Here is a 72,089-nt window from a genome sequence, read left to right as displayed (position 1 = left end):
GTTCATCAATTTTTAATTCTTTTGGAATATATTGATAATTGAAAGTGGGAGGATTTGAACCTAAATTTTTTCATTAGAAATATTAACCAATGAATTACAACAAGAAAGCTCTTGACTATTGGCAACCCAAGTGGTGAAGTATGCAAAAATTAGTTCAATATAAAAAAAAGAAAAGAACGCCGCGGGGGGGGGGGGGGGGGGGGCGGGGCGGGGGACCTTATTCCCAAGTGTTGGAATTCGAGTTTCAGTACAATTTGTTTGTGAAGAACTTGAGATTGCTTGAATGGTTTTGTGGGAGCATTAATGGGGATGCTACGATGGTGATTGGTGCAGGTTTTAAATTCCTTGAAACTTCTAACCATATATAAAGTTTCAATCATATTAAAATTTTGAACGTGTTGAAACTTTAGCATTAAGTTTTACAAACAAATGGGGTTTTTTGTGTTATTGATTTTAGGTTTAGTTTAATTCAAGAAAATTATATTTTCTATTTTTTTTAGATGGGTGATTACATTGTTGTCCTATTCTGATTTGGATAGGATTTGTACGTAGACCCTGCAACTCTGGGTTGATTTTTTTTCTTTTTTCTTTTTTGGGTATTTTTCTAGCTAGGTGAATTTCACTCTCTTTATAGTCTCTTTTGAGTCATTCACATGAAAAATGTTTTGTTTGCCCTCTACTTTATTGCGTTAATTTAGATTTGAGTTTAGAATTACATGAGAATTTCAATGATTAGTAGTAATAAGATGGCCAAGCATGCTCTAAATGGGGAGGAGAAGAAGATTTGGATTGAATTCTTACCAGCTTTAGAACTGACTAATCCTAAGTTAAAGGGTCGAGAAACTCAAAGCATTTATTCTACTATTCTTGAATAACTTGGCGTTAGGAATAATTTGGAGACTCAAGTGGTGGATATGCAAGCATGATAACTTATATGCTGTTCTATATTGATCCAAGGTTTTCAAATCCGGACCGTTCATTGAACCGTAAAGGGAAAAAGTTTAAGATTTTTGAGGTCGAATCGAGATCGAACCGAAATTGAACCGTGATGACGTCATAATTAATTTAATAATTATTTAATAAATAAATAAATAAATATTTTAAATTAGAAATAATAGAAAATTTGACTAAAATAAGAAAATATTTAGGTACCAAAAACGTAATTTTATAAAAATAATTTTTTTTGATAAGATATAAAAATAAATTTTATATATATATATATATATATATGAAACCTACGTCTAAATTAAGCCCATGCCTTAGGCACAAATTAAATCAAGCCTATTTGAACTGTCAACTTTTCAATGAAATTTATGGCCTGTTCGGAAGTTTAGAGAGGGAGGAGAGTAGAGGGGAATAGAGGGGAGGAGAGTAGTGAGGAGGAGAGTAGAGGGGAATGATTCCCCTCTACCTTGTTTGGATGTTTTTAAAATTTGCAAGGGAGAAGGGAGTAATAGACCTTTCCCTTGTTTGGATGTTTTAAAAAATAAGATGGAGATGAGAGGAAATGATTAAAATAGACAAATTTATCCCTCTTTGAAAATGAACTTGTAATATTAGTTTATGATTAATTTATCAGTTTTGAACTTGATTATCATTTGTCCAAATCGTAGAATTTTTTAGTGATTTTTTTTTTGAGAAGAATAAATAAACAAAATGTTTCAAAAAAAAATTGTATACCTAAAAACTAAAAAAAAAAAAGTCAAAATCAGTCAAAATTGAACTGTTCTCTGAATATTTGAAAACAAATAGTTTATATTAGTATTAATAAATACCAAACATTGCCAAATTTAGTAGGTTTTTTAAAACTCTAACCAAAATCCAAATTCCCATTTCTTTTCCACATTTTCTGAGCAACCAAACACAGGTACAAGTAGAGGAAGAAAAAAAAAAAAAAAAACAGAAATTTCACAGAAACACAAACCAAATCCCCCAAAATGCACACAACCCAAAAAAAAAAAAAAGCGAGATCCTGGAGAACGAAGAGCAAGCAAAGAGAGATCCTCGTCGTCGTCGTCGGGATAGTTCTCCGGAATCAGAGGGGAAGAGTCGCCGTCGTGCTTCATCAGCGACGAAGTGGCTTGAGGCTCGATCGAGCTTGAGGGCCTTAGCTCAATCCCGATCGCCGCGAGTGTCGTGGACCTTTGGAGATAGTCGCCGCCGAGTCGTGAGCGTCGTGGACCTTTGGACGTCGTCGCTGCCGAGTCATGAGCGTTGTGGACCTTTGGACGTCGTCGCCGCCGAGTCGTGAGCATCGTGGATCTTTGGACGTCGTTGCCGCTGAGTCGTGAGCGTCATGGTCCTTTCAATGTTGTCGGCGATGACCCACGACTCGGCGGCGTCTAATTTCTCGTGCTTTTTTCAGGTTACAGCTGTGAGATTCTGAGAAAATTTTTGTGGCTTTAATTTCTGTTTGGGTGCTTTGAAAATGGAGGAAAAGGGGAAGGAATTGAAATTTGAGTATTGTGTATTTTGTTTGTTAGAAAAATAAAACTCATAATTACACTTTTTGAAACAGAAAAATGTTTGTTTTTGTGGCTTTTCCGGTTTTGAAATTCTAAAATTTTAGCATTAAATTATTTATTTTCTCATAAAACAAACAAAGATTATATGTTTGTAATTTTGTTAATTAAGAAAGGGTAAATTAGGGAATTCATTTGGTAAATAATTTATCTACTCTACTCTCCTTCCAAATAAATATATTTTATATCTTAAGAGAATGAAAATCTAAATTAATATAGGTTGTTGACCATCCTAGAAAAAAAACTTAAACATCCTAAATAAAAATTGCCCATTAAAAATAAAATTTTACCTCTCCAAAATTTTGGTCTATTGAAAATTGAACCAAAAAATTGTGAGAAATGTTATGTTCATAATATGTCCTTAATATTTTCACAACAAATCTTAAGTGACAGGTTATTACTAGCAGACAATTTTTTTTTTTTTTTTTCAATGATATATAAATTAGAACTAGGAACTATTGTCAATTAAAATTTATTGTGAAAATATTGTAGACGTAACATTTTTAAAAAATTGTCCAAACAAACAAATTAGCCTAAATCAAATGTTTAATTGTAATATTTTAAATTGTGTATTCAAAAGGCATGTTTTAAAATTTCTATTTAAAAAAAAAATGCATATTTTCCAATAGCTAGTCAGTTAGTAAGCACTTTAGTCTTTAATTGAATTTATTGGATTTATGTGATACATCTTGTACATACACATATGCACTAAAATAATACCTCAATACTTTATTGAACATGATTAATGTAATGATTTAATGCCTAAGTTGAATATATTGGATGAACTTGTAGTTTACCCTTTATTTTTTTGTTAGCAATATGGAAAAAATTCTTATAAGGAAATCACTTTTATTGCAAAATTTATCTTCTAAGCAAATTCTTATTCACTTAAATAATCTTCTTTTAGATCCTAAACTATGAGAAAATGTCTCATCTTTTCATCCTAATGATCCAAAGAAAATAAAAAGAGCATATTGACAAAGATGTTCTTGTCAACCTCTTAGCAATGATTTCACTAAAAAAGAAATTAGTGGAGCATTACATTGATTTAATCTTGATTAGTTCAAAGAATACAAAATATTGGTTGGAACATATCATAAAAAAAATAATAAAAAAAGATGCATTTTGTTTATATTGTTACTTATTTAGGTAATATATTAGTTATTGAAAGGGAGATCGGTAGTTTAATGATTACTTGGTTGTGTATATTAAAAAAGATGTAGCTAATGACATTGATAATGAACCTATCATACAACAATTTCAAAATATAAAAAACTTGTAAAAGGAAATTTTAAAACTTTATGTATTTGCGGCTGTTTTTTTTTAATGTCAATATATTAAGTTTTATTTTTATTAAATTTTGTCTAATTTAAATTTCTTAATGACTACTCTCAGCAAAATTTCTAGAACCACCACTGTAAACAAGAGCAAAACTTGTATCCAATGATTGTGTGTAATTAAACCATTAGGATTTAGACACGTGTCATATACTTGCTATATATCCATATTTTCTAAACCATGGAGGAGACATGTAAGAGTTCTAAATTAAATAAACTTGAAAATATTTGGATTTAATTGAACGTTTTAAGAGACGGTATTTATCATATTTTTAATAATTTTAGTAGAAACGACTTACCTAGTTACCAAATACTATTAGAGTTCTAATATATAAAAAATACTACTACAGTTCGTATCCTGTTGGGATTATAATCCAAATCCTAGAAGGAAACGTTAAACCTTAATATATATTAAGCCCTAACCGTGCGATTGTTTTCTTATCAAAAATCTTAAGAAAACTAAAGTATTCTCTTCCATATCATCAGAAACCTTAGTTAATTAAGAAAGCCAAAGCATACATTCTCTTCCATATCAACAAAAATGGCTGGGTATGATCCTTATTTGACTTCTTCCGGTTTTGATCCTCTGAATTACCATCCGGACTTTGTAATCAAGTCATTCAAATCTGAAGAACCAACCCCGGAAGCCGGAGTTTTTGAACTCCGACTGAGAAGAAGGCATCAAGTTGTAGTTGTTGGGACCCGTAGCAATGGCACAGTAGACTCATTGGTTTTGATGGAATGCACAGATACTTTGGATATCGTTGAAGGGTTTGACATTCATTACCATATCTTGAAGTCACCCAAGTCGCTGGAAAAAGAAGTTGATCAGATTCTCGACTATTTGGAGCTTAACCCCTATCATTGTAAACTTATGAGGCCCTTGATTGTGTCCAATCTTATTGATGCCTCTAAATATTACGGGTTCAACAACTTTTTGGTGGCGGCTAAAGTGGACCTCATAAGGACTGAAGTGATTCATGACGAATCTCTTGCTCGTTTTTTTTGGGATATAAATGATGATTGTAACGAATCTCTTGCTCGTTTGCTTTTGGAGAATTCAGAAACAGAAGTTGATGCTGATTACAGCGAATCTCTTGCTCGTTTGTTTTTGGATACGGATTCAGAAACAGAAGTTTGATGATGATTGACGATGGACGTGGAAACACAGTTTGGGGTTTTCGCTAGAGTTTTTTGTATTGTTTAAAGTGCTGTATTTGTGTTATATCTGTTTTGTACTGGCCGTTTTATGTTATAATTTTTCTGAAATTGTTTGTGTCTTGTGTCTTTCTCTATATAGTGTTCCTAGGGTTTTCGTTTACTTATTATTATTATTATTATTTTAATATTCAAGAATCATATTCTGGTCTGGATAGTTTTGGTTTTTTACTCCCTGCAATTATGGGTTTATTTATTATGGGCTTATTTATTTATCATTAGTTTTCTTAGTAAAATTTCAATAAAAGAAATAATTGAATTTGGAACCATGAATCAATTGGAAATAATTGTTCAAGTATCTTACACAAAATAATGGTTACATGTTTGTTTATTTATAAATTAACAATCCAAACTTGAGTCTTAGTTTTAAGATTGTTTAATAAATGAGCAGAGAAAGCAAAAAAAAAAAAAAAAAAAAAAGCATATAATAAACAAATAAATTGTTCATGAACATGCTCCAAAACATTAGGGCACGATTAAAAAATAATTTGAGCCTAAGCTCATTTATGGGCTTTGTAATAACCTTGATATGATTAGCTTGAGAAATAAACTCATATTACTATTACTAAGACTTTAATTAATTATTTTGTGTGTCTTGATATGATCCGCTTGAGAAATAAACTCATATATTACTATTACAAAGACTTTAATTAATTATTTTGTGTGTGTATTTTTATCATGTGAATTAGTTTTTAGATGCTTCTTTGTGTTATTATGATTCATCTAATCAGTTTTCCTATTTTAGGTTTTACATTTGTAGATTTGATAGGCATAATAACTTGATGTCCTATGCCTTTAATTACAATCAGTCCACACAATTAGAAGAGACAATTCAACATGCGACATTTGACAGTATATATCATATTAGATTACCATCCTCCAATTTGATCAGACAGAAACAGTAGAATGCATGCAGGATATCACTTCACCGAAAACCCAAAACATCCCACACATTTCATTTTCCCACAACATGATTAAACAAATGGTAGAAACAGCTTTTCTCTAGTTGGAAGCCTTAATCTTATGCACTTATTTTGCCATTTGTCATTCTTATTTGAATAATTTGGAATTTGCATTCTTTGGACTAATGGCATCATGCCTTGTTGTAGAATGGAAATTACCAATACAAAATAAGTGAATGAAGGAGTAGCTATAGGGCTTGGCTTCTCTTTACAACGAAACCATCTTCACAAGCCTTTACATCAGAGGATCCTTGTCTAGAGGAACACGTTAAACTTAGCACATAACCTACTCAGGCTCAAAAAATATATAGCAGTGCATGCTAGCATCACCATAAAAATTATTACATTGAACACATGCACTAAATGATTTCCCAAAATTTCACTTTTAAATTGTAAGGTTTAAAAATATAGGTAGTGCTTCTTGCTTTATTGATTGATAACACATGCTTGATTGATCAGATTGTGTCTTGTTGAGTTGAAATTGTCACATAAAATTAATTATGTCCATCTCTATTTCATCTAGAAATGTATTTAGGCTTAAATTTTATATATGGGGTAAGGAGTGATGTAGGCATAGGAATGTGGAGTTCAGTTGAAATGGGATAATAATTTCTGACAATTGTATGTTAAGTAAGCTCCAAACAATGCAGGCACACTCCCATTTGGTTGTATTAAACTGATAAATAAATTACTCATTTTGTTCAATCTTTAGCAATAATTAATTAATTAATTTTTTTTTTTAATTTTGAAAAGCAGATTATAGAAATAAATAAATAAATAATGGCACCAATTGCAAAAATAAAATAAAAATTGCTACTGTTAATGTATGGATCAAATATCAAAGGAAACAAGATCGAAATTCTCTTAGTGTTGTGAGATACTATTTGTTTGAAATAGTTGAACCTCATGTTATTATCATGGACATTTTACATTGATGATTGCGATAATATTAGATAACTTTATACTTGATTCGTGAATGTAGAAGTGCATAATTAAAGCAATGGTAACATAGCAGCCCATGCAGATAGCAACTTCAAGCTCTCATTAAGACATTAAGCTAATTCCCTATATCTATATTAATTATACCAGCTAGTCTACACATATATATATATAGCTAAAACGGAGAGAATCGAATTAAATTCTAAATTGAAGTATAATTTTGTATTACGTATCTCATCTAATTTTTAAATTTATGTGTCAATTGAATTATTAGGTGCAAAAATTGAAGAGTTTAAATTCAATTAGACTCTAAGTTGAATTTTAATTTTTTTTAGTGGAAAAATTGAATTTTAATTGAAATTCAATTTTATACCATGTGCCGTCTAATTTTTTAATTTCTATGACAAGTAAACTATTGGGTGCAAAATCTGAAGAGTTTAGATCTAATTTGATTCTAAATTATATATATATATATATATATATATATATATATATTTATATGATTTATATGTACCTTGCGGAGTTACATACTAGTTTAATTAATTACAACTTTTTTATTTTTTTAATAGTCACTGTATATGTGGCAAAGAACTAGACAAAGGTTAATTACAACTTTCCTTACGGTATTGGCATTACCATTCAACCGCAGACATAGGGTACTAACCAATTTAGTGATGAGGTTAAACTGTGAGTCCTGAATTTTATCTCTTTTCATAAGCATGTCTGCATAGTTTACTAGAATCTTTTTTTTTTTTTTTTGATAAGAATGCTGTAACTTTATTAATCGGTATCGAAGAACAATATATCTTGAGTCAAAACAGACTCAATGGGCAGTGGATTATCCTCAATCCAAGTTACAAATGTTTCTAGTTTTTTGGCATAGTGAGCCAGGATGTGGGCGGGTTTGTTTCCTAGTCATCGCACATGAGTAAGCCGGACAGATCTGAAGTCTTGAAGCCGTATGAGACATGAGGATCTTGATTATCAGTTGATCCAACCAACTACGTACCATAATAATTAATGTACTTTTTTTTTTCTTTTGAAAACGTAATGATTAATGTATTAGAGATTTTTTTTTTTTTTTAAAGGGGAATATTCATTCAATTAAATGGATAAAAGATCATGATACAAAGCATCCATGATTGGTGGGAGAGAGACCTCCATCCAGTACAAATCCTCATCTAATGTATGTCTAGCATATTGAGCCAAAACATGGGCTACCCTATTCCCACCCCTCCTAATACAGCAAACACTAGACCAATGCAATCCTCTTAACAAATAGCGAATATCATCCACAACATTGCCAAATAGAGAAGCATTTTCCACAAAAGAAGAGATGGCATGAATAACATTGCTGTTATCACCCTTAATAATCAACCTAGAAAAACCAGCATCCACAACAAATTTTATAGCTCTTCAGTAAGCAATTAACTCCGCTTCTTCACTAGTGTGCACATTCGGTCCACTAGCAATCATAGCAGCCATAACCTCTCCCTTTTCATTTCGAACAATTGCTCCATAACCAGTTTTGCCTAAGTTCAAAAATAGTGCTGCATCAAAGTTGAGTTTGTACGCCTCTGATGGTGGTGGTTGCCCATACCTCTCCACTTGGTTGTTACCACGCCTGAACATTCAACTAGGTTTAGGCACGTTTGAAATCTTCAATGCACTCCTCTGCTCTTTTGTTCAAGCTAGTTGGACTCTTCAGTTTTCCTCCATGCAGCAAAGTGTTTCACTAATTCCAGATCAGCCACGCTTGGGTCCAAAACAGCTCTAGCTCTTCTACTGTCAGGTGCTTCAAAAACTCCTCCATCAATTGCAACATATTGGGCTGTCCATGCTTATATTTTTGCAGTTTACGGACACTTCCAGCCCAAATGTCTTGAGCCGCTACACAATCCCATAGAGCATAGATATAGATTTTGGTTCTCTTGTACAAATCGAACATTTATCGTCATGGATTACCCTTCTTCTGGTCAGATTCATTGCTATTGGTAAAATCTCATGGTAAGCTCGCCATGCGAAAACTTTGATTTTATTTGGGATCTGAAACTTCCATATTGTAGCCTAAACCTTTTTTGCAACACAGCCCCTAGATGTTCCAACCCGAGCTGCATTAGTTAGGAGTCTCCTCGCCACATGATAAGTAGACTTAACAGTAAACACACCCCTTGGATTATGCAGCCAAAATATAGTATCAACTATATCTTTGGCTCAACGGAATTTGGCAGATTGCATTAGCTTCGTCCTTGTGAAAGATAGTCATAATATCCTCATATCTCCATATATTCAGCTTCGGATTGATCAGCTCACACACCATTAGTTCACCCCAATTTTCTTGGATCGGATTTAGGACTTTGTTTGTGGGAAAATTAGGGAGCCACTTATCCTTCGAAGCATTGATTGAAGCTCCATTACCAACCCTCCAACAGTGGCCGGATTGAAGAATAGGCAATGCAGCCATCAAACTTCTCCACACATATGAGCAATTAGGTGATTCCTTAGCCTCTAGAAAATTTGATCTCGGAAAGTACCTTACTTTAAAACATTGATAGAGTAGCGAATCATTGCCTTGAACCATCCTCCAACCTTGCTTGGCCAACATGGCTAGATTAAAAGCTCTTAAATCCCGAAATCCCATTCCTCCTTCTTTGTTTGAAACAGTTAGCTTATCCCAACTCTTCCAATGAATTTTCCGTTCATTGCCCACTTGACCCCACCAAAATTTTGCACATAATGCATCTAATTCATCACATAGTTTCAGAGGGATTTGAAATACACTCATAGTGTAGGTGGGTATGGACTGTGCCACAGCCTTGATGAGGATTTCTTTGCCAATTCTAGACAATAACATGCCCTTCCATCCTTGGAGCTTCTTCCAGATTCTGTCTTTCAAGAATGAGAAGGTGTGATACTTGGCCCTCCCAATCAAGTTGGTATACCAAGGTAAGTTTCAAACCGATCAACCTCCTTCACTCCCAAAACCTCCATGATCTAACCCTTCTGCCTATCCGAAGTGTTACTACTGAAATAAGCTGAAGACCTTTCCAAATTAATAATTTGCCCAGAAGCTTTTTCATAGGTTTGGAGGATCTCTGCTATGGTTTCCCCTTCATCCCGAATTGCTTGACAAAACAGCAATGAGTCATTTGCAAACATAAGGTTTGTGACCTTTGGTGCCCCTCTACAAATGGAAACTCCCTTAATCCGCCCTTTTGATTTTGCTTTTTTTAACAGTGCAGTAAAGCCTTCTGCACACAATAGGAATAGGTAGGGGTGATAATGGATCTCCCTGGCGGATTCCTCTAGATGGATGGATCATGCCATAAGATTTCCCATTTATCAGAATGTATTAGAAATTTAAGATTTCATAAATTTATTTAATAACAAAATATATAATACTAGCAAGAACTCAAAAGATATATATATATATATATATATATATATATATATATAAAAAAAAGAATAAGAAGATATAATAGCAACAATATTATATAAAATATAAAAGAGTAAATCACATCTTCCTCCCTTAAGATTTCACAAATAACACCCTCTCTAGCTCCTAAAATATATAAGCGAGATGATACTCTAAAAGCAACAGAGAAGTTTATATATACCTCCTCACCTCATAACATAATATTTTTTTTTAAAAGATCATGATTCCTAAAATATATTTTCTTTTAAAAACAAATAGAATATTTCGTATATATTTCAAGAAACATAGCACTACTTACCATATTTTAAAAAAAATTTAGTAGAACCGACTTATCTAGTTACCAAAATTCGTATCCTATTGGGTTTATAATCCGAATCCCAGAAGGAATAGTTAAAACTCTCACTATTTATTAAGCAGTGCGTTTGTTTTGTCTATCAAAAGTCTTAGTTAAGAAAGCCTAAGCATAGTCTTCTCTATCAACGCTAATGTCCGGTTTTGATCCTTATTTGACTGCTTTTGATTTTAATCCTTTGGATTACCATCTGCACTTTGGAATTGAGTCGTTCAAGTCTGAAGAACCGACCCTGGAAGCCGGAGTTTTGGAACTCCGACTGAGAAGAAGGCATCGAGTTGAAGTTGTTGGGACCCGTTGCAATGGCACAGTAGAGTCATTGGGTTTTACGGAAGACACAGTCAGTTTGGATGTCTTTGAAGGGTTTAACATTCATTACCATATCTTGAAGTCACCCAAGTCGCTGAAAATAGAAGTTGATCAAATTCTCGACTATTTGGAGCTTAACCCTTTTCATTGTGATTGCATCAGGCCCTTGATTGTGTCCCATCTTATTGATGCCTCTAAACAATATGGGTTCAACAACTTTGTGGTGGCAGCTAAAGTGGACCTCATAAGGACTAGAGTGGTTCGTAACGATTCTTTTGCTCCTTTGCTTTTGGATGCGGATTCAAAAAAAGAAGAAGAAAAAGCTGATGATGATTGCAATGAATCTCTTGCTCGTTTGGTTTTGGACATGAATTCAGAAACTGAAGCCGTGTCTCTACCCGTTCAGTGCTCTTAGGGTTATCTTTTTTCTTTTTTGCTCATTTGCTTTTGGATACGGATTCGGAAACTGAAGCAGTGCTCCTAGGGTTTTCGTGTTTTTTTTTTTTTTTTTTTTTAATTAAAAATTTTTTTATTCAAGATTCCCATTCTGATGTGGATAGTTCTGGTTTGTACTCCCTGCAACTATGGGTTTATTTATTTATTATGGCCTTATTATTTATTGATTTATTGTTAGTTTTCTTGGTAAATTTTCAAAAATAAATAATTGAAATTGGAATCATGGATAAATTGGAAATAATTGTTCAAGCATCTTACACAAAATATTGGTTACTTGAATCAAGTTGTTTATAAACCGTTTGGGCTTGGTTTGATAAAAAGTATGTTTATGTTTGTTTATTTATAAACAATTCAAATTGAGCCTTAATTTAAAGATTTTTTAATAAAGAAGCCGAACCCAAGCAAAAAATTACAAATAAAAAATAAAAGTATATAGTAAATAAAAAATTGTTCATGAGCATGCTCAAAAATATTAGGGCACAATTAAAAAACAAGTTGAGCCTAAGCTCATTAATTTATAGGCTTTGTAATAAGCTTGATTTGATCCACTTGAGAAATAAACTCATATATTATATTACTATTACTAAGACTTTAATTAATTATTTTATGTGTGTATTTTTATCATGTGACAGTTTTTAGATGCCTTCTTTGTGTTATTATGATTCATCTAATCAGTTTTCCTATTTTAGGTTTTAGATTTGTAGATTTGATACGCATGACATAATATCCTATGTCTTTAATTGCAATCAGTTCACACATCTAGAAGAGTCAATTCAACATGCGACATTTGATAGTATATATCATGTTAGATTACCATCCTCCTTTTGATCAAGTAGAAACAGTAGACCACCAAGAAGGGTGGTCTAGTAGTCTTGGTGCCCAAGGATAGTAGCCTTCTCGTGGGGTTAGTTAAGACCTAATTCAACATTTCTTAGTGGATGAGTACCCCAATAATCACGCCCATAAGAGTCCGCCATAATAGTCACCTCCGCTCATCCATTCAAATTCATTAAAAAAAAAAGAAGAGTAGAAACAGTAGAATACATTTCACCGAAACCCCAAAACATCCCACACAACACATTGCATTAATTTCCCACAACATGATTAAACAAATGGTAGACACAGCTTTTCTCTAGTTGGGAGCCTCAATCTTATGCACTTATAATTTTAAATTTTGGAAAGCTGATTATAGAAATAAATAAATAATGGCACCGATCACGAAAATGAAAATATTGCTACTGTTAATGTGTGGCTCAAATATCAAAGGAAACAAGCCAAAATTCTCTTAATGTTGTGAATATTATTTGTTTGAAATAGTTGAACCTCGTGTTATTATCTTTGACATTTTACATTTTACATTGATGATTAGGATGATATTATAGATAACTTTATATTTGATTTGTGGATGTGGAAGTACATAATTAATTAAAGCAATGGTAACATAGCATCCCATGCAGATAGCAACTTCAAGGTCTCATTAACCTTCCTTGTTCTTCTATATTTAACCAGCTAGTTTAATTACAAATCTTGATAGTCACAATGAGACAAAGAACTTGAAAAAGGTTAATTACAACTTTCCTTATGGTATTAGCATTACCAGTCTACCGACTACCGCAGACATAGGGTACAAAGGATGTCTGCATGTCTGCATAGTTTATTAGAATCTTGATTATCGATCGGTTGATCCAACCAACTACCATAATAATTAATGCATTAGAGATTTAAGATTTCATAAATGTATTTTAATAACAAAAGATATAATACTAGCAAGATCTCAAAAAAAAAAAAAAAAAAAAAAAAAACGAAAACAAAAAACAAATGAAGAAGATATAATAGTAAAAATATTATTTAAAATATAAAAGAGTAAATCACATCATCAAGATTTCACAAATAACACCCTCTCTCCAAATATGAGTGAAATGATAATCTCCTTTGAAATTTGTATAAAAGCTACAAAAAAGTTCATACCTCCATGAGTTTATTTGTCACATTTATCTAAAACTCGAAAGAGGGTATTATTTTATCCATGATTAAGAGGGTGTCATCCCATGAAAACTCAAAGGAAAGTTGGTGTAATTTATATATTATAAATCACACAAAATTTGGTTACAAATTTAGTTGTGATCATTGAATACAAATAATGATTACAACTCTTACTAAAAAACATTAAAACACATATCAAATTCTGTGCTATTGAGTGTTATTTAGCACTATTTGATCTATAAATTTATTTATTATACATAATTTTAAATTAAAAAAACTTAAAATTTAAACATTCAATTAATGACATAATTATTGATTTTTGATTTTTTGAAAATTTTGCAAATATAAAGGATATGAGAAAAAAATTTAATCCAATAGTAGGTTTGTCAAAATTAACATCTAATAAAAAGATATTAAGTAGAGTTGTAGCCACTAACTATAACTAACTTTGTAATCAAATTTTGTCCTTATAAATTTACTATGTGATTTCTAACTATATTTATAGACCCTATTTAGTTATTAATTTAAGTATTTTGTATGTTGTCAAAAGCATTGTAATTCAAGTTTATTCCACTCTTTGTAATAGGGTGAGGATGACTTATATTTTTTTTTGTTTAACTTTTCGACCCTATGGAGTCTTCTTTTCTTATTTTTTGGAATTATTAAACTAGTAAACCATTAAAATTTCAAATCCATCCTCCCTAATATTATAACACAAAAAAGTAGTTTGTATGATATTGTTGACTACGGCCTTTGTTAGAATTGGACCAAAATCAATTGGACAAGAGTACAAGACCCGTCTTTAGCTCCACATTTATGTCTTCGTCACGCCGGTAACTGCGCTCTACTGGTATATAATACAAATCAATTGATTAAAATGGTAGTGCATGTGACACTTCTGCTTTCAGAAATAGTATATTAGATAAGTAACATGTGTGGCGTGTAGCGAAGAAATTGCAACTTTTACTTAATCAATTGCTTCTGTGATGGTTTTCATTGTTAGAGATTTAAACAAAAAAACAAAAGGTTTGTTCTTTGTTGAGTCAACGACTGTTTTAAGTGCTTTGTCTGGTAAACGAATATGAATTAAGATCTTGGACATAAAATAAAATAAGCTTAAGAATACAACATTTTTCACAATTATTTCTAAGCAGCTAGGCTGAGATTGATTCCAATAACCTCTTCATTTGTTAGGAACTCATGGGTAGAACTCATCATTGACAACTAGCTTGCAAGAGAATGGTATTTAAAAGCTTATAAACACATGATTAAGTATACACTTAATCCATGTAGGACATTAGAATTATAACATCATTGTGACAATGAACATGAGTCTTTTAGCAATATGTGGAGATTTATTTTTAGTTTAGAGATGCTTTGATAAACCATGGTATTGAAATCTCTTTTTAAGTAATGCCAGGGACATAGTATTTTTCACAACTATTTATATAACCTATTGTGATTGGAGTAATATCATTTTTATCTGAATCTACCACTTTTATTATACATCAATCACAACAGGCTATATCTGCCATGTAAAAGATATTATGTCCTTATGCTTATTGTTTTTTTTTTCATGTCAGGCATCCCTATAAATAAAACTCAATATACAGTCAGTTATATGCTGATTACTTCTGCATCTTAGAGCCAATTCTTGCTCTTTGAAGGGTAACTTTTATTATGCATCAATCACAACAGACCATATCTACCATGTAAAAGATATTGTGTCCTTATTGTTTCTTTTTCATGTCAGACATCCCTCTAAATAAAACTCAATATACAGTCAGTTATATGCTAATTATTTCTGCATCTTAGAGCCAATTCTTGCTCTTTGAAGAGTCTGTAAACTTTAAAAACTTTAAAACAATTGTTCCTTGAATTTTTTTTCCTAGAGAGAGAATTCTTATGGTATCAGCTGCGAAGTACATATGTCAGAAGATGTACATCCATCTCCACAATGAACATTCATTTTGGCCCAATTCTTTTTAATGGTTCTCAATTTACCATGCTGTTCCAAATTCCAAGTGAGATATTGATACCAAGACAAAATATCTAACTTTTGGAACTTCCTTCCAGATCTTCACATCTAGCATATGTACCTAATCAAGGTCTTAAACTTTCATTGCAAGTACAATCGTAGTCATTCATGAAGAATAAATATAAGGCATAAAGCGAAGAGATCAAAGATCATTGACAGCACAGTGTAATTTTATCTTGGACACTACTACTATCAGTCTATCAGTATGCTACATTGGAATTATACCACATATGATCTTTGTCACATGACAATATTCACTTCTTGCCATTCATGTAGATATGCCCAGTTCATTACTAGAATTCCTAATCTAGCATAATGTTCATTAGAAGACACTAATAATACTAAAATGCTAGCCTGCCTAATTCTGCAGGTAGATGATTATATGGTTACAAATGCTTGAAATCTGTGTTGGAGTGGATGAGATTGCATTCTTTAAGCATCTTTGTTCCAATAACTTTTAAGTTTTAAGATGAGGGAGGAAGAAGAAGAGGGTTGGGCCTGATAGCAACTCTATGGGAAAGGAGCGAAAGAAACTGAAGAAAAAAAAAAAATCTGTTTTATGAGGGTATTGGGCTAAGGATTTGGCCCAACAAGCCCACTCAAAAATTATTGGTCTTCTTGATCCAAAATAGCTCATCATATTAAAATTTTCTTAGCCCAAGTGTTACTCGAATAAATTGATAATGGACTCTTAAAAAAGAGAATTCACTTTTCTTCTTCCGTTTAGTCTTCTTGATCCAAAATAGCTCATCAAATTAAAACTTTCTTAGCCCAAGTATTACTGAAATAAGTTGACAATAGACTCTTGAAAAAAAATGGATTCACTTATTAATTTTAACTGAAGTGTACTTATGCTAGAATGAATTTATAAAATTATAAAATTCCCTTTTTATGATGTGCTAAGTCTGCAATTAAGAGAATAATGATTATTATGTTTGAATTTGGGGATGCTAACATATATGAGTCCAAATCTTCTATCCCACTTTTCTTGCTCTACTCTATGCTTCACCAATAAAAACATACCAGATGTTCACCTAACTAATTAAATACTACTATTATTGACTTATTAATACTACCATTATTAATTAATGGTAGTAATTAATTAATTAGGTGAACATGTGGCAAGTTTTTATTGGTGGAGTAAAGAATGGAGTAGGAAAAGTGGGACAGAAGATTTGGACTCTAACATATATATATATATATATATATATATAGCACTTACAAGAAGAAATAGTACAAATAAGATTTTCCTGAACAAGAATTCGGGAAAGATTACAAGTTTAGTACCTTCCAGAGGTAGCCTAGAGACTAAAGGGAAGTTTAAAGCTAGTAAGAAAATAAGTTATGAATACAATTTGAAAGTGATAGCCCTTTTATAGGTAAAATAAGCACTATTTACATGGTGAAGAGCAACTGGAATCAACCCTCGGTGGGGAGCAGCAAAAATCATTTAGAAAGTAATAGTAGCAAGAATCAACTTTTACTATTCAATTGAAATCAACTCTTGTGGGGAGCAATAGGAACCATTAAGGAAGTAATAGGAGCAAGAACTAGCTTTTACTATTCAATTATCAAAATCTAAAATTTGATAGAGCTTTTGAATTTTGCGTAAAAATAGTGTCTCAGTACTTCTTGTTATTCCATCCATAACATCTTAACAAACAATTTGCATAAGGAAACAATTGATTTTCAATCAGTTCTTCATTTCCTTTTACAATAAATTGTTCATTGCATTGATCTATGCACTGCAAAGAGATAAGATACGCTGGGCCTTTTGGATGATGCTTCTGTTCGCTAGTGCAATATTCAAAACTCTTAATAACACATCTTGCATAAATTAAATGCTTATCTTCTTTCAGAAAATCTTCACAACTCTTAAGCTCTCTTGCAATGAACCACTTATGAAATGGTGTTTGAAAATGTTTAAACGGACGAGCATGCAAGATTGGAGGTGAATCCAAATGACAATAAATAGTGGTAAGGTCATTAGTTCTTTTATTTTTTAATTTTTTTTTTTTTTTTTTTAGAATACTAAGTATTTTAACACACATACACATAAGGGGAGAGGATAGAATGTTTTAAAGAAACTAACAGTGGTAAGGTCATTAGCTAGTGCTTTAACGAGGATAAAGACAACTAGCTCTATCTTTACAACTAGCAGTTTTTTCATAAATTTTTTAGCCATTGATTTTCTCCACTTTAGAAATTTTGCTATTTTAACTTTAATCTCAAACCAACAATCAAGGCTTAAACTAGCATTCCTTATATAAATATGAATGATTAAATACGTTTAATTAAAGAATCTTTTAATAAAAAGAAGTACTTGATTATTTTTTAAGTTTTTTTTTTTGAGAAAGATTATTTTTTAAGTTAAATCTTCTAAATCAAATAATATCATTTCGCCAATGTCATGAAATACCCACTTGGCACACAATATATTATGTCAAAACACCCATTTTAAAATCATTAAATTAAAATATTGGTTATTTACCACAAAAGGTAAATAAAGCTAAATTTTAGGAGTTTTCTTAGTTTTTTATTTTTTTAAATTAGGGGTATTTTACTTTTATTTGGATTAAAAAGGAATAAAAAAACTAAATTTTAGGGAATAAAAAGATGAACATGAAGGAAAAAAAAAACTTAAATTTTAGGAGTTCGTCTTATGAATTTAAAATGAAAATTTTTATTTGATATTTATTATCTTATTTTTAAGAGTAGCAACCTTTTATTAATGAGTGTTGTAGGGACACGATTCTCAAACGGCCCAACAATGACGTTGGGCTCGCGCGTGATGGATCCCGCACAATAAAATTTGTAGAGAGTGGGCTTGAAAGGCTAGCGTTGGGTCACGGGGCGTTAGTGTAGGCCGGACCTTAGATAAACCTAGACTAGAAAAGGCTTTAGTCCGGATATCCGAGCCCAATAACTTTATAAATTGAGGGATTGGACTCCTCGGATCATGTCCGAGGAGCACTAGTGTTTTTCTCCGGTGACCCGTCGATAGGTTTTCCATGGCGGAGCGTATATATTATCCGGGCATTCTCATTCCTGGGGTTTTTCCCCGGGAAGTGAGATGGGAGCCCCACATTAGCCCCTCAAAACCCTGTTGTCCAACGTCTTGGTTGGAAAGGTGGGTTTTGCTAATACCAAGCCTTTACTGCGGTTCATTTAATTCAGCCCTTGACCAACGTTGGGGACTCTTCACCTCCCCGAGGAATGCGCCGGTCCACAAGACGTTTCCCTCTATTTACGCGTGATGCGTTTATGCCGTTTGGTTATTCGAAGTACGCCTTTAATGTCTTCCTTTTACGAGACCTCTCAGATCTAACGGTTACTGACAGCGTGAGGAACGAAACGGATGTACATTTATCTGCAGATTTCCTTGGGGATTAGAACGTGTTACGTACCCTTGCCTTCCTCCCCTATATAAAGAGAGAAGACAAAAGGTGATTCTCTCATATTCGAACCCCTCAGGCTCTTCCCCAAGTTCACTTCTTTCCTCTGGTTATATCCTATCCAATAATATGCCCATCATAGCAGTCAGCCATGAATAAGCCCTTCCTTCCCCAGAAACGCCATGTCCTAACAAAGCTTGAGATGGCTCGGTCGGGGCAAGGGTGGCGGAGACTCAAGATTTGCCTCCCCATTCTTTTAGCCAAAATCCGAAGCAGGGACTCGTCACATCTCACTTCCGGTGTGACTGAGTCGAAAACCTCCCTTATCATCTCCATCCGCTCTCTCATGAGCATACCTAATATGGCTCCAGTGTGCTAAGAGTTAGGATTAAGGTAGGGACTAAATGCCCTTACTTCTTCTTCTCTTTGTTCACTGGCGCCATCCTTTGATTCCCCTTCTCTCTCTTTTGCTCCTTTCTATTTTCTTCATCTCTTCCCTCTTCTTCTCCTCCTTCCTGCTCATGTCCTCCATCTTCTTTTCCCTTTGCTCTCCTCAGCGGCAAGAGCTTGCTGAAGTGCTTCCATGTGTTCCAATTCTTCTTCCTTCTCCTTCTCCTTTTCTATACAAGGCTCTTCTTCTGATATGAGCAGTACTGAGGCAGAGATTTTAGAGAGACTTTGAAGGCGAGTTTAAAGGACACCTGACGGTTTACTTATCTGTATTACGGATGTTATTACTGCTTCGGCAGTTCATTTTTTGTATAGGCTTGCTTAAGCCCTTCCTTGTACGTTGTAATAATTTTTTATATTAATAAAAGTTACTGTTATTCTATTTCGCATGTTCTGTTTATATGTTTTAATAAATTTGTAAGCTCTGCTCGGCACAGTAGTATAGCATTGGAATCAATAACAACTAAGGCCAAAATACTCGCTAATAAAAAGACGCCATAATAACTTTAACCAAATTATTATTCGACATAACAATCCGACCAGTGAAGAACGAGACTTACCTTAAAATTAGTCGAGGTGGGGACTAAATGTTCGATAAGGTGTAAGAAGTAGTTATCCGAGGACATGTCACCTTCCCAATGAACAATTTCCTTAGGCTAACGATCATCAGTTTGTTTCGCTGTCTTCTTAACACACTGGCCTTAACTTTTTCCCGTATTTGAACCGAGAAACTTCTCCATCCGAACAGTTGATTTCCCAAAAGGCCTGAGTTCGAGGACTTCGCAAAGCCTGGGTTTTATTTAAAACTTACGTTTTTTCTTTTATGTACTTGGCTTCCCCATAGACTTGAGTCCGAGGACCATGCAAGCCTTAGGTTCTGTCCAAAACTTTTATGTCCTTGGTTTCCCCATAGGCTTGAGTCCGAGGATCACACAAGTCCTATGTTCTGTCCAAGACTTTTATGTCCTTGGTTTCCCATAGGCTTGAGTCCGAGGATCATACAAGTCCTATGTTCTGTCCAAGACTCTTCGAGTTCAGATTCTCCCTTTCATCAGGCATTTCATAAGGCGCCGAGCAGGGCTTGTCCTCGGCAACGGCTATTTCTCGGCGTGGGCCGCAGTCCCTGGGCCCTCACGCAGAGCGGGCCTGGGCCGCGAATCCCCTTAGCCCATGAATTGAGAGATATTTCTGTAACCTCTGGCCACGCGGTACTCTCTGATGTCACAATGATCGAGGTGCGCCTTTACGAGGCTTCTTTAATCTTGTGGTTGCAGTTGATGTTGGAAGTTGAGCCAGAACTGTTTTGTCTGTAGCGTACCTTGGGATGCTGCGTGAGTTGACTGCCACCACCTTATCTTTTCAGATAAACAGGAGGGAGAGAAAGTTGCCTTATATACGCACAAATCCTTCAGTTTTCTCCCATATCATAACTCCCACATCCGGAGCTCTCCTCCCTTAGCACAACATGTTTAAGGCAGGGGTTGGGAAGAAAGAACTCTCTCCGCCACAGAAGCACCGTGTCCTCATGAGACTCAGAGTAGTAAGGTATGGGCACAGGAAGCATAAATTCAGGAGAACACTCCATTTCGACCGAGGGGGAAGGGGATCTCTCCCTCTTTTAGTCAAAATCCGAAGCAGGTTCTGTTCATGCCAGAATTTTGGTATGTCAGAAGAAAGATTTTCCGCCATCAGCGCCTCTGCTTTGCGGCAGGCGAATATTTAGAGAAAGCCCCTCAACTTCCAACTCCCTGCACCTTTCCTTCAGCGGTGTCAGGCTCAAGTTGGGTCTCTTTTGCTGTTTGAGTTGTGGGCGCGTGAAAGCATTGAGGAAGAACAAGGTCTTGGAGCTGTAGCCAACCTCTCCTCTGATCTATTTCCTCAGCTTTATTTTCTTCTCTTGTATCTTCCTTTCTTTTTGGTTATGTAGTGAGCTTTGACACAAACTGATTCCAGCTTTTCATTGTATGCTGTACTATTTCTTTGTTTTAGTGAAAATGGAAATTTCTTTACTTGTTTTGGATACTGTTCCTTTGACAACATTACTTAGTGAATTGGTGTGCCCTATGTGTGTGTTTCTTCAGGAATATTTAGAGCAAAGTAGCTTGAAACATAATCTAACTAACTCCAATTTATCAATACTACCAGGCATTATATCGATAATTCATAGTAAATCAAACTTAGGAAACTAACCGGGATAACAGTTGAATATTCTGTGATACGAGCGTGAACACCGTCCAAGGCTGATAATCTCTAAATAATCCATCCGAGCAATCGACTGGGAGATAGGGAACTCCGATGATGCTTTTGTGTACTTGGTTTCCCCATAGGCTTGAGTCCGAGGACCATACAAGGCCTTGGTTCCGTCCAAAACTTGTAAAATCTCTTTTTTGTACTTGGTTTCCCCATAGGCTTGGATCCGAGGACCATACAAGGCCTTGGTTCTGTCCAAAACTTGTAAGATTTCTTGTTTGTACTTGGTTTCCCCATAGGCTTGGGTCCGAGGACCATACAAGGCCTTGGTTCTGTCCAAAACTTGTAAGATTTCTTGTTTGTACTTGGTTTCCCCATAGGCTTGGGTCCGAGGACCATACAAGGCCTTGGTTCTGTCCAAAACTTGTAAGATTTCTTGTTTGTACTTGGTTTCCCCATAGGCTTGGGTCCGAGGACCATACAAGGCCTTGGTTCTGTCCAAAACTTGTAAGAGTTCTTTTTTGTACTTGTTTCTCTATACTTATTTATTTTTCGAAGGTCAGCCTCTAGGCCAAGGAGGGGAGAGTTGGCTCGAGGGCGGAAGCCCCTAGAGCTGCCCGCGCCGTTAGCAGTGCAAGGCATGGCCCCTAGCAGAAGCTTATGGTGGAGCAACGACTGCACGTCGCCGGAGATGGGAAAGACTCGTGAATCTCTGCTTGCTAGAGAGCTGACTCATGCGCCACCCGTGCCAACGCGTAAGCCTTCCCATAGACGACGCCAATTGTAGGGACACGATTCTCAAACGGCCCAACAATGACGTTGGGCTCGCGCGTGATGGATCCCGCACAATAAAATTTGTAGAGAGTGGGCTTGAAAGGCTAGCGTTGGGTCACGGGGTGTTAGTGTAGGCCGGACCTTAGATAAACCTAGACTAGAAAAGGCTTTAGCCCGGATATCCGAGCCCAATAACTTTATAAATTGAGGGATTGGACTCCTCGGATCATGTCCGAGGAGCACTAGTGTTTTTCTCCGGTGACCCGTCGATGGGTTTTCCATGGCGGAGCGTATATATTATCCTGGCATTCTCATTCCTGGGGTTTTTCCCCAGGAAGTGAGATGGGAGCCCCACAAGTGTATTTTTGAATTTAAAAAAAAATTCTAAAATCCTCTTATAAATAGGATAAAAGGAAAAAGAGAGTCCAACTCTAATTTATGAGCTCTTTGCTCATTGTCTGTTCTATCCGGTCCAGTCCAGTCTAGTTTTTGGGACCGGGACCAAAACCCAAAATTTTAAACTACAGTCTGAGGTTCTATTGATAGTTAGCATGCCCGTTAACCCGTCACATCACCCACCCAACTTACCGGTCCAACCCGGCCCATTTCCCAATTCCCACCCGCTTTCTTTTCTTCCCAATTCGATTCACCAGAAATCCAGATCTATTTTCCCCTTCCCCTCTCTCACACTATGTGATACTACTCTCTAGTCTCTCTCTACACAAAAACCAATTTCCCACACAGATCCAATTCCCCAACAGATCGGAATTCCAATTCCCACCCAACAAAAAAAAAAAAAAAAAATGGAAAAATCATGCACTCTCCTCGTCCACTTCGACAAAGCAACCCCAGCACTGGCCAACGAGATCAAAGAATCCCTGGAAGGAAACGACGTCGAATCCAAAATCGAAGCCCTCAAGAAGGCGATCATGCTCTTGCTCAACGGCGAGACCATCCCTCAGCTCTTCATCACCATCATCCGCTACGTCCTCCCTTCCGAGGACCACACCATCCAGAAACTCCTCCTGCTCTACCTCGAGCTAATCGAGAAAACCGATTCCAAGGGAAAAGTACTCCCAGAAATGATCCTCATTTGCCAGAACCTCCGCAACAACCTCCAGCACCCCAACGAGTTCATACGCGGCGTCACGCTCCGGTTCCTCTGCCGCCTCAACGAGTCCGAGATCGTCGAGCCGCTTCTGCCGTCGATCCTGTCGAATCTCGAGCACCGCCACCCGTTCGTGCGGCGGAATGCGGTGCTGGCGGTGATGTCGGTCTACAGGCTGCCGCAGGGGGAGCAGTTGCTGGATTCGGCGCCGGAGATCGTCGAGAAGTTCCTGACTTCCGAGCAGGATAGTTCGAGCAAGCGCAACGCGTTTCTGATGCTATTCAATTGCGCGCAGGATCGGGCGGTGGATTATCTGTTCCGGAATGTGGATCGGATTGCCGATTGGGGCGAGCAGCTCCAGATGGTGGTGCTGGAGTTGATTCGGAAGGTTTGCCGCGCGAACAAGGCGGAGAAGGGGAAGTATATAAAGATTATCATCTCGTTGCTGAACGCGCAGTCGACGGCAGTGGTTTACGAGTGCGCGACGACGCTCGTGTCGCTTTCGTCGGCGCCGACGGCGATTCGCGCGGCGGCGAATACTTACTGTCAGTTGCTGCTGTCGCAGAGCGATAACAATGTGAAGCTGATCGTTTTGGATCGGTTGAATGAGCTGAGGATTTCGCATCGGGAGATTATGGTGGATTTGGTGATGGATGTGCTGCGAGCGCTCTCGACGCCGAATTTGGATATTAGGAAGAAGACGATTGATATTGCCTTGGATTTGATCACGCCGAGGAATGTGGATGAGGTGGTGATGATGTTGAAGAAGGAGGTTGTGAAGACGCAGAATTTGGAGCATGAGAAGAATGGAGAGTATAGGCAAATGCTGGTTCAAGCGATTCATTCTTGCGCGATCAAGTTCCCCGAGGTCGCGAGCACTGTGGTGCATTTGTTGATGGATTTCTTAGGCGATTCCAATGTGGCTTCGGCTATTGATGTGGTGGTTTTCGTTAGGGAGATCATCGAGACCAATCCGAAGCTTCGAGTTTCGATTATAACTAGGCTTTTGGATACGTTTTACCAGATCCGTGCCGCGAGGGTTTGCTCGTGTGCACTTTGGATCATTGGTGAGTATTGCTTGTCTCTCTCTGAAGTGGAGACTGGGATCGCGTCGATCAAGCAGTGTCTCGGGGAATTGCCGTTTTTTACAGTGACTGAAGAAGGGGAAGTGCAAGATCAAGGTGCGAAGAAAGTTCAGCAAGTGAATTCCACCACTGTTTCTTCTCGAAGGCCTGCGATTCTCGCGGACGGGACTTATGCTACTCAAAGTGCTGCACTAGAAACTGCAATGTCGCCGCCTACATTCGTTCAAGGATCGTTGTCTTCGACAGGAAACTTGAGATCATTGATTCTATCGGGCGACTTTTTCCTCGGGGCAGTTGTGGCTTGTACATTGACAAAGCTCGTGTTGAGATTGGAAGAGGTGCAGCCATCGAAAGTTGAAGTGAATAAGGCATCTACACAGGCTTTATTGTACATGGTGTCGATGCTCCAATTGGGTGAATCATCGGTTCTTCCACAGCCGATTGATAATGATTCTCGTGATAGGATTGTTCTTTGCATGAGATTGCTGTGCAATACTGGTGATGAAGTAAGGAAGATATGGCTGCAGTCTTGCAGAGAGAGCTTTGTGAAAATGCTTGCGGATAAGCAGCACAGGGAGACAGAGGAGCTCAAAGCTAAGGCCCAGATATCTAATGCACAACCAGATGATCTTATCGATTTCTATCATTTGAAGAGCAGGAAGGTAAGGCATCATTGCCTATCTTATCTCTTGTGCATGTTAAACTTACATTGCATCATGAATTGTTTTGCCATTACTTTTAGATTTGATGCTTGATAGATTATGCTGATTGTAGTTCATGAAATTTATTTGGATAGTATGCCTAGGCGGAGCTTATTCATAGGATTTAGAATCTCAAGCTGTATATGATACTTACATAATCATGAATATAAAAAACTAGAGTTAAGAAATAAAAGAGGAGAGAGAAGGGCTGGAAACAAGAGCAAATAACATCATAGTTGAACTTCATATTGAAGATATCTATTTAACAAATATTGTGTGCTATGAGACATTGCGTGTTATAAAATTTTGGATGTATTAAGAAGCACATGTTAAGTAACAATGTCAATTACAAGTGACAGTATTTACAATATGGTCTTATTGATCAGTGGATGAAATTGTGAAAAACTGCTATTATAGCCAATAATGGATTTAACATAGATGAACTCCATGTTTAGGAGAAAGAAATAATTATTACCAGTACTTATTGATACTTCCTGAATTTATGGATGATTCATGATTTAATAGTGAAAAAATAAAAATTCTATCATAGTCTTTTTTTTATTCTTTTTTTTTGAGAATCATAGTCTTTCTTGAACCGAACTTAATAGCTAATTTTTGGGCTCTCTTTATAGATACTGATATGGGATACGCATATGAATTATAATGGACATGGTGATACATCAATTTGAAAATCTAGTATACAATATGGAAGGGTATACTTTAAATCATCTGTATTTAAATAAACATTTTGAATGACATAGCATATGCTAATCTCTAGTTTGAAACGTAAATAACAAATTATATGTAAAGAGTAGAATTAATTAAAAAGTTATTAGCTTTAGAGAGAGAAGAATTTCATGACTCTTTAACTTATCAAAAAAAAAGAAAAAGAATTTCATTACTCTTTAACCATGCCTGTAAATATAGCCAACTGATTGGAAAAACTTCAATAGGAGTTTCATTGGGGAGGCATGGATGAGCAGAAGAAATTCTATCTAGTAGATTGGAAAATTTAAGTATGCTATTTCGTATAGGTGGGTTGGGTATAAGGAAGTTGACTACTCTCAATTAGGCATTATTGGGAAAGGGCTTTGGAGCTCCGCTTGAGAGAGTGATCTTTTATGGAGGATATTGTTGGGGATTGCATATGGGGTTTGTTCTTGGATCTTGGCCATCAATCCCATGGGTTTGGGGTCTTGAAGACAATCAGGGAGGGTTAGGAGTCTTTTAGTAGATTTACTAAACATACTGTTGGCAATGGTAAATTTGTAAGGTTCTGGCATAGAGCTAAACAATTGGGAGTGCACTGGAATCCAATTTTTATTGAGGTCAGCTCAATATTTTGGAGCTGGAAGTGCTTACAAAGTTTTTTGATCTTCTATATTCACCTTCTATTCAAGAGCTTATGGAGAACAAGATGAATTGGAGGCTGAGTAAAAATGGGCAATTTACTGTTAGGTCATTGTTCGGGGCACTAAGAGGTGGTGTTCACTCTGATTTCCCTTGGAAGGCAGTTTGGAAGACCAAAGTTCCTATGAAGGAAGCATTTTTTGCATGGATGACATTTTTTATGTTTGTGGGGCATCGGGGTACTTAACTAATTTTGTTGGAGAATCTTATCAGGAGAGGCGTATTGTGGGCCAATGGGTGCATCATGGGTTAAGAGTAATGACAAAAAATTGGATAATTTGGTATTGCACTTCCTAGTTGCTATGTATTATGAAATTTTATCTCTGTTATCTTTGGAGTGAAGTGAGTGATGCCTAAGACTGTGAAAGGTAAAGAAGCTCAAAGTCCTTTGGAATTGGATTTCGGAATATTGCCCCATCTTGCTTAATGTGTCATTTATGGAGAGAGATGAATAGGAGGATATTTGATGACCAAGAGTTGTCCATGGAGAGTTTAAATCTCAATTGTAGGTTTGTATTATTGCATGTCATTGGATGCCCATAGACCTCTGAAGTCATCTGTTTTCATAGACTCTTTGTATTTGTGATTTGTACTAGGAACTTTTGGGTATAAATCCTGTATACGTATATGGTTCTTGTATTTAGTTTTTGTTTAATGTGTGTTAGGAACCTATGAGTAAAACTTACCCTTGAAAACCGGCTTGCAAAGAGAAGGTGATGTAGAACAAATTAGGGATATCCTTATTCTTGGACACTTATTCTTGGGCTTTGCCTTAGCATTAGCCTTCCAAAGAGAATATCTTTTCTTTAGCCAACGTTCACGATGGCTCACTCTAGCAACATTGACCCGATGGTAGCCTTTTCTCTTTTGGTGGCTCCACTCACCTATCAGTTATTTTAATCTAGCCTCTAGGCCTCCTCCTCCTAGATCCAACCACAAAGCCGCAACTCATTTGATCTCATACTCAATGAGCTACACCTGATTACTGGGGGTGGTGGTTGGCTCTGATACCAAATGTTAGGAACCTATGGGTAGAACTCACCCTTGAAAAAGGGCTTGCAAGAGGAGGGTGTTCAAGAGCTTATAAACACATGGTTAAATTTATACTTAATCCATGTGGGACACTAGGATCATAACATGTGTATGAGAGAGAGAGAGAGAGAGAGGAAATATTAAAAATTAAATAATTAATCCTGTTATATCCGGGAGTATCTGTGCTTCCTTGGTCACATGGGACCCTTAAACATTTAAAGAAGAAAATCTTGTTGTGATGATGTATACAGAGCTTGTGAAATTTTTTATTATTATCTGTTGATCAGTTTTTACGGTCAGCTTCTTCTCTCTGCCCGTATTCCTCAGTTCTTGTTTCAAATATTTGAGTTTGATATGCTTTCTTATATGCACATATTTTCAGGGTATGAGCCAACTTGAGTTGGAAGATGAGGTCCAAGATGATCTAAAGCGTGCCACTGGAGAGTTCACAAAGGATGGAGATGATGCAAATAAGCTCAATCGGATTCTTCAGCTTACAGGTTTCAGTGATCCTGTCTATGCTGAAGCATATGTGACAGTTCATCATTATGACATAGTCCTTGATGTTACTGTCATCAACCGAACCAAGGAGACCCTCCAGAATTTATGCTTGGAGTTGGCAACCATGGGTGATCTCAAACTTGTTGAGCGACCACAAAACTACACCCTAGCTCCAGAGTCAAGCAAACAAATTAAGGCAAATATTAAGGTCTCTTCAACGGAAACAGGAGTCATTTTTGGTAATATTGTATATGAGACTTCCTCAAATGTTCTTGAGAGAAATGTTATTGTCCTGAATGACATCCATATTGATATAATGGACTACATCTCCCCTGCATCATGTGCTGATGTGGCATTTAGAACAATGTGGGCTGAATTTGAGTGGGAAAACAAGGTACATCTTTTTAATCATTACTCCTATTTTAAACTGTGTATTTATTTATTTTTTTTGAGAAACAAACCGTGTATTTATTGGTTATGCATTTGTTTCAATAATCTGAACCTTATTTATTTATTTATTTATTTTTTATAATAATAATAATCTGAACCCTATTGGGTAGGCTTTTTGTCCCCTTCATTGAAGTGATCATACATGCTGCCTTTAGAACATATTTAAAATGCCCCTGAAGGATTTTGTTTTCTTCAATGCCTGGTAATTGTTTGAAACCATTTCATTCAAACATGAAATGTTAAAGTTGAGACCAATTGTTTTTGGCCCAAATGACATCTTCCCCCCCCCACCATAACAATGGGGTGAGTGTGAGTTTCATTAAGTTCAATCCTGTATGGTTGCATGAGTTGTATTTATGTATCAAAAACCTTAAATAAAACTTTTTAATTATGTTTGAAAGTGATGATTGTAGATGGTGAACAAAATGATTCTGCCGAAGGTGCATTTTAACAACAATGAATATATGTTGGTTTTTATTATTAGTTGTTTGTATCCATGCATGATGCTGCTGCATGCTATATTATTCTAGGAAAATGATCCGCGTATTTGTCTTTGAAATGAAGGGGGCCCATTTCATCGTCAATATTTAGTTTTCATGAATCTAAGGTTGTACATGGTGTCACATCATTTAAAATCAGTTATAATTCCTTATTGGATACAAAACTTGTACTCCATTTTATTTGTAGAAATTGAGGCTCATTTTGATGGTGCTGTACTTGAGCTTTCTTTTCACTAGCAAATTTACTGACTGGAAGCTGGTGCTTTTGTATGTTAGGCCAGGGACTTAACTTTTTTTTTTTTGATAAATTGGCCAGGGGACATCTTCATTCATTGATTTTCATATGTGATGCTTTTAGGATGTTTGTTATCTAATCAGTTACCTTTGCTAGTGATCTGTGACTTGGGTAGGATGTTAGTGACATTATTCTTGCATTTGCCTTTGGGTAATTCCCCATCTATGTAGATCAGGTTTTAGTGTTTTAGGCCAAATTTCTCAATGTCTAAGTTCCTGTGGCATATGTTGTTTCATATCCAATAGACAATGTCTATATCTCTTTTGTCTTTAGTTTTAGTATCTCTTCCTCATTTTGTGCTTGCAGTATCTTAGCATTTTGGGATTATTGGTCAGCATTCTAATTTATATAAATATAATGTTTTTTCTCAGGTTGCTGTAAATACTGTCCTTCAAGATGAGAAGGAATTTCTTGACCATATTATCAAGTCTACCAACATGAAGTGCCTCACACCACCGTAAGTTCTATAACTCTGCATTAAGCTTTCTTTACCTTATGCTAATTGACTAAGGATCTATATGTGTGTCTGAATCATTTGAATGTATTAGTAATCATTTTTTTTTTGGGGGGGGGGGGGGGGTGGGGCGGGTTTATTTCTATTTTGATTGAACCATTGTGAATTATAACGTATAGTATAAGGAAATATGTCGTACTCTTGTTTGAAGTCTTGGATGTATGTCATGTTATACAGTGTTTGTTTCTCTTTTGGTTTAGGTTAGACTTGAGAGGGATACAGATTTCATTGTTAATTTTGGTTTATGGCATGCACAAAGATGATATATAAATGCTGCAGTATGGTTTGGGAAAGAAATCTATGATGATTCCTATAAAAATCGCCGTATTTTACCAATTTTTTCATATAAAATGCTCATCACATGATTTTTCTTTCATAATACCATGTGAGCCACCTGCTCCCCTTCCTTTTGGGTTCCTCTTTTTCTACCGTACCATAAGTAATTGTAAATAGAAAGTAAATAATTGCCCAGTCAACATGATATAATTTTTAGGGTGTTGGAACTTAGTGTAGGCAACCTTGATGCCTTGTATTAAACAAAGGAAAAAAAAAAATCAAATACAGTGGTTTTGACTTGATATATATTTTCTGATCCTAAACTAATTTAAATTTAGCTTGTCAGTCTTCATGTGTTAGTAGTAATATGATGAAGCAGTGATGGGGATTTTTTTGGGTTACCAATCCCTACAAAAGTGTAGCGTAAATATGTATGAACTCACTTTTAACTTATTGTTTTTTGTTCAACACAAACTCTATTGGTCAATGCACGAGAACAGAGATTAAAAGAAAAATGGTTTTTATGTTAGTGTTGATTAGGATTATGATGATTGTTTGACAGTGACCTTTTTCTTATGATACTTTTTAAATGCTGTTATATTGCATTCTTATATAAGAATTATTTTTTTATTATTACTATTAACCTTTTGTATTATATTTCAAAAATTTCTAAAATGGAAAGTGAGATAGAATAACAGCATAATAAAAAAATTTCAGATTTTACTCTACACCTCCAAAATTCTACATTGGAAAATCTCAATCAGTGGCTATTTTATATCCTGGAATAGAAGTTCATAAGCTTTTGTGGATTTTGGAGGCTCAATTTTGGTTTACTGTCCAATGTTTGCAGATTAGGTTTAGGCTGATGAATTAATGAAAAAAAGATAGGGGATTTGGGACTAAGGCTTTCTTGTTGTTTTGGGGGGAGATGCGATTAAATTATTTAAACCCTGCAGCCAAATGAAACTTTCATCCCACTTAAACACAGGCTGTGGATAAGAGGTTTCCGGTTCTAATCCTGTGAGGTACATGAGTCAAATTACCAAGCCCAAAAGAAGAAAAAAATATTTTATTTATCAAAATAGAAAAAAAGAAAAAAAGGGATGAAACCCTACAGAATCATCTCTGTTTATAATTCCCAAGTTCAAGATCAGAATTCTTAGACATTGCCAATATGTGCACATATTATTCAGCAGCTATATATTGGGTGATAGAAGTTGAATCCATTGCTATAGATCTTTATTTTGCTAATATAAGGTATATCTTCTAACACAACAATTATTTTCCCCCAACTTATTATGCACGATGGAAATATAAAGCATGGATCCTCTGAATTTGTTACCTTCTCTGTCTGATGTATGAGGTGCTCAAAGCATAAATCTTTTTTTTAAATTTATGATCGTAACTCATTTAATAAATGGAATCATAGTGTTTCATTTGAAAGAACCCCAAAACTGCCTAACCATCTGACATTGTAGGCAGGATGGTACTTCTCCCATGTACTAAGTGTTTGGGGGTCCGCTTGGGGGAGGGGAGGGTTTGAGCTGTGGGGTTGCAACGTTTAATTATTTCTAACTAATATAAAAAAAAGTTGCCTAATATACTTGCTTTTACTGTTATAGAAGTTAGTTTAACTAGTTACATTTTTCCTCCCATTACATCCTTTTGTATTAAACTTTTTGGGAAGAAATGATTGGTGACTGACTGATTTTCATTTGTGCTTGTTCTGATCATTCCTTGATTGGAAATCAGATCGGCTCTAGAAGGGGAGTGTGGGTTCCTTGCTGCTAACCTCTATGCAAAGAGTGTTTTTGGGGAGGATGCCCTGGTGAATGTTAGCATCGAGAAACAAACAGATGGTAAGCTGGGTGGATACATCAGAATAAGAAGTAAAACTCAAGGTATTGCCCTGAGTCTTGGGGACAAGATCACTTTAAAACAAAAGGGAGGCTCTTAGACTGGACCGGATGCTTAATTTCTGCCCATTTTTTGAAGCTCTTAGCCTTATTCAGTTCCAACCTTATTTGTGTCCCTTTGATGGCAGCATTACTTTTAGCTGTGTCTTTGTGTCACTTATTATTTACATCTATATTAACTTGGAGATCCAAATTTGTTATTGTTTTGAATTTTGCATCAGCCGTTGCACTTTTACAAATAGTGATAGGCTTGTGATAATATTGGCATACATTGATGTGAGACAGTTTTGTGCTGTGGCCTTATATTGTTATGTCAAACTTTTAGTTGATTTTTATATGAATATCAGTACTCTCTCTCTCTCTCTCTCTCTCTTTGCGTGTGTGTGTGGGCGCATGAGTATATGTTGACTTGTTCTTATTGCTACCTAGAAAACAATTTTCATGAAGAAATCTGCTAGAGTTATTGAGACGGACTTTTCTATTTTAGAGCACTTTTGCTTGCAGAAGACAGAAGGATGCATTCTAACAAAATCGCACACCAAAAAATTATTATTTTTAAATAAATTCAGAATGAATTTTGAGATGAATCGTGTTCATTTGAGAATTGCTTATTTTCAGTAGCTTATTTGCTAGTCTTTATCAAAAGATATAGTTTTTGACAATTTTATGTTAAATGCGTCACAAAAAGCTAAAAGTTAATTTATTAAAAAATAAAAATAAAATAAAGCTAGGTTATTTGCACCAAAAAAAAAAAAAAAAAAAAACTGAGACAAAGCAAAGAGCAAAACTTTTTTCATCAATTCCCAAATGCACAAGAAAACTGTCCCACGGAAATCATTATTGATGGGTGCCTTGTGGAGTAGTTCTCACTACTCAACTTCTGATGATGATCCTACTCTCACAAGTCATAGAGTTTTAAAAACTTTTGATTGCATGGTTGTTGCAACAGACTGTAGTGTTCAATAGCCATTGATGCTAGGGCGGCTCTTATTGGATAGTATGACATTAGTTTCTTCTATTTTGTGACGTGTTGTCCACCCAACTGTACCTAAATTCAGTGGGCCTTTTCTTTACTTTAGAGGACAAGGTTGAACTGAATGTGGAGTTGCACCAACGCAATCTAACAGTAGATCGCCTTATCAAGAGAGATAATAACTTTCTCAGCGTAAATGGTAGATGAGAGTTTCCCCACGACTCTAGGAAAATCACAAGGTGTATTAGTGGATAATGTTATTAAATGCAAAGCTAGTTCTTATTTTGTCATTTTTTGTTTTCACAATCAAATTAAATTACTTTTGTGGTTTGTTAAACGATCCCAAGAATAATCACCCTTTTAAAAGTTTAAACCTTTTTCTTTTTTGTTTAGGGAATGTTGAAGAATTTTAAACCTTGATCTTTTGTATAAATGGAGGGGATATGACCTGTTTAGAAGTACCAATGAATTTAGCCAATTCCAATTGATGAAAAATACAAAGAGTGCCATTCAAAAAATGGTTTGAGTGTGCAGTTCATGAAGTAAAACTCAAGCCATAAAATATAATGCTGTCTAGCACATGATCACGGTTTTCTTCCCTGTTCAAGGAATTCACTCATTTGGTCATGTTGGTTGTGGTATCTGAGATATTTGTTTGCAAGTGAGGATTGGTTTGAATATGGTAGTCTTCTTCTTTTACTTTATTTGGTGATGGTTGGTGAGGAAAAGTAAAATAAGTGTTGGAAAAGAAACCACAAAGGATTTCTTTACTATACTCTCAGCTTGAGTTAAAAGCCTAACTACTAGTAGTTGGTTGGTGCATTCTAAGAATGGCCATGGCTGTGGTGGAGAGCATTGAGAATCTAGTATCTGCTAGGCTGTTGTTGCAGACTAGCTTGGAGAAATCAAGAACTCATGCTTCTGCACTAGACAAAATGGGGCCTAGATTGGAAGAGATTAACCAAAGATTGCCATCTTTGGAAGCAGCAGCAAGATCCATCTCAATACAACAATGTGCGTTTTCCAGAATTAGAGACCATGTTGATCGTGCTATAGGACCTGCTGTTGCAGTTCTGAAGGTCTTTGATACTGCTCGTGAGCTTGAGAATTCACTCTTGTCTGACCCTTGTTCTGATCTCTTTGATTACCTCTCAGTCATGAATCTTCTTGAAGAAGCATTGAAATTTCTTTCTGACAATTGTGAGCTAGCAATGAAGTGGTTGGAGGGCATCTTTGAATGCGTGGAGGACAATGCAGTCACCAATGATTGGTGCCTCTTGAATGTGAAGAAATCTTTGAGAATTCTACAGGAGCTGCAAGTCTATGAGGAGCGTGCCCATCTTGAAGGAGGGTCTCTCAGTGCTGCATTTAGAAAGATAGAAATTGAATTCAAGCGACTTCTGCTAGAAAACAGTGTTCCTCTTGTTTTGGATTCCCTAGCAACATCCGCTGCAGAGCAAGCCTCCGTTTTTGCTTCATCATCTTGGCCTGTGCCTGTCGTACAGAAGTTGCAGGCTATTGTTCAAAGATTAAATTCTGATAACCAGCTTGAGTCCTGTATGTCTGTATATGTTGATGTGCGAAGTTCAAATGCTAAACAAAGTTTACAAGCTCTTGGTTTGGATTACCTTGAGATGTCAATCACAAAATTTGATGATGTGCGGAGTATAGAGGGGTACATAGACCAATGGAGTAAGCATTTGATGTTGGCAGTGAAGCACGTATTTGAGCTTGAGCATAGACTCTGCAATGATATCTTCAAGAAGATAGGATCAGAAGTTGCAATGGGATGCTTCTCAAAAATTGCTTCTCAATCTGGAATCCTTGCTTTTCTCCAATTTGGGAAACGTGTGGCTGAAAGTAAAAAGGATCCCATCAAGCTCTTGAAGCTGTTAGACATGTTTGCTTCTTTGAACAATCTGAGATTTGATTTCAATCGGCTTTTTGGTGGAGAAGGCTGCATCAAAATAAAGAATCAGACAAGAGATCTCATAAAAAAGATTGTTGATGGCGCCTGTGAGATTTTCTGGGAACTTCCTGTTCAAGTGGAATTGCAGAGGCGAAGTTCTCCTCCTTCAGATGGCAGTGTTCCAAAGCTGATAAGCTTTGTAACTTTCTACTGTAACCAGCTGCTTGGCAATGATTATAGGCCAATCTTGACACAGGTTCTTGTAATCCATCAGAGTTGGAAACAAGAGAAGTACCAAGAGGGTCTTATTCCCAACCAAGTTCATGATATAATGAAAGAAATTGGGCTAAATTTGGATGGATGGTCAAAGGCCTATGAGGACATCTCCTTGTCCTACCTCTTCATGATGAATAATCACTGCCATTTTTGCAATCTGAAAGGCACAAAGCTTGGGGATATGATGGGAGATTCTTGGTTAACAGCACATGAGCAGTACAGAGACTTTTATGCAGTACTCTACTTGAAGAAGAGCTGGCAAAGGCTTCTGGCACCTTTAAGCCAAAAGGGTCTAACTTCATTGTCTGGTGAAGATTTGGTTGAGAGGCTAACTACATTCAACGAGGCTTTTGATGATTGTTATAAGAAGCAATCCAACTGGGTTATCTGCAATGAAATCTTGAGGGAGAAAGTATGTAAAAATCTAGTGCAAGCTATTATACCTGTTTATATGTGTTACCTGCAAAACTTCAGTCTTTTGGTCGAACAAGATGCTAATGCGGGCAAGTATGTGAAATACAGCGTGCAAAATTTAGAGAAAATGCTAAGCTCTCTGTTCCAGCCAAACCTAACTAGTCTTGGGGTTACTAAACAAGGACTCTTGCTTGGTAATGTGAAATCCACCGGACGGGGTATGGAGAATATGGTCAGCTCTCTGTTCCAGCAAAAGTTAAGGAGGTACGGCAGTATCAAACAAGCACATTGGATTGGTAAAATAAAAAATTTTGTGACCAACCAATTCCGCTTGACACTTACCGCAATTTGATAGTATGCCATTGTCAAGAGGCAAAAGAACAGCTTTCCCTAAGCATACTGCGTGGGAACACTAATTAATTTCTTTTTATCTTGATGTTTATAAGATGTCTTCTGCAGTACCTAGTTTGCTTGTAGGTGTAGCCTTCTACAAATTGTCAAAGTAATACATTGCCTTATTTTTCAAAGTACCTAGTTTGCTTGTAGCCTTCTAAAAATTGTTTATATTTTTCAGAGTAACACATTGCCTGTACATGTTGCCCATATCTTTGCGACTAGATTATGCATGTTCATAAGCCGAAGGCACATGACTTTTTATTTTTATTTTTATTTTTTAAGGATGACAATGCCGTAAACTGTCATGAGTATAAAGTTTTTGAAAGTCTGTTAAGCATAAAGATTTATGGCCGCACTGTTCGTGACCTCCCCCCACATTATACACTGTTCCGAGAGTATAATAAGTGTGTATTCATTCTTTTTACATAATGATGAGTCCCACTAATTTAAATTCACTTTGAAAACCACTATTCATGTGAGATGAATAAGTCTACATTTAATGAACCTTGAGTATTCTACCCAATAATTTTCTATGTCAAAGTAAATAAAAAATAATTCGATGAAGCAAGGTTGTGGCTTGTGGTGTTACCATGTTAGTATTTTAGAATTTCATAGACTATTTAAGGAAATTAAAAAATCAAATGTTGTTGTCTGTGGAGTTAGGCAAAATGATTTTTTTTTTTTTTTTGTTTATATGTGTTTTTGATTATAATATATAGGAAATATATTATTAATGTATTTTTATAATTATATATTTTTGCTCAATTTTATTAATTATTTAAATGTAATTTGGATAAGTTTAATCAATTAAGCATGATATTTCTTCTAAAAAAAATAGGCATGATTCTCTCCTCATTTTTAATCAAAGTATCCTTTCAATCCGAACAAGTTTGAGTCATGAAATTGTTAATAAAAGGATTTCATTATTAAGGTTTGGTATAAAGAGATGCTATTATGTTTTTTCTTTTTTCTTTCAAATAGACCAATTTAAAAATTACAAGTTTACAACATTAGAGTTTGATATGGGCCAAAATAATTGTTTTAGAAAAAAATATAAAATATTTCATAAAAAACACAATTTTGACAACCTACTTTAAAGAAATAATCCTAAAATCATTTCAAAGTATTTCTCGATCTCTTCGTCTCTTCTCTCTATAACCCATGGCACTAGCAGTCCAGCTCTCTCTCAGACTCCCTCCTACTCTCACTTTATTATCTATTAATACTCTTAAATTGGTATATATTTACAATTATATGAAAAAAAATGCTTAATAATATATAAAAAATAAAAATAAAAATATATTTATTAATAAATGTAACTTGCTACCGTTGTACCTAATTTTTTCAAAAATGGTCATGTCACTTCACCACGCTTGCACTCTTCCTTGGTGCAAACATTCCATATGATTTTCACACCGTCCGAAATATGGAATTAACCTGAAATTTCTTGGCATTTGAATCCCAATCTAACCTCTATAACACTACTCTCTCTTGGCGCACGTTTGGTTTTCCTTGCTATTGTGCGCTCGAGCCATCTCCGGCCGCCTCGCGAGCTCTGCTCCGTCGTCGACCCTCCTTGCCCCCTCTGTGGGTCCTGCTGGCTCCTTAGTGAGTCCTTTGTCTGCCCATTTCGTGGGTTTTCTCAGTCCTTTGTGGGTCTCGCACCAACGAAACTCCGTCAATCTACTAGTAGCCGCTTCTTCTGGTCAGTAGTTCCATTGTTGTGCTTTAATTTCTGTTGAGGTAGTTTAGCTGCTGGTTTGGGTTGCTGAAACTTTGCATGAGATTGTTTGATGTTTTATCTTGTTAGATTTGATTGTGATATGGTGGGGGATATGCTATTGAGGTTTTAATACGGTAAGGGTATTAAAGGCCCTTGTTAGGGAAGAGAGTCCAGATATTGTGTTTTTGGCTGAAGCTAAAGTGAAAATTGCTCGTTTTGAAAGAATAAAGCGAAGTATTGATTTTGTGGGATTCCATTGTGTGGAGGCTGTTGGTAAAGCAGGTGGGCTAGCTGTGTTGTGGAAACAAGGGGTGAAATTGGAGGTGGTGTTTGCAAATAAAAATGTAGTGGCTTCCCTGGTTTACTCAGATCCACTTGACCAAGTGTGGATGTTGTTGAATATATACGGACCTCATTCTCAAGTGGGTAAAGAGCACTTTTGGGAAAATGGTAAGTAACATGGTAAACTCCTTTTCGGGGTCTTGGATGGCAATTGGGGATTTTAACAGTATTAGCAATAAAGGGGAGAAGAAGGGGGGACTGAAAGTTGGGGAAAAATTCACGTCCAGCTTTAGAAATTTTGTGTTTGATTCGGGAGCAATCGACTTGGGTTTCGATGGTAATATATTCACATGGTCAAATAGAAGAGAAGGTTTAGTGAATATCAAGGAAAGACTAGATTGTGCTGTCTGTAATCAACATGTATCTTAAGGCAGGGGTCGTATCATCGTCATCTGATCACATCCCCTTATTATTGGATACCCATCTGGAAATAGAAGCTAGAAGCAAACCATTTTGCTTTGAGGCCTTGTGGACTGGGATGATAAAAGTGCAGATGTGATAGAAAAGGCATGGCAGCTGAGGATTGAAGGTTTGCCTTGCTTTAAGCTAGCAAGGAAGATTCAAGACTCAAGAAAGGAGCTGATAAAGTGAAACAAAAATCACTTTGGGCATACAAAAACAAGAATCAAGGAATTGGAATCACGTCTTGCTGAGGTACAAAGGCTTGAGCCCACAAAAGAAAACCTTGAGATAGAAGCTGCTATATGTCTTGAATTAGAGGAGTGGATGGAAAGAGAGGAGCTAAAATGCAATTTATTATTATTATTTATCCACCATAACCAGGAGAAAAAGAAATCGAATAAATGAGATAATATTAGATAATGGAGTTTTGCTTCTAAGCAGAAAGGAAATAGGAGAGTATTTTGAAAATAGTTTCAGATAGCTATATAAATCTGAAAACCCAAGGTTTCCCCCTGATCTTGAAGGGCTCATTGAGCCGTGCATATATAGAGGAGGCTGATAATGAAGAATTAGCAAGGGTCCCGTCAGAAGAGGAGAGAAGGAAAGGAATGCCAGGGATTTTTTACAGACATTACTGGTCCATCGTTGGCGATCAGTTGATTGAAGTTGTGAAGAGTTTTTTCAGAGAAGGCTGGCTGCTGAAGGAATTAAATCAAACGTTCATCAAGCTAATACCTAAAACCCAAGGTGCGTCCAATTTCGATCAATTCACACTTATAAGTTTGTGCAATGTGAGTTATAAAGTAATATAACATTTTTTGTCATTTTGGACCAAATATCCAATCAAATAAAGTTTTTTTACAATTCTAAAAGCTGCCTAAAAGGATTGCAATAATCCACTGTTCTATATAGTGCATAACAAAGTTGTCATTTTTGGCAAAGGAAAAGCAACCAAGTTTGATAAAAAGTAAACAGAATATAGAGAAAAAAAGAGAGGATCTAATAGAAATAAGGAAGTCCACAATGTTTCCAACGTACGCCGTGTCATTGACGATGACAATCAAAATTCAAACTTATTTCCCTTTCCTACACTTTCTTTAGAATTAATTAGAGGAAGAAATTTTTTTTTCTTTAAAAAATCTAATCTTTCCAATTCCTCATTTCCAAAATTTTTTCACATTTTCTCAATAACCAAACAAAGCATGACCCAAGAAATTCTTTTTCTAGTGAAAGATACAACCCCCGATAATTCAATGGATGAAATACGAATTTGTAATTAAAATAGAACACAATTTTCTTTTCCTCACCTTTCTTGGCAATTAAACATATTCTTTTTTTCTAAAATTTTTAAATATTTTTATGGAACTAAATGATGGAATAAACAACAGAAAGAACCTTCATGCAAAGGAAGACTTGGTCTTGTCTTTGGAACATGTTGAGAACGGTAATGAAATCAGATTTAGTTTGTCTTTTTGGTTTTTTATTTACTATTTTTTCCTCAGAAAATAATTGAAATAATTTTTACGATTTAAGCTCCATTTGGATTGCATTCCACGATCACGAGTCTGTGTCTGCCTTTTTTTTTTTTTTTAGCTTTTCCAATGGATTTTGTGCACTGTTTACAAGATCTAAAAACTTTTTTTTTCAACAAAACTTTCATTAAAAATAGGTCCTACGACACTATTCACACATTTAAAAATTATTTTGCTATAGTATTTTCAGTTTTCAGCAAAATAAACAATATCTAAACGCACATTTAGTGTAAATAAAATCTCTAAAAAATGAAAATACGATGTGTTGAAGGTCATTAATAGAAACAATGCGTCATTAACAAGGAACAACACATTTCTGATGAAGACTAACGAGAGGACTTAATTAAATAAATTAAAATTTAAAGAACTAAATTAAAATTTAGACAAAGTTAGAGGGTTTTATTTCTAAAAGCCTATTTAATATTTTTAAAGTTTAATTTTATGGTTATCCATACCTGATTAAGTTTATGTTTATGGTTAAGACTTACTAAACCTTTCTTCCATAAAGTCAAAACCCACAATAAAAATCAATCGCTTCTCATTTTTCATTATACTCTTTAGAATGAGGAATACTATGAAAGTAACTAACAAAAGGGTGCAATTTATTTTTTAATTTTATGCTATAATGTTTGTTTGTTTTGTTTTTGTGCTATCTTATTACTATCATTTATCGCTATGAGTCCATGGTTGTTTTTAGTGGGATGACCACTAAACATTGGCAAACTTGATTGTTTAGAACTCAAGTTCATAGGAAAAAGCATTTTGAAAGTTTCCAAACATATTATTAAATTCCTAGGCACTACTAGTTTGTGAGTTATTATTTAAAACTAGCTGCAAACAGCCAAATGCCTTGTAGCTGAATTGGCATCTTCTCATGCACAAAGTGCTTGGGGGTCTAAGGAGGAAAGGGTTCGAGCTGCGGGGTTAATAACATGTTGTAATTATCTCTCTAAAAAAAAAAAAACTAGCTGCGAACCTGCGCGTTGCGCATGATAATTATTTTTATAGTGGTTTTATTAATTTTTTTTTATACAATTTATACTAATTTAATAAAGAGTAATGTATTTTGTAATTATATTTTTATTTATTATAAGAATAATCATAAATGTAATATAGGAACAATCATAAATCATAAATTTAATAATTTTTGTCGTACTAAAATGAAAAAAATACAATTTTTCTCAGAAATTCAAAAGACAAGTTAACGAAAATATTTATTTATTTTTATAAAAGTTATAATATTTTGTAAATCATTAAAAAGAATAAAAAATTTGGAAATTATTCTTTTAGTTTTAAACAAATTTTCTCAAACTTATTTTTTTTGCCTACAATCCAAAACACTGAAAAAAGTAACTAAAAAAATTAATAAAACTTAACTATGATTAATTGGACCAATTAGGAAAAGAATTTGTTGTTTATAATCTACTAAGGTTATTTTCTTTGCAAAAATTGTAATTTCATCCACCCAAAACATATTATCAAATAAAAAATTATTAGCAAAACCTAAGAATTAAATTTCTATATATGGATTGTTATAAAATAATAATAATAATAATTAAAGTAAAATTGCAAAAGATAAAATTTGTCTCTCATCCAATAATTTTTGTTTAGCCAACCTTTGTTTTTCTCTAAATAAATGACATTATAGAGTACTTCTAATACAATTATTAAGAGTATTTCGTCCACCACAAAGGATTAAAAAATAAACAAAAATGATTAAAGTCTGATAGTTTAACATTTAAATTGAGCACTATAAAAATCATGCCATCAAATTACAATAACTACCAAATTAAATTATCCAAATCATGTTATGTAGTAGAATAATATTATATTTTTATATGCTATATTTAATCTTTTATAACGCAATAGGATAACATTTAACAATCAAAGAGAGAGAGAAAAAAAAAACCACAACAATTAAAAAAAAAAAACTGAATTGCATTAACCTAAAGTAAATTAAAGAATATAAAAAATTATCAACCTAAAGTGAAGATGCAAGAAAAATAAAAAGTAAAAATCCACCCAAAAATTTTGAGAGAGAGAGAGAGAGAGAGAGAGAGAGAGAGAGAGAGAACCTTTTTTCAATAAGGGAAAACTATGCATAGAATGAAAGAGATAGTGATTAAAGTGTACTTTGTCCACCACAAAGGATTGCAAAAGTTAAAATAATAATAATAATTAAAGTAAAATTGCGAAAGATAAAATTTGTCTCTCATCCAATAATTTTTGTTTAGCCAACCTTTGTTTTACTCTAAATAAATGGCATTATAGAGTACTTCTAATACAATTATTAAGAGTACTTTCTCCACCACAAATGATTAAAAAATAAACAAAAATGATTAAAGTCTCATAGTTTAACATTTAAATTGAGCACTATAAAAATCATGCTATCAAATTACAATAACTACCAAATTAAATTATCCAAATCATGTTATGTAATAGAATAATATTATATTTTTATATGCTATATTTAATCTTTTATAACGCAATAGGATAACATTTAACAATCAAAGAGAGAGAGAGAGAAAAAAAGAAAAAAACACAACAATTAAAAAAAAAAAAAAAAAAAAAAAACTGAATTGCATTAACCTAAAGTAGATTAAAGAATATAAAAAATTATCAACCTAAAGTGAAGATGCAAGAAAAATAAAAAGTAAAGATCCACCCAAAAATTCTGAGAGAGAGAGAGAGAGAGAGAGAGAGAACCTTTTTTCAATAAGGGAAAACTATGCATAGAATGAAAGAGATAGTGACAAATTTATAGTAAGAGGGTGTGAATAAGAAGAGACAAAAATAAAATAAGATGAAGGAAAGATGAAGAATGATATTAATGTAGAATGTAGTGGGGAGATGAGAAGGTGAGGGAAGGAGAAAAGTTGGAGAAGTAGTGGGGAGATGAAAAGGTAAGGGATGGAGAAAAGTTAAAGAAGTGTAAATATGCAATAAAAAAAATATTAAAAATAATTATAAGAAAATGAAAAGAAAAAAGATAATGACGTGGATGCTAACGTGACTTAACATGAGCGCAGCATCATTAAACGCTATGCTTCAGCTTTTAGTAATATATAGATTTGGCAAGAAACTATTTTACCCCCTTGCCCCTTTTACTTTTTTCAGTTTAACTTTTGAATTATGTTAAAGGTCTAGCACAATAGCTCCTATAACTTCAATTTCACTTTGTCAAAAAACTATATGCTCCAATCTTATTCAAAATTGAAACATCATGATAATATGTACAAGCAACTACAAGGGGGCTAGTTGCAGTGCTTCTTGAAATTCCATTTTAGGATTTTGGTGGAAGAACGTATTTTCATTAATCCAAAACCAAAGAATTGGTTGGGTATCAGAATAGGTTAATTGTACTAATTAGTTGTGATACAATGATTTGGTTGAAGTAACTTGACTATATTAGGATTCTTAGCTTATTCTTGTACTATAATTGTGAGCTGCACTGGCAAGACCCTGTGTTGATGCAAATGAGGTAAGTAAGATGATTCTACGTATTCCGTTCACTAGTGGATTGTAAGACAGTCTCAACCTTAGGTGGGCAAGACTTTTCATAGCCACAATGTATCCAATCACATAAGAATCTTCACAACTTTATAATCATTAGTTTTGCGATTAAATCCAAATTCAATAGAAGTGTGGAACGCATTGTGTAATGAAGAATGGATGATACTGTGTGACTTAGGAAGATGAACTCACTGACACAAGGGTTCCTAAAACGTAATATGTTAGTCTAAATGAATCACTAGTTTTGAGATTAAATCCAAACTCAATAGACATGTGGAACGCATTGTGTAATGAAGGATGGCTACACCGTGTTACTTAGGAAGATGAACTCAATAGCACAAGGGTTCCAACAATGTAAATGATTTATGCATCCCATGGCGGTGGAGGCTCGGCATTGCGGGCAATTCGTCGATCAAGCAATTTGTAGTGATGTTGACACTCCTTGAGAATAAGGAATGCATAGAATGTTAGTCAAATGAGAGATAGTATTTTTGTTACTATTTTTATTACTACAAATGATCATTTTTATTGTTCTTAGTTTGAAATACTTGATGATTTTCTTTTTCTATAAAACAATAAACATAAACATATACTTAAACATTAATTTTATATTTTAAACAATAAAATAAACTAAATAATGTTCTAAGTTCATTGCATATGTGCACGTTTTTTGTACTATACTATCTATACACATAAAAGAGAAATGAGAAGTTTTATGTTAAAACCAAATTTGAGTTACAAAATATTTTTAAAATTCAACTATGTAAAGAAAATAATTCTATAAAAAGGAAAAAAAAAAAAAAAAAAAGACAAGAGTATAAATATTTTTCTCAATCCATGTTAATAAAAAATAATTCACCGAAGCAATTAAAATAGTGGCCTGTGGTGTTAGTATTTTAGAATTCATAAACTATTTAAGCAAATTAAAAACCAATTGTAGCATGTGGAGTTAGGCGTAATGATTTATTTAGTATTATTTTTTTATAGCTAATATGTATTTTGATTATAATATGTCTAAAGTATATTATTAATGTATTTTTTATAATATTATATTTGAAATCTATTAAAAAAATAAGCTCCATGTTATTAATTATTTTAATTTGGATTAGTTGAATTTTCCTTTTTTTAATTTTTAATTTTTATTAGAGTATCTATTCACTTGACACAAGTTTAAGGCATGGAATTGGCAAAGAAGAGATTTCATTAATATGGTTTGGAATAAGGCATATATATATATATATATATATATATATATATATATATATATATATATAAAAGAGGATTCTCTTCTTTCAATTGGACTTTTTTGTGGTTCAAAAATACTCTCATTAATGAAGAGTAGCTTCATGTAGAAATAGGGTCATAAATGTCAAATAACAAATTTCATTTTGAATTCAAAAAGAGAACTCCTAAAATTTAGGATTTTTTTTCCCTTTACGTTCAAAAAAGAAATTATAGTCATTGCTTATCTCTAAAGTTTATTATTTCTATTTGTTTGAAAAATAAAAAATACATTTCTAAATTATAATAGATGCAAATTATTAACCTTTATAAAAAAAAAAAAAAAAAAAAAAAACAAGAAAAGAAAAGCCTTTGTGCGCGCGCCTTACAAAATTAAAGTGATTTTGACTTTTCCCCCCTAAACCTAATGTTTCAAAGTATTGATTATCACATAATGTCTGAGCAAAAAGATCCGAAGTACATATTTCTAAAATCCAAAAAAAGATTAAATTAAAACCAATAATTGGTAACTTTGGAACGTGCCTGTCGTGATGGAGGGTCTCTCAGTGCTGCATTTGAAAAGCTAGAAATTGAATGCAAGCAACTTCTGACAGAAAACAGTGTTCCTTTTGCTTTGAATTCACTGCAAGAGCAAGCCTACGATTTTTCTTCATCATCTTTGCCTGTGCCTGTCATATAGAAGTTGCAGGCTATTGTTGAAAGATTAAATTCTGATAACCAACCCAAGATGTGCATGAATGTATATGTCGATATTCAAAGTTCAAATGCTAAATAAAGCTTACAAGCTCTTGGTTTGTGATAGGCTAGGAATGTATTGATCCCTTGGTAAATTAATAAATTAACTAGTCAAGGTAATTAATTAGATTCAATTACATGCATTAAGCGTGGTAGTACAAACAAATCACCAACTAAATTAAATCTAGCGGAAAATAAATTTGACACAAGTGATTTGTTTATAAATGTAGAAAACCACCGAGGCAAAACCCCATCGGTTGAATTTAAGGTCACCACTCCCGAGAATCTACTATTATCAAAACAAGCAATTTCAAGTAAAAGGAATCCCAGTACCTTATACCAACCTACAGTTAAACCCTTATCCCAATACCCAATTGGACTTGTAATGTAGTGACAATCTCTCCTTTCAATACGGCTCCCGTACGTGACTAACCAATGATGCATGGATCCTAGTACGTGACTAAGTCCACAACAACCCTTTGATTGTTGTAGTTGATTTGCAGCAGCTTCACATAGAAACACCAATAAGATCTTCAATGTTGATGCAAGAGACTTTGCTTGGTTATATAATCCAAAGGCGTACAAAAAAAGCAGCAAGAACTCTTTTTTCTGTAGAAGGAGGCTAGGGTTTCAAAAAGAAAACCTTATGAAGCTCTCTAGGGTTAGGTTTTTTTATTTATTTTTTATTTATTTATTTTATATAAATTTAAATAGAGCTTAATGGGCTCTCCTATTCCAAAGAGGTTTACACAAACCTTGGGCTTTCCTAGTCTACTAAGAATTATACAAACCCACAAACCTTGGGTTTTTCTAGTCCTATAAGGATTATACAAACCCATAAACAAATAGCCTTTTAGAATAAAAATCTTGCTGGCTATAGTCTGAATCCCATAAGCTCGATAGATCGAGACATGTGTTGAGCTGTAATGAATCTTGTCAAATCAAGCTTTTGTCGAGGAGGTATCGAGACCTGCAGATTGCACTTTTCTTGAGCAATTCTTGAGTAATCTTCGTGTCTTCAATTCAACCACTTGTAATGATCATCTTGAACTTTCTTAGATTTAGCCAAATACAAGTAAAGTGCGTTTTGTCAAAGGATATGCCAATTACATAAGAATATGTCCTTAACAATTTGGATTACCCTAAGATGTTAATCACAAAATTTGATGATGTGCAGAATACAGAGGGGTACATAGACCAATGGAATAAGCATTTGGTGTTGGCTGTGAAGCACTTATTCGAGTTTGAGTATAGACTATGCAACAATATATTCAAGAAGATAGGATCAAATGTTGAAATGGCATACTTCTCAAAAATAGCTTCTCAATCTGGAATTTTTATTTTCTCCAATTTGGGACCCCATCAAGTTCTTGAAGCTGTTAGACATGTTTGGTTCTTTGAACAATTTGAAACTAGATTTCAATTGTCTTTTTGGTGTGGAAGACTGCATTGAAATCCAAAATCAGCAAGGAATCTCATCAAAAGGAAAGACGAAGTTCTTGCTATTGTAATCAGTTGCTTGGTGATGATTATCGGTCAAACTTGACTGAGGTTCTTGTGATCCATCATGTTAGGACATATATGAATCATGTTAATAATATATGTCATTTAGAATTGACAAATCCTTTGACAAAATGCACTTTACTTGTAATTAGGTAGATCTAGGATGGGTTTAAGTCTTCAAGAATCATGTTGTTCAAGTCAAGAGTTAAATCCATGCAAATCTGTTTAAGAAACAAGTGAAGAAGTACTGTATTTTAAAGCTCGACAGTTAATTCGACAGATTTCTTCTATTGAGGTTTGAAAGATAGTTTTAGCTTGATGCTCGACAGTTGCTTGATGGATAACCTATCTATCAAGATTTATGAAAATAAGTTTTTTAGATCCAATTTCATGCATATCCATGTGTATGTGTTTAGGCTTTCTTTTCTCACAACCCTAAACATTTATAAGTATTATTTTAAGGGCCGTCATAAGGTTATTGCACTTGTTGTTGCAAGCATATTGTGACCGGAGACAATTTACCCTAGTTCATCTTTCTCTTGAAGAAGCGGTTGCGTTTGTACACCGTAGGGTTTTGTAATCAAGGAGTTTTGTGATCTTCATCATGTTGATGAACTGAAGAACTTTGCAACCAACATCCTTCTCAAGTTGGTGTGTTAGTCACGTACTTGGATCCGTGCATCGATTGGTTAGTCACGTACTGGGAGCCGTGCATTGAAAATGAGAGATTGTCACTACAGAATAAGTCCAATTATGTATTGGGGTAAGAGTTCAACTGTAGGTTGGTATAAGGTATTGAGATTCTTTTACTTGTAATCGCTTGTTGTGATAATAGTGGATTCTCGGGAGTGATGACCTTAAGTTCACCCAGTGGGGTTTTTGCCTTGGAGGTTTTCCCCATTCGTAAACAAATCACCATCACAGCTTTATTTTCCGCTGCATATTAACTTAGTTGGTGATTTTTTTGTGCTACCACGCATATTACTTGTCAAATTGAATTAATTAATTAACTTTGCTAATTAATTGGTTAATTTATCACAAGGGGTCTATACATTCTTGGCCTATCAAGTGGTATCAAAGCAAATTCACTTTGATTAGATTTTAATCTTTGCTGTATGATCCATTGACCCCTGTTGTCGTGGCTGCAATCGGCATGAAAAGATCTTTGGTTTCAAATACATCTTGTTTTTCTAATCTTTACTTAATTGAGTGTATCAGAAAGTGCAAGTCTAAAAGTTATTTGAAATCTATCATGATGATTATTAGACAAGATCGTAGTATAACAAAGAAGAAACTAGACTGTCTCAGAATGAAAATGTGCAGATGAGTTCGTCTGAGAAGAGTGAAAGTTGAAAGCTTTGTTCATAAAGGGGAAATGCCTTGTGTAGAAGGTCTGAGAGTGAACCTATTAAGCATAAGTCAAGTATGTGATTAAGACTTTATGGTGTTGTTCTTAAAGGGGAAATGCCTTGTGTTGAATGAGTTTGGAAAGAAACTCATAAATGGTGTTCGCATTCTAGACAATTGTTATGGTTTGGTCTCTGATGCTGATATTGTGTGCAATAGCATTCGTTTACTAAATGAAGATCTATGGCACTAAAGGATGGGACATGCTAGCTACAAACATCTTTCAATTGTATCTAAGCATGAATCAGTTTAGGGATGCCAAAGCTCAGTAGACTGAACAATGTTGTGTGTGGACCGTGTCAGCTTGGGAAATAGACAAAAGCTAAACATCCGGGCACTCAGACATTCGCTACTACATTGGATCTCACCTGAATCGCCCCATTTATCCTCCTGAGGAGAAGTTTGGTTTCAAACCCCGGTTTGAACAGGAGAAGTACGCTATGCTAATGTGCCTTGGATGATCCACATCTCAGGGTCAGGCACTGATGAGCACATTGAACACAAAAATGGGGGATATGGCGAAATTGGTAGACGCTACGGACTTAATTAGATTGAGCCTTGGTATGGAAACTTACCAAGTGATAACTTTCAAATTTAGAGAAACCCTGGAATTAAAAATGGGCAATCCTGAGCCAAATCCTACATCTGGATCTTATGGGTCCGACTAGAACATAGTCTCTTGGTGAAAAGAGATACATCATTGTTGTGGTAGATGATTTCACTAGGTACACTTGGGTCATTCTTCTAAGATTTAAGTCAGATGCTCCTGAGCACATTGAAGCCTTGTGCACAAGATTGCAAAATGAGAGGAGCTTAAAGATTGATCGAATTCGAAGTGATCACAGTAAAGAATTTGAGAACTCATACATGGAATCCTTTTGCACTTGGTCAGATATATCTCAAAAATTCTTTGCTTTTATTACTCCTCAGTATAATGGTGTAGTAGAAATAAATAACAGGGTTATTTAGGAGATGGCTAGAGCCATGTTGCACAACAAAGATGTGGTTAGAAATTTGTGGGGAGAAGCCGTCAACATTGCATGTCACATGATTAATAGGGTGTATTTCAGATCCGGTACCAAGAAAACTCCCTATAAGTTATGGAAGGGAAGGAAGCCAAATGTTAAGTATTTCAGAATCTTTGGAAGTACTTGTTTCATTCTCAAGGATAGAGAGAATGTGAGAAAATTTGACTCCTGAAGCGATGAAAGAATATTTTTGGGATACTCCTCTACAAGCAAGATTTATCGGGTATACAACAAGAGAACCAAGAAGGTGATGGAAACTATCAATGTTGTTATCAATGAAGCTTTAGAGTCCGACTCTGAGAAAATTAGTGAAGAAATCCCCAAAGAAATTCTTCCTCTCGAGCCGAAGGATGTTCAAGAAATTGTTGATCAAGAGCCCGTATCTCCAAGTACTCCCGGCATTCCAAGTGTTGTAGAAGGTTCAACAGACATACTTACCTCACCTGATTTTGAATCTCATGAAGAGAAAGGACATTCCTCCAGGATCAAGTTGAATCATCCTTCTAAAGTTATTGTGGGAAACATGAATGAACTTACACTAAAGAAGCGTACAGTTGATAAATGTGTTTCTAGCTTTGTGTTCTATTCTTGTTATTTGTCGCAGGTTGAACTCACCAAGGTTGAGGAAGCTCTTTAGGATGAAAGCTAGGTTGAGGCTATGCATGATGAACTGCTTTAGTTTCAAAGGAATGATGTCTGGACTCTAGTACCTAGACTAGAAGGTGAGCACATCATTCAAAGTGGATATTCCACAATAAGACTGATGAGGAGGGTAATGTGATCCGTAACAAGGCTCGTCTTATGGTTCAAGGATACTCTCAAATGGAAGGAGTAGACTATGATGAGACATTTACTCCAGTAGCTTGTATGGAGTCCATCAAGATTCTCCTAGCCCCGACATGTCACTTGAAGTTCAAACTTTACCAAATGGATGTAAGGACTACTTTCTTGAATGGGTTCCTTAAAGAAAATGTCTATGTGGCTCAACCAAAAGGATTCATTGGACCACACTTTTCGGACCATGTGTTGTACCTCAAGAAGGCACTCTATGGCTTAAGGCAAACCCCTAGAGCTTGGTATGATTGGCTCACACAATACTTAGTATCACATAGGTTCACAAGAGGAAAAACTGATCAAACTCTCTTCATCAAAAGGGAAGACGGCGAGTTGATAGTTGCTCAAGTCTATGTTGATGATATCATCTTCGGGTCGACAAAGGATGAACTTACTTATAGTTTTTCCAAACTCATGCTGGACGAGTTCGAGATGAGCATGATTGGAGAGTTGAATCACTTCCTTGGGTTGCAGATCTGTTAGCAAGAGTCAGGTATATTCATATCTCAATCTAAAGAAGCTAAAAATCTTGTGAAAAAGTTTGGTTTGGAATCTGCTAGTTTTGTTAGAACTCCTATGAGCCTAAATGTTAAACTCACTGTTAATTTGTTGGGAGAAAGTGTTGATTCGTCTCTATATAGAAGCATGATAGGTAGTTTTCTTTACCTTACTGCTAGTAGACCTGAAATTAGTTACAGTGTGGGAGTGTGTGCTAGATATCAGGCTAATCCCAAAGAGTCTCATATCATTGCTTTGAAAAGAATCATAAAGTATGTTAAAACCATTGCCGATTTTATTGTGTGGTATAGTAAGGACACAAATGATGTCTTAGTTGGATATTCTGATGCAGACTGGGCTATGAATTCTAATGATAGAAAGAGTACTTCGGGGGATTGTTTTTATGTGGGTAATAATCTTGTCTCTTGGATGAGCAAAAAGTAGAATTTCATTATCCACTACAAAGGCTGAATACATCGCTGCCGGTAGCTGTTGCATCCAACTTCTATGAATGCAAGAACTCCTCCTTGATTATGGAATTCGTCAAGAACATCTTACCATCTATTGTGACAATACCAGTGCCATCAACATCTCTAAGAATCCTGTTCAACATTCTCGAACAAAACACATAGAGATTCGACATCACTTCATTCGGGAGCTTGTCGAAGATGGTACTCTCACTCTTGAGTTCATTCACACTGATGATCAGAAGGCTAATTTGTTCACCAAACCTCTTGATAGCAAACGGTTTGAATTCCTTCGCCAAAACATTGGTGTTATCTCCATAGATTGATCTCCTCTCCTTCTCCTCCTTCTTCATGCATTTGCATCTAATTTTATGCTTTGCTTTGTTCAACATGTTTTTGTTTGTTTGTTTTCAATTTTGTTTTATTTTGTTTTTCATAAAAATTAAAAAAAAAAATTGAAAAATAAAAAAAATATAAAAACAATGTGTGGTTTGTGTACATTAGTACTTGTGTACCATGGATAGCCATTGAAATAGAGTTTTCTAAACTTTGTATATTTTGTAACTTAGATAAGTATTTCTATGCAAAACTAAGCAAGTGAGCTTTATGGCTCGTGTTTGTGATGAGTAAGATTAAGTAATCTCTTGTATTTAACACTTGTATCACTCTTTTTGATGGGAAGGACTAAAAAATCCTAAGAGAAAGGCATAAATAACCATCTCACCATTGTTGCCCGCCAATCATGAAATGACATCTGTATGCTTCGACATCGTAAAAGTGCAATGTCAAAAACTTAACATAATTAGGTATTTCTTTTCTCTCTTTTATATGCCCATGCATAAAATGCTTAACAAAAGAAAAATATGCAAAGAATGATAAAAGTAAAAAGAATCAAAATACTTTATATATGATTACAAGCGTGTCTTGTAGGAGATGTGAGAGTTATAGGATGTACCTTGAAGATGATAGTCCCCATCAAGCAGTTATAATTGTGTGTGAGTTAAATTGATTTACTCATATCCCAAATCGTCATAACATGTAGACACTTATGCAATCTTGCGATGTTTTTCACACATAACACGCAATATTCTTTGCTATCTTTGATACATGTGCATGTACAATATGATTTGGCCATTACAAGGAATATATGTGTTAATGTATACTCACTAAACTGTCTTGGCTTGTTTTTGAAATATAAAATTGGTAAGACTCGTTTAGTGTGTGTGTGTAAGTTTTTTGGATCTAAATACTTGTCATTTTTCTTGTTGAGAGACGTTTTTGAGAGCTTAAAATGTTGATTGGATCTTTGGTTGAGTAGCATGCTTGATTGTATTCATTTATGTTTTTTTCTCTTCTTTGAAAAATTGTTTTGTGCATTTCTCGACAGCTTCTCGATACCTCTTGACAGCTAAGCTATCTATCGAGCCTCTTGATCTTCTTTCTCGATAGCTGTTATCATAATCTCGATCCATTGAAGTTTTTAAGAATTTGTCTCGATAGCTTCTCTACAGATTCTCGATCCATCGAGAAAGTTTCTAATTGCTCGATAGATGCTTCATAACAATTCGATCCATCGAGGTCACTTTGCTGTGGATAGGTCTCGATAGCACCTCGACAGCTTCATCTATCGAGATTTAGTGCTCGATAGTGTCTCGACACCTCTTGATCCATCGAACTTCGTGTTTCTTTATATAGCTCAGCGCGATAATTTCTCTCATTTTCTCCGATCTCTCTCGATAGTTTCTGACCCTTCACCTCCCCAAACACTTTTCTCTCTCTCTAAACCTCTTACCCAGTGGATCTTCAGCCTAGATTGATCTTCCCATCTCTGGTATGATCTTGTTTTCACTCTTTTTCATGCATTTCATTCATATAGATCTAGGTTTTTGGGGTTTTTGAAAATTTTTGGGGTTTTTCAAAATTGATGAGGTTTTTGCAAAATTTTTGGGTTGGGTTTTGCTTAAATGATCCTATATGTTCATGCATTGCATCACATTTGCATTTTCACATTGTTTCATGTATTATAGATGTGTGTTTACTATGTTGAAATCATATGTGCTGGTAGGATTGGATTGGGCTAAGCTCATGATGTATTTATTGTTGCATGTCACATGTTCATATATTTTTCATGCATACGTACCATTCCTTTCCTTCTTATTGATATTAACTGTTTTTGGTACTTTTTTGCGTCTCTCTCTCTCTCTCTCTCTTGGTTAGTATATTCATGGCACCTAAAAAGAGCAAGTCTACTCCGTCTCGGAACCCTTTTCGTTTTGGGGCACCATCTTCTTCCACTATTGATACTATCCCCTCTCATGTCAGGTTCCGTGATGACAAAGCCTGTAAGGACTTTTTGGAGAACTTTTTTTGACGCTGCATTCATTCGAAAATGCCAAGTCATTCTTTCGGATTTTTTCGATACTAATCTTCCCACTGTCATTCACAGTAGGGGTTGAGAGTTTCTTTGTGACATCTTGGTCACTTGTCCCTCTGTGATCATGCAGGAGTTCTACTCCAAGATGCTTAGATTTGATTACTCTTTACCTCATTTCATCACTCGCATTCGAGATACGCGCATTGTAGTCACTTCGGATCTTATATCCGAGGTGCTACACATTCTGAGGGTATCACATCCTGATTACCCCGGTTGTCCTCATCTGCGGACTGTGTCCAAAGACAAACTCTCATCTCTCTTTTGTGAGACACCTTCATCTTGGGGTGAACGTTGTTAGGACATATGTGTTTCACATGTTAGGAACATATGTCACTATTTTATGTAATTGACTAATCCTTTGACAAAACGCACTTTACTTGTATTTGGGTAGATCAAGGATGTGTTTAATGCTTCAAGAAACCTTATTTCAAGTTCAAGTGTAAAAGCCATGCAAGACTGTTGAAGATTCAAATGTGGAAAGTGCTGTTTATTAAAGCTCGATAGCTAGCATCTATCGAGACTTAGAGCTGTTTGAATCCTGTGGCTCGATAGGTTTATGAAGTTCAATTTTTCAGGATTGTTTTTCATCCAATCCATGATTATATGTTTGGACTTTCTTTTCTTACAACCCTAAACATATATAAGGATTATTTTAAGGGCCGTCAAAGGTGACACAAGTTGCACAAGTATTGAGCAAAGTTTGTTCATGCATATTGTGATTAGAGACAAAATTTGCTCTAGTTCATCTTTCTTGTGAAGAAGTTGTTGTGTTTGTACACCGTAGGGTTTCGTGACCAAGGAGCTTCTTGATCTTCATCATGTGATAAACTGAAAAACTTTGCAACCAACAACCTTCTCTAGTTGTTAATTGAAGTCGCGTAATGGGATCCGCGCAATTGGTTAGTCACGTACTGGGAGTCGTGCATTGGAAATGAGAGATTGTCACTACAGAACAAGTCCAATTAGGTATTACGTTAAGGGTTCAACTGTAGGTTGGTAGAAGGTACTGGGATTCCTTTACTTGTAATCGCTTATTGTGATAATAGTGAATTCTTGGGAGTGATGACCTTAAAATCACCCGGTGGGATTTTTGCCGTATAGGTTTTCACCATTTGTAAACGAATCACCATGTCAATTTATTTTCCGTTGCATACTTAGTTTAATTGGTGATTTGTTTATGCTACCACGCGTTTGTATGTTAATTTGATTAATTAACAAACTTGGCTAATTAATCAATTAATTCATCATAAGGAGTCAATACGTTTTTGGCTTATTAAGTGGTATCAGAGTAGGCACACTCTGATTAGGGCTAATCTTTGCTGTGTGATCCATTGACCCCTGTTTGTCATGGATAGATGACTGTCTCTTATTTTACCTCCTTTATTTGATGGCATTAACTATACATACTGGAAAGTACACATGAGAGTTTTTTTGCAGTCTTTAGATGAGAAAGTGTGGCAAGTTGTGGAGATAGGCTGGACCAAGCTGAAGGAAGCACCGGTTGATTAGGATGATGCTAAGATCAAGGCGACAAATTTCAATAGCAGAGCATTGAATGCCTTATTTAGTGCAGTCATATATGAGGAGTTCAAGAAAATATCTTCCACTGAAACTGTGAAGGAAGCATGAACCATTCTCTAGACAACCTATAAGGGAACCAAGGCTATCAAGGATTCAAAGCTCCAGAGGCTCACTATAAGCTTTGAAAAAATCAAGATGGGGGAGGATGAGTCATTCAATGAGTTCTATGCCAAACTTAAGGACATAGTAAACTCAGCTTTCAATCTTGAGGAAACCATTCCTGAACCTAAGATTATGAGAAAGGTGCTCAAATCTCTACCCGAGAGATTCTACGCCAAGATCATCGTGATCAAGAAATCAAAGGACATTGACAAGATTCCTTTGACAGAGCTGGTTGGTAATCTGCAGACCTATGGGTTAGGTTTAACGAGGATTGGTAAGTTGGGTAAGGGCAAGAGCATGGCATTGAAGGCCAAGAGCAGTGACACTGATGAGTCTTAAGACGATGAAGATTCTAAGATGAAGTCCTATTTTACAAGGCAATTCAAGAAGTTCATGAAGAATGCAAATGGGAAGGGCTTTGACAAGGACCATAGGTGATCTAGCTCCTCACAGTTCAAGAACCAAGATAAAGGGAAGAAGGATGCTAGGGATGGCGGTCAGTACACTGTTTCCTCAGGACCAAAGTGCTTTAGGTGTCAAGGCTTTGAACATATGAAATAGGAGTGCCCTACATATCTCAAGAGCATTAGGAAGAACAAGGCACTTGCCACTACATTGAGTGACACAGAACCTGAGGATGATTTAGAAGACGAGGATAATGGAATTCTGAATGCCTTCACTGCCATTATCAATCCTACTGAGGGAATTGTTGAAGACGTGGATGAAGAAGAGGAGTTGGTGGAGTCTAAGTTTGAGAAGATGGATGAACAAGATGACATCCACATAGCCTATGCAAAGTTATACAAGGTCTTAGAAAAGCATGAGAAGTTGTATAGGTTGACTACCAAGAAGTTTAGTGATGTGGAGCTTAAGTGAGAAGAAATCTTTACAAAATTTGATGAAGCCAATCAGACTATTGGAGCATTGAGGTTTGAGAATAACTTCTTGGTTGAGAAGACTAAGAAGCTTGAGGCAGAACTGTTCCAAGTCAGAGCTCAACTGGAAAGGACTTCAAGCGCTAAGCTCGATGAGATGCTCAATCTTCAGAAATCTGCTTCCGATCGAACTGGTTTAGGGTATGATTTCTCTTCTCCTAGTGTTGCTTCTACTAGTATTATTGTTTTTGTTTCTCTTAGCAATAATGTTGAAATTGAGAACACTAATATCAAAACTGATTTAGCTAGTGAGAACATAGATAAGGGTAAATCTATCTTAGGAGCACCCCCTAAGTAGGATAAGAAAGAAGTTAAAAACCCTAGGGCTAAGAAGGCTAACTCTTAAAAGCTTAAACAGAAGAAACAACATCTTTGTCATCACTGTGGAGTAGCTGGCCATACTCGACCAAATTGCTATAAGTGGTTAGCCACTCAACAGAGCAACGATATGATCGCATCAGGAAACCAGAATCAGTTTCCATCCTCTTTTGCTTCTCTTGGAGTTCTTCTCAAAGCTCTCATGTTTCTTTCAAACTTGAACAGTTTTAACTCTTCCCCCTCACTGCAGGATCAAGGATTTCCTAGACGAAAAGATTCTTCCAAGGTGTGGAAGGAAAAGGGCTCCAAGTAATTCTGTCACTTCTTCTCTCTCTCCCTTTCTTGTTTTTGTTGTTTCATTACTTGTGTGTTTTGCTTTATTGTTTTGAGTCAATCTAGTTTTATGCTTTATTTTGTTTTGTTTAACATGTTTTTGTTTGGTTTTGTTTTCAGTTTTGTTTTTCATATAAAATAAAAAAAAATTGAAAAATTGAAAAATACAAAAACAGTGTGTGTTTGTATACATTGGTACTTGTGTACCTTGGATGACCATTGAAACAAAGTTTTCTAAATTTTGTATTTCTTGTAATTTAGATGAGCATCTCTATACACAACTAAACAAGTGAGCTTTGTGGCTCGTGTTTATGATGGGTAAGATTAAGTAATCTCTTGTATTTAACACTTGTATCACTCTTTTTGACGGGAAGGACTAGAAAATCCTAAGAGAAAGACATAAATAACCATCTCACCACTATGACCCACTAATCATGAAATGACATTTGTATACTTCGACATAGCAAAAGTGGAATGTTAAATGCTTAAGATCATTGGGTATTTCTTTTCTCTCTCATATATGCCCATGCATGATTTGCTTAAAAGAAAAATATGCAAAGAAAAATAAAAGCAAAAAAATCAAAATGTTTTATATATGATTGTAAGCGTGTATTCTAGGAGATGTGGGAGTTATAGGATGTACCTCAAAGGTGATAGTCCCTATCAAATAGTTATAATTGTGTGTGAGTTAAAGTGATTTTCTCATATCTCAAATCGTCATAACATGTATACACTTATGCAATCTTGCGATGTTTTTCACACATAACACACAATATTCTTTACTACTCTTGATACACATGCAGGTACAATGTGATTTGGCCATCACAAGGTTTACATGTGTTAATGTATGCTCACTAAACTATCTTGACTTGTTTTTGAAATATAAAATTGGTTAGACTTGTTTAGTGTGTGTGTGTGTTTTGGGATTTATGTGCTTAACATTCTTTTTGTTGATAGATGATTTTAAGAGTTCAAAATATTGTTTGGATTTTTGGTTGAGTTGCATGTTTGATTGCATTCATGACTGTGATTTTTTCTTCTTGAAAAACTGTTTTTAAGCAATCTCGACAGCTCCTTGACAGCTCTCGATACCTAGTTTATCTAACAAGCTCTTTTGTTGCTTTTTATCGTAATCTCGACACCTCTCGATAGCTAGGTCGATCGATTGAGAAATTTTCTGTCCCCTCGATAGCTCTTCGACAGATCCTCGATCCATCGAGATTCTTTTTGCCTTGGACACCTGCTTGATAGCTTCATTTGTCGAACCCGTTAAAGCTCGACACCTTTCGATCTGTCGAGAATTACTGAGCTTGTATATAAAGGGTCAGCGTAATTTAACTCTCATTTTGCTCAATCTCTCTAGACTTCTCACCTCCCAAAACCTCTCTCTCTCTCACTCCTAACCTCTTCCTCAAGTATTTTTCGGCCTTAATCAAGTTTTCTTCACTTGGTAAGTGTCCTAATCCTTCTTTTTCATGCATTTTCATATCTTTTGACCTAAAAATTGGGGTTTTTGGAAAATGTTTAGGATTTTTCAAATTGATGAGGTTTTTGCAAATTTATTGGTATGAGTTTTAAAGATTTGATTTTAAAAACTTCATGCATTGCATCTCATTTGCATTACAACTATATTTTCATGCATTTAGACGTGTGTTATATATGTGCAACTGATTGTGTGCTGATAGGATTGGATTGGGCTAAGCCCATGATGAAATTACCTTTGCATGTCACATGTTCATGCATTCTCATGCATATGTTCTTTCTATTCACTATATTTTGATATATTTTTTACTACTTGGGACTTTTCTGATTGTCTCTTTCTCCCTCTCTCTCTTTTGTTTGTGTTAGTCTGCTTCTATGGCACCCAAACGCAAATCCACTCCGTCTTGATAACCTCTTCGTTCCGGGGCATCCATGTCTTCTGATCCTACACCATCCCATGTCCGGTTCTATAATGAGAAGGCCAAATTAGACTTCTTTGAGAACTTTTCTTGACGAGGCATTCATTCTGAACGCCAAGTCATCTTGTCGAATTTTTCCGACGCTGACCTTACCACTGTCATCCACAGTAGGGAATGGGAGTCTTTGGCTTTGCTAAAGGCCTTCGTTTTCTTAACATGGTCATGACCTTTGTTCTTCATCCCTTATCTCATTATAACTCTATTACAGAGCCCCGTGCTCGGTTTTTGCTTTCAATTTTAGAGCATCTTAGTATAGATTTTCCCTCTCAGTTCATTCTTTCTATCATAGATGTGTATAGGGATTCGGTGACCCATGATAAGCTTATCTTCCCTTCGGCTATCACGAGGATTTTACGCCAATTTTTTGTTCCTTTTCCCTTGTCCGATCACTTCTCTGTTATGGGTGTTATAGATGCCGTTACCGTTAAACGGAGCGAGGCACAGTTTCGGTTGAGGTGGTCCGGGTCAGCAGCTCCTCCCACTCCTTCACCTTCATCGATATCTGCTCCCTCTTCTTCTACGAGCGGTGTGACTCTTGGGGACATCATGGCATAGCTTCAGTGCATGAATGCTCACCTCGACACTCTCAATAATGAGTTGTGTCAGGTGAACACCTGTGTTGGTCGTATTGCACGACAACAGGCAGTCATGGGTGGCTTCGTTGCTTCTCCTCCACTTACTCCAGAGGCTTTTGAGGATGAGGATGATGATGATGATGCTACTGCTTCCAATGATGAGGATGATGGAGATGCTAGCTCTTCTAGTACTGACTAGATGTCTACTTGACACTCTTACCCTTTGTCACTCGTGACAAAAAGTGGGAGTAGTTTTGGTTATAAGAGTAGTCATAGTTAGGGGGAGAGTTAGTATAGGAGATTTTTGTTAGGGGGAGTGTTGATATTAAGGGATGTAATGAGGTTTTTATGTATCTTTTTCTTTTCTCTCCTTTTTAGATACATTGTTCTTGTACATGGGTCTTGTGACCATTTTGACGTATATTGTACTTATATTTTTTTATATATTGATGTATGTTTTTTTTTTTCACCTACCCTTACATGTGTTATTTCTTTTCTCAGTTTATGCACATGCTTCTTATTTCTTGTATGCAATCTATTATTTCTGTTTCATATAAAGATGCCTTGATGAGTTTTGTTTAAAATGTTTTAGAAATATAGATTGTCAAAGTCTACTTGCCATAAACTCTCTTTTTGCAAAGTTTTTCAAGAGTTTGTATTAAGATAGATTTTATTGTATTCAACAAGTGAATATGGGTTGAATGATTTATGACTTCTCTCATATGTTCATTTGTTTGTTGTGGTTTTGTCATAGATTGCCAAAAGGGGAGATTGTTAGGACATATATGTTTTACATGTTAGGAACATATGTTACTCTTTTATACAATTGGTTAATCCTTTGACAAAACGCACTTTACTTGTATTTGAGTAGATCTAAGATGTGTTTAATGCTTTAAGAAACCTTGTTTCAAGTTCAAGTGTTAAAACCATGCAAGTTTGTCCAAGATTCAAGTGTGGAAAGTGCTATTCATTAAAACTCGATAGCTAGCATCTATCGAGACTTAGAGCTGTCTGAATCCCATGGCTCGATAGCAGCTCAACAAATAGGTATCTGTCGAGGTTTATGAAGTTCAGTTTTTCAGGACTGTTTTTCATCTAATCCGTGATTATATGTTTGGGCTTTCTTTTCTTATAACCCTAGACATATATAAGGATTATTTTAAGGGTAGTCAAATGTGACACAAGTTGCACAAGTGCTGAGCAAAGTTTGTTCATGCAAATTGTGACCAGAGACAGAATTTGCCTTAGTTCATCTTTCTTATGAAGAAGCTGTTGTGTTTGTACACCGGAGGGTTTCGTAATCAAGGAGCTTCTTGATCTTCATCGTGTGATAAACTGAAGAACTTTACAACCAACAACCTTCTCTAGTTGGTGATTGAAGTCGCATACTGGGATCCGCACAATTGGTTAGTCACGTACTGGAAGCCGTGCATTGAAAAGGAGAAATTATCACTGTAGAATAAGTCCAATTGAATATTGGGGTAAGGGTTCAACTGTAGGTTGGTAGAAGGTACTGAGATTCCTTTACTTGTAACTGCTTGTTGTAATAATAGTGAATTCTTGGGAATGGTGACTTTAAAATCATCCGGTGGGGTTTTTGTCGTGTAGGTTTTCCCTACATTTAAACAAATTACCATGTCAATTTATTTTCCGCTGCATACTTAGTTTAATTGGTGATTTGTTTGTACTACCGCGCGTTTGCATGTTAATTTGATTAAATAACAAACTTGGCTAATTAATAAATTAATTCATCACAAGGGGTCAATACGTTTTTGGCCTATCATCAATTTTTGCCTAAGGCCCCTAAATGCATCAATCCACCCTTGCTCCTTATAGACATCTTACTCAACAACATTCTCCACCACATCTCTTCTGTCACCCAAAAGAACTACCTAATCCTTGCTATCATCCACCATAATTTCGGTCACATTGTTTATTCCCCTAAAACCCTTCTTAAAAGTGAAAGAGACAAAAAAAGTGCGAGAAGTGAAATATTTTTGGTATTATTGCCACTACCCGGTAGGTGTGTGAGAGAGGGAACATAGGGAAGTGGTTTGGTGGTAAGAACTTAGCTTCTTGAGGTTTGTTGGATGTACAATATAGGTGAGGAAGAAAGGGAAAGAGAGTGAGAACAAAATTATAGAAATAAGTGCGGCTGGGTTGGGTGAGAAGAATTGAAAGTGAGAAACCAAAGTAACATGAAATGAACCAAAAAGAGTGGCTAAATATAGAATTTGCTGCAGGATGTTAACATCCCTTTACTAGATCAGACTACCAGTACAAGATGAGATGAAGTGAGAATAATTACGTAAAATACAAATGTGACTTCTTTAGGAAAATGTGTTTCTTAGAGTTAAAGCTCTTTTCTTGCTTGCCGAGTCACAAGAATGGACAATTTTGATTTAGTGGCATGTCACATAATGATATATATGGTTGTGTTTGCTTCTGTTGGCCAAATGTCATTTCTTTATTTATGTTTGTTTCACTTTCAAAGTATATTGATATAAAATACTTGTTTGTTAAAAAGAAAGTGACTGAGGCACATATATTGAGCCAAATTTCACAAAATAGTAGTATTAAATTTGTGCAATGAAATTCATTAATATAGCTATACATATATATATATATATATATATATATTTTTTTTTTTTTGAGATGTTTAATATAATTGTATTGAATGTTAAGGATAGTATAAATTTTATTGAAATAGATTTTAAAATAGATAATTTGGTGTGAGTATTAAAAAGTGATTGTATAAAATAGAAAGAGACATTACCAACACCATTAGATCTATGGCTTTCAAAACTCATATGGATGTTGCTTTTCTGGGTTATTTGTTGCCTGTATAAGAAGGGTGTGTTGTGTTTGGTTACCAAGAAAGCTCACAACAAGAAAAGAAAATGAATTAGAGATTAATTTGTTTTGGATGTATTGTGTGACTAGTTAGCTAGAAAGTGAAAAAAACCAAACAAACAATAAAATCCAGACAATCAATTTTTTTTTTTTTTTTTTTAATGAGGAATTAATTTCTTTTTGAAATTTTTTAATTTTTATTTCTAATTTTTTTTTATGAGTTAATGGTAGAAAAAAAAAATGTAGAGACCAAAATAGTATTTTTGCCAATAAGAAAATAGATTCTTATATGATTATACAGATAAAATTTGTTGCACAAGGGTGAAAAAAAAGTAGAATTGATTGTGGATAGGCAGCATCCAAAGAGCTTGAGTGTCATTACTATTGTACAAAATGTAATAAAATCCAAATTTAATTTCCCTTTTTTTATTTTTTATTTTTTATTCCATCTAGCATTCAATTGTTTTGATAGCATATCTATGTGATTTAGATTTTGACAAAGTTTAGGTACAAAATTGGTTGTAACCTTAAGCTACAACTTTATTCAATATATATTTTTTTTTACTGGAGGTGAATTTTGACAAATCCATCACTGTATTACATTTTCTTCTTATATCCTCTATTCTTGCAAAATTTCTAGAAAATTAAAAATCAATTACTATGTCATCAATAAATTGTTTAAATTGCAAGTCTTTTTTTAGTTTAAAATTATGCATAAAATATAAGGGCATAAAGAACATGCAATTCAACTATTAGATTTTCAAAATATATAGTAATGTTGTAGCCTTAGGATACCAATTTTGTAACTAAATTTTTTTCATTTAGATTTTATTTAATCACAATCTTGGACTAATTCATTGTCAACAAATTGTTGAAAGTGTTTTATATAATATTCACATGGCATTCTAATCATTGTGCACATGATATGTGATTTAAGATAAATATAGTCATATGTGATTTAAGATAAATATAGTCATATTTATATTTTTTTTACGTATAAAAAAAATCTAAAAATGAGAACAGAAAATATAAGAAGAAATCTTTAATGGTTCTAAATATAAAAAATAATGATGTAATGTTTTTTTTCTTTTTTGTTTAGCTTACATAATAATATATTCATGGGAAATTCATTGGTTTATAAGCTCAATGGATTTCAATGATACACTAGGCAACTCAGCACTACAATAGCATTGTTGCCAATACCAACTGAACCTTGGTTTGAGAAAATTGTTCCTTCAAAATTCACTTGATAGAGAATACAAAGGAAAGAATTAATTAAGACAATAAATTGTAAGTGCAATTCATAAAAAGGAAAGAAAAGATATTATCTAATTTAGAAACAAAAAAAAGTATTAATACTATTAGTAGATGGATTTCTAATTTTAAAAGGAAATGTTATTCTAAAAATGTATCTAATTATTTGTATAATAATAGTATTAAAGTACTCCTATGGAAATAAACTAATAAAATAATTTTTGCAAAAAGAGAAATTAAAAGGGAGCTAGATTTTTGTTATTGTTACTTACTATGATGGAAGGGGCCACTTTGCTGTAGCTAGGGGAACATAAAATAGTCTTCTTAGTACACTTCATAATTACTGTCATCTTCCTAAGAGACACGTAGATTGATGTGAATATTCCTTTTTTTTTTTTGGGTTAATATGCTATATGACAGTTGATAATTGAATGCAACTAGATAAAGTATTTTCAGATACCTCAAAAGCTAAAAGAAGAAAACAGATAATACGAAAGAGAGAGTTCAAGTGATTAATTAGTACCACCTCAATGACATAATGCATAAACATCTAAATCATCCGTAATATCCTTAACATAACTCGTGGATAAACTAAACTTATAATTTGCTCAAAATTCAAAGCCACAAAAGGTACTGGAATGGTTGTAGTCTCCAAATAGCTGTTGATTTACGTTGGAGAAAGGATCTTGTTGACTTGAATTGAGCCATGAAGGCTGATCTTCACCTTCTTGGGCAACAGCATCAATCATTTGAAGCTGCTGCATTTGTTGTTGTTGTAGTTGTTGTTGTGCATTATGAAAGTCTATTTCACCGTTTGTCTTTTCTAGCTCAGACTGAGCCTCAATTATTTGTTCTTCGAGTCGAGAGATTATCCGAACACTTCCACAGACTGGGTCTTCAACACGTGAACTTGCTTCGAAAGACATGCAATCAGCTGCCACAGGTCGTAAATGCAGTGGAAGTTGCTGCAATGCCAAATGATGAAAAAAACTTGAAACCTGCTTTCTTGTTTTGTTTTTGTTTTTGGGTAAATAAACTAGAGAGATGAACATAAGGGACTAAATTTTGAAGTAATAAAGATAAGTAGCTCAGTTAAAAATGTACTACTAATCAATTTCACAGTAAAATAATTTTGGGATTCTTTTTTGTCAAATGAAAATCATTAATTACTCAGGCAACTTAATTTGACAAAGAATCTATTTCAAATGCTAGTGCTTTCACGCTTTTTTGTGACAGGTATTAAAATTAAACTTGATAAAAGTTAACAAAGAGTCTATATATGGAAAATATCAAACGGCTTCAAGACTAATAAAAAACATTTCCATTAGGAGTAGAGTCAATTAAATTAGTTGCTCAAATAACTAAATTCTAAAAGAATAATGCAGATGGAAATTGAGATGAATTTAAATATTTTTGATCTAGTCAACTTCATTAGGTAGTAATATTCACTTACTCAAAACACTTATAAAATTTTTCTCAAGTGTTGTTTCAAGAAAATTTAGGAGGAAAAGGTACTAAACAAATTTGATATTAACATAAAATGATGAACTCAAAGCTTACAATGATAGGAAAAAAAGAGGAAAGTAAAACATGTTCAAATTCATATTGATTATAGAAATGGTTGTTTTATTTCCTAGAACAAAGTAAGAACTGAAGAACAACACTAACAATAGTAGACAATAGTACAAAACATATCATCTTTGCATTATTATTGTAGTAAGGTTTTTTCTCTTAGTCATGAATATCGATTCTGTAATGTACTTTGTATTTAGAAAATGGGTAAAATTTGTTTACCTACTAATGTATTGGAATAAAAGTAAACGAAAAAAAAAAAAAAAAAAAATCCCAGAGTACGTAATTAATTAAATAAATAAAACTAAATCAGTGTCATTTGTTATCTTCTTTCACTATATTTACCAATCAAAGATGAATTAGAGAAAGAATCCATTAAGAAACATCTTAATGAGATCATTAACACCATCTATGTGATTATTTCAATAAGATAGAAAGCTTTTCGGTGAACGACAAACAAGCTGAAATATTAATCCCTCCTCTATATATGCATATGAAATAATATCTATATTATACCTTTATGTTAACTAATTAATAAATGAAAAATATGTTACTAGCTACTAACATGTGTGTGTATATATATATATATATATATATATTTGGTCATACCTCTAACATTTTGGCAGTGTTGCTAGCACCAAAGATTTTGTGAACACAAGCGAATCTTTGTGGATTGGTTGGAGGAAAATATGGTGCAAGAACACAATCTTTAGTGCATCTCCTTCTCAAAGATTTGCAAGCTGCACATCTAGTTGAATGGGACATTGTCAGAATTTCGAGAATCTACTCAAAGATTTTCTTTCAAAACTTATTCTAAAGAAGAGATTTGGTTTCTATATATATATATAATGGTGATAAGTTTATAGCTGAATTCATAAAGGGGTTTGCCGGTCTCATAGAGATTAAAACAGCAATAAATTACAAAACCAATAAAAGGTGAAACACTACTCAAAAACAAAAATTCTATTCCATACAATTTCCTTATGAAACAAAAGGTAGTAATTTCCTTATGAAACAGAAGGTAAAAGGAGAATAATATAGTTTCGATTAAAGTAGGGCTGGCCGAATTCAATTTGAGGCCTTTGGCAAAAACCTTAAATAGGCATTTGTGTGTGTGTGTGTGTTTTTTTCCTGAAAGAAGGCATTTGTGTATCTAAATATCACTTTAAATGATATTTATTTATTAACCATCAATTTAGTTAATTTTTTTTTTATAAATTTTAAAAAATAAAATAAAATTCATTATTCTTACTTTTTTATATCGATTAAAGCATTTAATTGATGCTAGAGTAGAGATACTACAAATTTTATTACATAAACCTTACAATCTGACGTGCCACAAATTAGAATAAATTGATTTAAATATTCATTTATTATGTTGTTTAAGTAGCACTAGTCTATTCTTGCAAAATAAGTTGCAAGTATTATGCAGTAAAATTTGTAGTAACTTTAATATTTTTCATTTACTTAATAGTGATTTGGTTGGATTTTGATTATTATATATATATGGGTTGCGTTCAAGTTACACATAATGTAATTTTAAATAATGTTACATAACTCAATATTTTTAAATTAAATGCGAATTTTAATAAATTCACTGTTAGATTACATTATTTTCGTACATTCTCTGTACTTGCAAAATTTCAAGATAATTAAATATTAATAGTCATGTCATTAATCAATTGTTTAAATTCATATTTTTGTAGTTTAAAATAACGAATAGAATATGAGTTTATGGATCGAATGATAAATAACAATTGATTGGTATGAATATTGGTATATGTATGTTAAAAACATATATATAGAACATATAATCCAATAGTAGAATTTTTAAAATATAAATTTAATACTAAGTTATTGGGAGGTGTAACGTTATTTAGAGTTACACTAAATGTAACTGACACCAGATGTAACATTACTTAGAGTTACATAAGATATAACATTGTTTACGGAAGAGGTTAAAGCTACCATACATTTTACTACAAAAACTTGAAAAATGAAGTGAAAAAGAATATGATTGGTGACACTTCAACAAGATAATATTTGAATATTTGAATTACTTATAATTGGGCACCAAAAATTTGTAAGGCCTATATAATAAAACGTAGTAATTCTAGCATCAATCAATTTTTTGGGTCTTTTTAAAGGAAAATACTAAAAGCATTACAAATTTTACTACATAAAATTTATAAATTATTGCAATAACCTATTGCCATAGAATTTTTTGCAATAGTGGACAACAAAATTTTTTCATTGCAATAGGTGTTTATTGCAATAATTTTGAGTTTATTGCAACAAAAAATTTCGTGCAACAGGGCTTTTTTCTTATAGTGATTACTTAATAAATGAATTAATGTTTGAAATGTGTTTTGGCGATTGTGACATATAAGTTTGTCATCCAATAAAACTTGCAATATCCCTAGCATTACTATTCTAATTAGAAGTGGAGGGGGAAAAAATTCACTTTTTGGCTCCCACATTTTGAGGCATTTCTCTAGAAGGCGAGGTAATATAATATGTATATGATACATGTATCTACTATTTCACATGAAGATAGATCACATCTGTGGGACCAACCCCATGTGAGAGAGAGAATTAATATATACATGACAATTAAGGGGCCCTAGATCAGAGCCCATGCCGACTGCAATTTTTGTTGCATGTGGCGGGTGATTGTGTGCAAGCTTAAGCTAAAATTAAAGGAGGACGGCAAGGGCTGATCAATTGGCTTTCTACAGATGAAAATATTTTTGAACAAAAAATATATTCGGTTAAAAACTTTGCATGCATTTGCATGCGCATGGCAACCACTTCTATCATATCTATCTTTTTGACTTTAACTAAAGTAAATAAACAATTGCTTTGTTCAGACCTGAGTAGTTTAATTTTTTATTGCATCTTTACTTAATTAATGAGCATTACAAGTTAATTTTTTTTAATTATATATATATATATATAAAAGAAAATTTCGGTGCATGATCTTTTAGTTCAAAATACATTTTGCACGTTAATTTTTTTATTAAAAAACATTTTGGGTGCCTGATCTTTTAGTTTAAAATACATTGGTTTAATTGATGTTTTAAAACAATACTAAGGAGTTAAGTACTTTATATTTATTATGGCATATTTATCTCCATCACTTTAAGAAAAGTAAATAAATATATGGCTGCTTTGCTTTGCTGAGTGATCTAATCTTTTCATCACTTCTTACTTAATGAGTGTTATAAATTAACTTTTATTTTAATTTGGGTGCCTGATCTTTTATTTCAAATTACATAAAGTTTAGTGTCAAATAAGAGATATGTGTTTGAGTATCCCTACACCAAAAAGAAACCAATTGATATCTTGATTTGATGGTAAAACATGATCATGGAGCAAGACGTTATAGATTTTCAATCCTAACTTACCTTATTTATTAATAATAATAATAATAATAATTAAAATGAATGTGATTGAAAATCATTCATGTTCGAACTATGTTTGGGTCTTACTTAGAACATCAATTAGGAAACAATAATTAAAATGAATGTACATGTGTTTTATAACAAGGTTGAGATGCATTTTGAGATTTGTTGTATTATTGTTTTATGTGAAAATATGGGCATGTCTCTCATCATCTTATGAACAATTCACTAATTAACTTAATTTTCAAAACTGTTAATGGTTTACACTTAAAAACAATACTAGGAGGTTTACCCTCAAAACTTATGTATACAATTATGTTCTTCAATACTTAGCAAAAAAAGAAAAGAAAAAGAAAAAAAGAGTCCAATACGAAACATTGCTGTTGTCTAGCTAGGTCTTGTATTGAGTTGTGCCCACTGCATTGAACCGTTGAAATGGAATAATACTGGAAAGGTTGTAAAGCTTTATTGTTGCCATTGAATACTTTTTTTTACTACTCTTTTAATTTGATGGTTTGATGCATAGGCATTTGTGTCAAAACTGTGGGAAGGACGAAGGAATTTTTGCTACTTTGCAATGCAAGAAATTTTTTTTTTTTTTTACATTGCCAATTGATTATTATTATAGAATACTAATTTAAAATTTAATTTTTTTAAAAAATCCAAAACGAAAAAGAAAAAGAAATTACTGTATCCAAAAATGATAATTATAGACAAATGAGAACGCCGTCTGTGGGGATCAAACCCATGACCATGCCACGTGGTTAAAAGCCACGCGCTTTACCACTGAGCAAAGACAGGTTTGTTATACTTCTGAGTTTTATATACATACATACATACATACATACACACACACTTTTTAGCTTGGATGAATTGCACTTACAAACCCACTTCCCGTCTCTATGATGATTGATTACTCTCAGAATTAGATTTAGTAGAGTTTCATTCTTGTGTATTTTCGTTGCAGAAATACCACATTATCAATTGCATCACTTTACCACGGTATTTAGCATAGTATAACACTTTAAGAGCATCTACATCACTTTACCATGCTCATAATATGATATTCAATGCAATTGGGCTAAGTTTGTCAAATGAGATTTTCATATGCCCAACGCGTGCCCAACAACCCAAGGGTCACAAAAGATGAAACATTTCACCTGACCACCCACTTACGAACCATTTATTTCGATAAAAAAAAAAACTACTTTCGGTTAAAAAAAGACTTATGACAAACACGTTTTTCTTTCGTTAAAATGTTTTTAAAAACGACTCTATCTCACATCACGTAAAGCAAATGTGGTAAAATTCAAGCTTTTAAACTCATTCTCAAGATTGCTATCAAACACAAGAAAATTAAGTAGTCTTGAACAAAAAGAATTTCGTCATTTTCCAAAAAACAAAATGTTAATATCAAAACTGACAAAGCCTTATGGCCTGTTTGGATGGAGGGGGGAAAGGAGAGAGAGTGGAGGGAAGTAGAGTAGTGTTGGCTAAAAATAAACTAATTTTGTGCTAAATCTACTCTAGTCCCCCCCAATCCAAATGGACCATTAGTTGAAAACATTGTGTGACATTGCCCATCAAGTCGGTTGGTCGGAAGAGTTAGATTGATCGCTTCATTGAGCATGCCTAACATTTACGCCAGGGTTTAAGATCTACAGTTTTTACAAAAAGCATATACAACTTTAGACCATAACCCCACTTTTAAACGTATCGAGTCGGTTGGTCGGAAGAGTTAGATTGATCGCTTCATTGAGCATGCCTAACATTTACGCTAGGGTTTAAGATCTACAGTTTTTACAAAAAGCATATACAACTTTAGACCATAACCCCACTTTTAAACGTGCATGGAATTATAATTGCTTTGTTTTACCAAATTCATGTTTAATTTATTCATCATGCAGATTGATAACAAAAGTTCATCATCAATTTGTATTCATGGTTCAAAACTTTTTCCTTCACAATGTTCACATGAGCTGAACCCAAGAAACTTTCATATAAGGATAATTTTACCATTTTTTAAGGGCAAGTCAAAATTGCTAAGTTGTTATTTGTTAAGTTGAAAATACTTCAGAATTACCTAAAAAATTTTCCCAGTATCATAATCACCGAAAACTTGACCATGTAATCCAATTTTATTTTGATTATGAAAAAAAGTGTTTTTCTTGGATTTTTTTTTCTATACGTTTACTTCCTCAAAATCTTCACATTTTTCTTTTTACAACCATATTTTCCTTAGAAAAGAATAAAATACATGTAGCCAGCCTAAATAGCCTAAAAGCATTCACATCAAGAATGCTAAAAAGCCAATTTTAGCACAAACACACAAAAATACCTACTACATCAAACCTCTCAAATGCTAAAAAATTTTTTGACTTCGCCCCCTAAAGTTTTAATGTTTTGATCAACTCCCCTAACGCTACATAATGTTTAGAAAAGACCTAAATTTCATATTTGATGCTGATGTGATTGTGAAATGCCACATAAGATTGTCATGTATGCTAATTGGGCCAATCAAACCATGCCATGTTAATTATCTTATAAAATAGAATAATTAAAAAATAAATAAACCTAAAATTTTTTTCTAAAATCGAAAAGATGATTCCACTTTATCAACATCCAATCAAAACCCATCAATCTCAATCTCTGGCAAGAAATCATTGAATTGCTATAACAATCTCAATCTCCGATGAAAACCGTAAACATAAATAGTAAAAAATCCAACAAAAAACGAGCTTCCCCTTCTCAACTCACACTTAGCTGTGCACTAGACACAATTGAGCACAGATTGGGGGAAATTAACCAAAGATGGCCATCTTTGGAAGTTGCAGGAAGACCCATCTCAATGCAACAATGTGCATTTGCTAAAAATTAGAGCCCATGTTGATAGTGCAATAGAACCTGCTACCGCAGTTCTGAAGGTCTTTGATACTGCTCATGAGCTTCAGAAGTTACACATGCCTGACCCATGTTTTGATCTCTTCGATTGCCTCTGAGAACCAACACGAGATGTGCACGTCTGTATATGTTGATGTTTGAAGTTCAAATGCAAAACAAAGTTTTAAAGCTCTTGTTTTAAATTACCTTGAGATGTCTGAAAGCTCACTTAGTGTGTAAAATACTAGTAAATGTTTAGACCGCCAATTACAAAATTATCAAAGCAAGCTTATATTCAAACAATTGATGTGCGGAATGATAAATATGAGCTATACCAAAAAAGGCAAAACACTCTAAACCATAATTAATCAGAAACACATAAGCAATTAAGAGGAATAAAGTAGGGAAGAGAAAAGCAAACACAAAGATAACACCAAGACATGTTATCAAAGAGGAAACCGAAGAACTTGGCAAAAAACCTCTCCGCCACCCTCCAAGCGGTAAAATGATCCACTAGAAAACTAGTTGGGATACATGAATAGTA

The 72,089-nt window shown here is 34.5% G+C and overlaps 3 protein-coding genes across 3 annotated transcripts; 2 read left to right on the top strand and 1 right to left on the bottom strand.

The window, feature by feature from the left end:
• Window positions 1–23,013: 23,013 nt before the first annotated feature.
• Window positions 23,014–32,509, top strand: LOC126727505 (coatomer subunit beta-1-like). Its single transcript, XM_050433184.1, has 4 exons — window positions 23,014–25,216; window positions 28,080–28,592; window positions 29,815–29,900; window positions 31,986–32,509. The coding sequence occupies exons 1-4, from the start codon at window positions 23,165–23,167 to the stop codon at window positions 32,188–32,190; spliced, it is 2,856 nt and encodes a 951-aa protein (XP_050289141.1). The 5' UTR covers window positions 23,014–23,164; the 3' UTR covers window positions 32,191–32,509.
• A 900-nt stretch (window positions 32,510–33,409) lies between these two features.
• LOC126727506 (exocyst complex component EXO70A1-like) lies at window positions 33,410–36,255 on the top strand. The gene has a single exon (XM_050433185.1). It carries the CDS (start codon window positions 33,953–33,955, stop codon window positions 36,071–36,073), a length of 2,121 nt encoding a protein of 706 aa, XP_050289142.1. The 5' UTR covers window positions 33,410–33,952; the 3' UTR covers window positions 36,074–36,255.
• A 28,042-nt stretch (window positions 36,256–64,297) lies between these two features.
• On the bottom strand, window positions 64,298–66,026 carry LOC126728870 (LOB domain-containing protein 24-like). The gene is made up of 2 exons (XM_050434625.1): window positions 65,871–66,026; window positions 64,298–64,654 (listed from the first exon to the last, which is right to left on the bottom strand). The coding sequence occupies exons 1-2, from the start codon at window positions 66,024–66,026 to the stop codon at window positions 64,298–64,300; spliced, it is 513 nt and encodes a 170-aa protein (XP_050290582.1).
• Window positions 66,027–72,089: the final 6,063 nt, after the last annotated feature.

Source organism: Quercus robur, chromosome 5, assembly GCF_932294415.1.
Source record: "Quercus robur chromosome 5, dhQueRobu3.1, whole genome shotgun sequence".
Taxonomy (NCBI): domain Eukaryota; kingdom Viridiplantae; phylum Streptophyta; class Magnoliopsida; order Fagales; family Fagaceae; genus Quercus; species Quercus robur.
This window is presented reverse-complemented; position numbering and strand designations above follow the sequence as displayed.

Coding starts and splice junctions, on each gene's coding strand:
- LOC126727506 (XM_050433185.1), top strand. CDS start 33,953: ATGGCCATGGCTGTGGTGGAGAGCATTGAGAATCTAGTATCTGCTAGG.
- LOC126727505 (XM_050433184.1), top strand. CDS start 23,165: ATGGAAAAATCATGCACTCTCCTCGTCCACTTCGACAAAGCAACCCCA. Junction 25,217..28,079: donor ATCATTTGAAGAGCAGGAAG/GTAAGGCATCAT, acceptor ACATATTTTCAG/GGTATGAGCCAACTTGAGTT. Junction 28,593..29,814: donor AATTTGAGTGGGAAAACAAG/GTACATCTTTTT, acceptor GTTTTTTCTCAG/GTTGCTGTAAATACTGTCCT.
- LOC126728870 (XM_050434625.1), bottom strand. CDS start 66,026: ATGTCCCATTCAACTAGATGTGCAGCTTGCAAATCTTTGAGAAGGAGA. Junction 64,655..65,870: donor ACACTGCCAAAATGTTAGAG/GTATGACCAAAT, acceptor TTGGCATTGCAG/CAACTTCCACTGCATTTACG.